The following is a 69,494-nucleotide window of genomic DNA, read 5'->3' on the forward strand; positions in this document are numbered from 1 at the left end:
TCCTTCAGCAGCCAGGCAGGCCTGGGGGAGGCCTGGAGGGGACAGGACAGAGGGAGGCCACGAGGGGATGCGGGGCTGCCAAGGGCTGACAGGAGGAGGCAGTGGGAAGGCGCGAGGGGGATGCACGTGGTGCTGGGTGGCGGGAGGCTATGCCGGGACAGGAGGACTGCACTTGGATGGGCTGGTGGGAAGGCCTGACCAATTGGGTGGCAGAAGCCATGAACAGCCCCCAGACTGCCACATTCTTCCTGCCACACGGCTGCTCTGGCGCTTCCCCGACGCACCTCTCATGCCTGCGGCAGAAGGCTTGGAGGCTGAGCCTCAGCGGGACGGTGGGGACATCCCCGAGGTGCCCAGGCTGCTTTGGCTAGGGACAAGGAGGGCAAGCAGGCCCTGCTGGGGCACGGCCACTGGCTGCTGCTGGCCAGGGCCAGTGGGCAGAGGCAGGGCTGCTGCTCAGCCGGGCTCCCCACAGCTGCCCAGGCCCCGGTGCTGTGTGGCCCAGAGGCCCCTGGCACAGAGCTCAGGGCCCACACAGCTGCTGCCACCATGGCAAGGGCAACGTCTCACTGAGCTGGCCTGCCGAGTCGCTGCTGTCCACGTGGCTCTGGATACCAGAGAAAAAGCACCAGAGTGTGCATGGCAACAACAGGAGCCAGAAGGCTGTGCCTCCTCAGCAAGGCATCCACAGCAGCTGAGATGATGCCAAAAGAGGGCATGCTATGGGCACCATTTTACACAGGTTGGCAGAAGGTGTCAGAAAAAGCGGTCACCATGGCTTTCTCGGCACTTGCCAGCCTCACAGCAACGTTTGGCAGCTTTGGCTGCAGCCTGTCCCCCTGAGTGTCTTCAATGGCTGTGCTTGAAGGCAGATTCACCTTCCACACTTGTGTGGCCCAAGGCAGCAGCATTGCTGCCATCCTTACTGCGGTGGCACACAAGGCCTGAGCTGCAGCAGCTGACACTCTCCTCCAGTCAGACACCTGAAACAAAAGCCCTAGGAGCCTCTAAACCCTAGACTTGCTGAGAACAAAGGGACAAGCAGCAGATGCTGAAGAAAAGCAGCACTCGTGTGGCTGAGGTTCAGGGACGGAGGGAAGGAAGCACTCTGGTGTCTGCTGAACACATGGCCCAGGTCACAAGCTGAGGCTCTGCTCATACGACCATTCTGCTCTGGTCTTGTTGAAGGCCATTCCCTACCAATGCAGGCCCTCTCTTGTTCCTGGATCAAGCCTTGTGGAGCCGTGCGAACGAGTGTGTTCCATGCCCTTGGTGCAGCAGCAAGTGGCAGGAGATGTCTGCTTCCAGCACTTGTCTTGGCTGTTCCTTCACGCTGCTGGCACCATCATCAGAGACACACAGCAGGTTCTCTCATGCCAGAGTTCTCCCCATCTTCTGCACCTGCCCACCTTCCTGCCACCTTTGCCAGGGAAGATTGCTGCTCGTGCCTGTCCATTCCCTTGCCCCGCAGGCACCCGCTTGTGTTTGGACATGAGCTGCTGGCCACAGCCAGCCTGGCAGCAGCCACAGCACTGGGCATCAGACACCGGGCTGATGTTTCTGTGCAGAAAGCAAGAAAAACAGGCAGAAGAACAGAAGGAAACTCGTATCAGAAGGAAAACTTGGAACAGAAGGAAACACTATCTCTGTAAGAATCTCCTTGTCCTGTGGAAGCCAAGCGTGGCTGGTGGGTTTGCGCTGCAGATGAGCAGTGCCACGCCAAAATCCTTCCAGGAAGGAGCAACATGTGACACACACCGAGTGTTGCCACCAATTGCTGCAGGTGCTCGTGCAGAAAGGAGCACAGGCCCGAGTGCACCAAGTTGGCTTTGGCTGCCGTGTGGCAGAGAAGTCCCCAGGGGCACAGCTGTGTGTGGCAGGACAGGGGCACCAGCACTGGCAGGGCTTGGGGGGTGGCAGCTCTGCTTTGGCAGGGACTCTGCCACGCCTCTTGATGTCCGTGCTCCCTGGCCCCAGGGCTCAGAGCAGCATTGGTGCCCTGGGGCACACGCCATCGTGTCTGTGTCACAGCCCTGTGTGTATGAGGGCCACCCACCCCCGGCACATGGCCCAAAGAGGCTGTGGCAGCATCTCTGGAAGGTCCTTGTGCCCTTCCTGCTGCAGCTGCACCAGCAGCCCTGGGGGCTCCTTCTGCTGCCCTGAGCAGGCAGAGCAGAGGAGCATGTGCTTTGTTGTTTGAGCCATTCCTAAAGTTGCCCTTGGCGTTGCCCTGCTTTTTCTGACTTTTTTGAAAGCCTTCTACTTGTTCATAAGAAGGAGTCAGCTCTCTAGTTTCTGTACAATAGGAAGGGTCAGTTTTTCACTTGCTCACACTTTGCAACATAAACAAGCTTTCTTCTTTTTGTTCACGGTCCTTTGTTGATGTAGTTCTAGCCTGAAAAGAACTTCTTTGCAAGCTGGGGCAGTTTGGGTGGGCTGGGCGTGTCCCCAGGGCAGGGTGTGTCCTAGCGCTCTTTGTGACACGTGGGCACGGAGCATAGAACCGTGACCCTTTGTGACGCGTCGGCACATAGGTGCTGGCGTTGACACGGCCACGCCACAGTGCTTGGTGCACGCAGTGGGACAGCACGGGACAGAGCAGCGCTGTGAGGAGCCCCCACACAGGCAACTCGTTCCTCGCTGAGCCGCAGCTCTTGCAAGGCGTTCCCTGTGCAGGTGACCTCGAGGCCAGGCTGCACGACTTGGTGAGCCCGAGCATTTCCAAAGGCATCCCTGTGGCCGGTGGCCTCCAGGAGAGACTGCAAGACTTGCTGTCCTGTAGCCTTGCCAAGGCTTCTCTCTTGGAGGTGCCTTCAAGGCACAATTGCAGCACTTGCTGCTATGGAGCTTTGCTGAAGCATCTCTCCTGCCAACAGTCCCAACTCCAAAGAGTGACATGGAGCAGAAACCCCCCATTGTGCTGGCCGGGCTGAAGGAGGAGGAGGCTGCAGCTACCTCAGCACAGCAGCCTCAGGAGCTGGAGCACTTCCAGCTGCTGCACGAAGGTGAGTGGCAGAGCTGGGCCAGAAGGGCTGGTGCCTAGAGCCAACCTTGCCCCATCCCGCCCCATCCCACCCACCCATGGATAGGGCAGAAGAGAGGCTGGGGCTGGACCCCCTGGCAGCTGGGCTCCATCCCCGGGCCATCCCACGGGGCTGTCCCTGCCTGGGCAGGGCAGGGCTGGGCTGTGTTCTCTGGCCTCTCCCGTGGCCCCTCAGCTCTGGCTGCGCTCGCTCTTTACCAGATGCAGGGAGGGACCGCGCACAACAGCAGCACCCTGCCTGTGGCCGCTTCCGCAGGGCAGCGCAGGTACCTGCAGCCACCCCCACCTGCGCTGGGCCTGCTGTCCCTGCCCAGCCCAGCACCGTGCTTGCAGCACTCCATGGACTCTCCCTCTCTTGCTGCCCTTCTCCTGCAGATGATCTGTGAATTCCTCGTGTGCCTTGGCCAGGAAGACACCACTGGTGTGGGCACTGGACTCTCGGCACACTTTCACCTCTTGGGTGCCGACACCAGTGCTGGCCTGCTGGATTTGCTTGTGGACAAGGGTGTCTCCAATGCAAAACAAGTAAGCAGCCTGTGGCCAGGCCTTGATTGCTCCACAAATCGTGTGACACCTCAGGCTGCCTCTGCTGGGCTCCCTCAGCCTTTGAGGCCCAGCCCAAGGTGGTGGCAAGGGAAGCCCTTGTCGGGGCAAGCTGGGCAAATGGCTGCTCTGGCAGCTCTCCAAGTCTCCCTGGGCCTTCTGCAGGTGCCAGGCATGGTGAGCTTCATCCACCGCTGGCTCACGGCCAATGAGTCTGCTGAGCACAGGCTGGACAAGTCCCTTGTGAAGCTGACCAAGGAATACCCCTGCAGCGTGCTGATGACTCTCTTGCGTTGGGCCCCATCGTGTGACAGGTAGAGCAGCCCCAGCTGCCTTAAGGCCTTAGGGTTGACGGGCCCTGCCACCCTGGAGAGCCTGTCCCTGCTGACGGCCACACAGGCAGAGACTTGCAGGGCTCTCTGGCTCCTGTGTTTTCCCGTGCTGCCATGTCAGCCCCTGAGCCTGCTGCCACGCTCCCTCGCTGCCCTTTCGGGGCCTGTACCAAGCTGGGCTGGCTGGGTGCTGCCAGCCAGGGGCAGTGGCACAAGCAGGGCTGACGGCCAGAGCGGGCCCCTGCAGCTGCCCAGGCCATGGTGCTGTGGCCGAGACGCCCCTGAGACAGAGCTGTGACCCCGCAGAGCTGCCGCCGCCATGTGGAGGGCCATCATGACCTCGAGCGGGACTGCGGAGCTGGCGCTGCAGATCCTCGGCGCAGTGCTGAGCCCCTGGCCACTGCAGGCTGTGTACACCTCCCATGGGGACAACACAGGAGTCTTTGCCCTGCCGGTGAGTTTCTCCTCCTGACCTTTGCTTGCAGCCAGGCCACCTGTCAAGCAGCTAGCTCTCTGTCCTCCCTCCATCTGCATCTCCCTGCCTCTGGAGGCACTGGGCTCACACCTGGCTCAGGGCCAAGCTTCAGGGCCACCCGGCCGGGCGCTCCCCCGGCCTCCCACCTCTCTGCCCTCTCACAGCTGCAGCTGCCTGGGACGGTGCACAACTGCCTTGTGCACTTCTCAGCTCCTGCCAGCCGGGCACCCCTGCCACTGCTCTGCCTTTCAGGTCCTGGAGTGCCTGCAATTGAAAGGATGCCGGGAAAACATCCTGGAGATCATGCCAAGGCACCTGCAGAACAAGTCCACGCAGATGCGTCGCCTGGTGCTCAGAGGCCTCGTGGGACTCAGCAAAGACCCCTGGATGGTGAGAAGGAGGCAGCAGCTGAAGCTGTGCTGGCAGCGTGGGGCTGGGGAAAGCAGCCCCTTGGGCTTGCCTGGGCTTTGGCAGCTGTGGCAGCTGCGGCAGCTGCTGCCAGCTCTCGTGCGTCGCTGCTCAGCTGCCTGAGTGCCCTGGGGCAGGCCTTCGGCCTCGGGGCCCTGCAGCAGCAGCGTGGGCTTGCCCAGCTGGACACCAGCCTTGTGTTCCACACAGAGCAAAAGACTGAGGAGCCTGACAGAAAGCCTTGGGCACCTGCTGTGGCATGTGAAGGAAGACATCGTTGAGATGACCCTTGTCGTCCTGGGCTTTCTGCTCTCGCACAAGGACCTCAAAATATCCGGCCCTATTGCCCTGCACATGGCTGAGGCGCTGTGGCAACTCTTTGACCACGTAAGGCTCTGTGCCACCAGCCACGGGCACTGGCTGCTGCCCGCAGGTGTGGTGCCCCATGGACTTTGGGGCGTGTACACAGGGGGGCCTGGAGCAGCTGATGTGGAGGGCTTTTGCTTCCTTTCCAACAGGAGAAGAGCCTTGTGCAGCTGCTCTCCATTCAGCTCTTGGAGGAGGTGATGAAGCTGGTAGCGGCAAAGGGAAAGAAGGCCCTGAAGAGGCCTGTGAGCCAGAGCCTGCTGCCACTCTTTTTCCATTGCCATGATGAGAACGGGCCTGTGGCAAAGGTGAGGACTCGTGGGCGCTGTGTCCCCGTGGGAGGGGGCTCGACTCTCCCCCAGCAGCCTGGCACCTGACGGGCTCCAGCCTCCTGCTGGCCTTGGCACAGGGATGCAGGTCCTGTGGCCCGGGCTGCGGTGCCATCGCTGCCTCTCTGCTGCCCTGCAGGCCTCTCGGCAAACGCTGCTTGCTGCTGTGAGATTCCTGAACAGGAGGGATCTCAAGCACCTGCTGAAGACAGATCAGATGTGGAGGCTTGCCGAGTGCCTGGTAAGGACAGCCCGCAAGCCCCAGCCCCAGCCCCAGCCTGGAGAAGCCCACGATGCCCGGTCTGCGGGGCTGGCAGCGGTGGCCCCTGGCTGGTGCTGCAGCCAGCGGCACTGGCCTGTGCCCCACACGCCACTCCTTTGCCTGGGCTGTGCAGGCTCTTGGCCAGGCTCCTGTGGCCCCAAGCCGGGTGCTGATGGAGCCCCGGCCCGGCTGGGCTCTGCTGCGGGGCAGCAGCGCCGCTCCCCGGGCCCTCTGCGCCCTCCACAGCTCGGCGCCAGCGGCTGCTGCCCGGGCCTCAGGGCCGTGCGGGCAGGGCAAGCAGCGCAGGGCTCCGTGGGCACCCACACAAGGGCCACAGCCCGCGCCAACCCTGCCCTTGTGCCGCTCTCTGCAGCTGGCAGAGCACAGGAGCCGAGTGCCGGACCACCTGCACCTGGCCGTGTCGTATGTGAGCAGCCCACAGGAGCCCCTGCGAGAGGCGGCCGTCAGGTTCATCGGTGAGGCACGAGCCTTCCTTCCCCGGCCCGCCGGGGGCAGCTGGGCCCCAGCCCCGCTCGCTGCCCCTGCAGCAGGCTCCGGGCGCGGCGCCGTGGAGCCCCGCCTGCCCTCGGGGCTGCTGCCGCCCTCCCGCAGCCGTGCCCGCCCCTGGGCGGCAGCATGCGGCAGGGCCCGGCCGAGCCCTGCCGGGCCAGGAGGCCGTGTGGCCACAGCGCTGGCAGCGCCCGTGGTGGGGCAGCTGTGCCGCTGGGGCCCAGACATGCTCTGTCTTTGCAGGCATGGCCGGCAGGTACCTGACTCAGCAGCAGCAGCACCAAGAGCTCCACATCATCTGGCGGGGTGAGTGAGACCAGCAGGGGCTGCCGCTGGCAGCTGCGGCCCCTGCCCCGCCTGCCGAGGGCTCTGCTCCCCGTTCACAGCACTTGACACAGTTCAGGGGCCTGTGGGAGATTGGTGGCCAGCTGATTCTTGTTGGAGGGCATGCTGTGATCACCTTGCAGCTGCTCCTTGTTGTCTCCTGCTTCCTCCAGGCCATGGCAAGGCTGGGTGGCATGGATGTGTCAGGAGGGTCCTGGGTGGGATGGACGTGTCAGGAGGGTCTCCCCAGGCGCCCCCAGATGCAGGCTCTCATTGTGGCTCTGTTTCTCTCTCTTCCAGCCCTTCAGGACATGGCACAGGACCCCAGCCCTGCCATCTCATGCCTGGCACTTCAAACATTCCACATCCTCTTAGCTGTGCACAACATTCCCTCCTCCTAACTCCAGAGGATGCAAAATCAACACCAGCACCTCTGGAGGCCATGGCCTTCCCTCTGTGCCTGCTTCTCCTGCTGCAGCGCACTGCACAACTGATGCGGGAGGCTGCATCTGCTGGAGCCACCTGCACCTGCAGGGAACACCTCTCCTCTGACAGCTCTTCCTTCACACCACTTACATTGTTATATTGTTATACTCTTATATTGTTATACTGTTATACTGTTATAGTCTTATATTTTTATATAGTTATAGTGTTATAGTGTTATAGTGTTATCATGTTATATTGTTATATTGTTATACAGGTATACTCTTATACTGTTATAGTGTTATAGTGTTATACTGTTATAGTGTTATATTGTTATATTGTTATACAGTTATACTGTTATACTGTTATAGTGTTATACTGTTATAGTGTTATAGTATTGTGTTATAGTGTTATAATGTTACACTGTTATAGTGTTGTATTGTTATAGTGTTATATTGTTGTTCTATTGTTCTTTTTTTCTATTGCTCTACTGGTTTTTTAAATTTGTTTATTGGTTTATTGTTCTATTATTATATTGTTATTTTGATATATTTTTATATTGCAAAATTGTTATATTGTTAGGATTGTTAAATTGTTCAATGTTCAGATTGTTCAATTCTTCTGTGTTAGGATTGTTAAATTGTTGTTGTCACACACAGAGATGCAGGAGTTTTCTTTTGGTGCCCAGAGTTTTCAGACGCACAGGGAAGGGAGGAAAAAGGGTGCTTGTGCTCAGCAAGGTGCCCAAGCATGCGGTGTGGAAGGGAAAGCGTCCAAAAAGCCCTTGGCCTTTGGTGCTTGTGCTGAAGCCTTAAGGCTTGCGGCAGAGCGGGTGGGCAGAGGCCGACCCTGCAGCAGGGATCCGTGAGAGGGGTCCCTGCAGATGGCCACCAGCCCTGTGCCAGCCTGGAAGCGCCATCTGTGTCGTGGCCGTGTGTTGCTGGCTGGGTTGCTGAGGGCTCTTGGCTGCCTCTTGATCGGGCTCCTCTGGAGCTCCTTCAGCAGCCAGGCAGGCCTGGGGGAGGCCTGGAGGGGACAGGACAGAGGGAGGCCACGAGGGGATGCGGGGCTGCCAAGGGCTGACAGGAGGAGGCAGTGGGAAGGCGCGAGGGGGATGCACGTGGTGCTGGGTGGCGGGAGGCTATGCCGGGACAGGAGGACTGCACTTGGATGGGCTGGTGGGAAGGCCTGACCAATTGGGTGGCAGAAGCCATGAACAGCCCCCAGACTGCCACATTCTTCCTGCCACACGGCTGCTCTGGCGCTTCCCCGACGCACCTCTCATGCCTGCAGCAGAAGGCCTGGAGGCTGAGCCTCAGCGGGACGGTGGGGACATCCCCGAGGTGCCCAGGCTGCTTTGGCTAGGGACAAGGAGGGCAAGCAGGCCCTGCTGGGGCACGGCCACTGGCTGCTGCTGGCCAGGGCCAGTGGGCAGAGGCAGGGCTGCTGCTCAGCCGGGCTCCCCACAGCTGCCCAGGCCCCGGTGCTGTGTGGCCCAGAGGCCCCTGGCACAGAGCTCAGGGCCCACACAGCTGCTGCCACCATGGCAAGGGCAACGTCTCACTGAGCTGGCCTGCCGAGTCGCTGCTGTCCACGTGGCTCTGGATACCAGAGAAAAAGCACCAGAGTGTGCATGGCAACAACAGGAGCCAGAAGGCTGTGCCTCCTCAGCAAGGCATCCACAGCAGCTGAGATGATGCCAAAAGAGGGCATGCTATGGGCACCATTTTACACAGGTTGGCAGAAGGTGTCAGAAAAAGCGGTCACCATGGCTTTCTCGGCACTTGCCAGCCTCACAGCAACGTTTGGCAGCTTTGGCTGCAGCCTGTCCCCCTGAGTGTCTTCAATGGCTGTGCTTGAAGGCAGACTCACCTTCCACACTTGTGTGGCCCAAGGCAGCAGCATTGCTGCCATCCTTACTGTGGTGGCACACAAGGCCTGAGCTGCAGCAGCTGACACTCTCCTCCAGTCAGACACCTGAAACAAAAGCCCTAGGAGCCTCTAAACCCTAGACTTGCTGAGAACAAAGGGACAAGCAGCAGATGCTGAAGAAAAGCAGCACTCGTGTGGCTGAGGTTCAGGGACGGAGGGAAGGAAGCACTCTGGTGTCTGCTGAACACATGGCCCAGGTCACAAGCTGAGGCTCTGCTCATACGACCATTCTGCTCTGGTCTTGTTGAAGGCCATTCCCTACCAATGCAGGCCCTCTCTTGTTCCTGGATCAAGCCTTGTGGAGCCGTGCGAACGAGTGTGTTCCATGCCCTTGGTGCAGCAGCAAGTGGCAGGAGATGTCTGCTTCCAGCACTTGTCTTGGCTGTTCCTTCACGCTGCTGGCACCATCATCAGAGACACACAGCAGGTTCTCTCATGCCAGAGTTCTCCCCATCTTCTGCACCTGCCCACCTTCCTGCCACCTTTGCCAGGGAAGATCGCTGCTCGTGCCTGTCCATTCCCTTGCCCCGCAGGCACCCGCTTGTGTTTGGACATGAGCTGCTGGCCACAGCCAGCCTGGCAGCAGCCACAGCACTGGGCATCAGACACCGGGCTGATGTTTCTGTGCAGAAAGCAAGAAAAACAGGCAGAAGAACAGAAGGAAACTTGTATCAGAAGGAAAACTTGGAACAGAAGGAAACACTATCTCTGTAAGAATCTCCTTGTCCTGTGGAAGCCAAGCGTGGCTGGTGGGTTTGCGCTGCAGATGAGCAGTGCCACGCCAAAATCCTTCCAGGAAGGAGCAACATGTGACACACACCGAGTGTTGCCACCAATTGCTGCAGGTGCTCGTGCAGAAAGGAGCACAGGCCCGAGTGCACCAAGTTGGCTTTGGCTGCCGTGTGGCAGAGAAGTCCCCAGGGGCACAGCTGTGTGTGGCAGGACAGGGGCACCAGCACTGGCAGGGCTTGGGGGGTGGCAGCTCTGCTTTGGCAGGGACTCTGCCACGCCTCTTGATGTCCGTGCTCCCTGGCCCCAGGGCTCAGAGCAGCATTGGTGCCCTGGGGCACACGCCCTCGTGTCTGTGTCACAGCCCTGTGTGTGAGAGGGCCACCCACCCCCGGCACATGGCCCAAAGAGGCCGTGGCAGCATCTCTGGAAGGTCCTTGTGCCCTTCCTGCTGCAGCTGCACCAGCAGCCCTGGGGGCTCCTTCTGCTGCCCTGAGCAGGCAGAGCAGAGGAGCATGTGCTTTGTTGTTTGAGCCATTCCTAAAGTTGCCCTTGGCGTTGCCCTGCTTTTTCTGACTTTTTTGAAAGCCTTCTACTTGTTCATAAGAAGGAGTCAGCTCTCTAGTTTCTGTACAATAGGAAGGGTCAGTTTTTCACTTGCTCACACTTTGCAACATAAACAAGCTTTCTTCTTTTTGTTCACGGTCCTTTGTTGATGTAGTTCTAGCCTGAAAAGAACTTCTTTGCAAGCTGGGGCAGTTTGGGTGGGCTGGGCGTGTCCCCAGGGCAGGGTGTGTCCTAGCGCTCTTTGTGACACGTGGGCACGGAGCATAGAACCGTGACCCTTTGTGACGCGTCGGCACATAGGTGCTGGCGTTGACACGGCCACGCCACAGTGCTTGGTGCACGCAGTGGGACAGCACGGGACAGAGCAGCGCTGTGAGGAGCCCCCACACAGGCAACTCGTTCCTCGCTGAGCCGCAGCTCTTGCAAGGCGTTCCCTGTGCAGGTGACCTCGAGGCCAGGCTGCACGACTTGGTGAGCCCGAGCATTTCCAAAGGCATCCCTGTGGCCGGTGGCCTCCAGGAGAGACTGCAAGACTTGCTGTCCTGTAGCCTTGCCAAGGCTTCTCTCTTGGAGGTGCCTTCAAGGCACAATTGCAGCACTTGCTGCTATGGAGCTTTGCTGAAGCATCTCTCCTGCCAACAGTCCCAACTCCAAAGAGTGACATGGAGCAGAAACCCCCCATTGTGCTGGCCGGGCTGAAGGAGGAGGAGGCTGCAGCTACCTCAGCACAGCAGCCTCAGGAGCTGGAGCACTTCCAGCTGCTGCACGAAGGTGAGTGGCAGAGCTGGGCCAGAAGGGCTGGTGCCTAGAGCCAACCTTGCCCCATCCCGCCCCATCCCACCCACCCATGGATAGGGCAGAAGAGAGGCTGGGGCTGGACCCCCTGGCAGCTGGGCTCCATCCCCGGGCCATCCCACGGGGCTGTCCCTGCCTGGGCAGGGCAGGGCTGGGCTGTGTTCTCTGGCCTCTCCCGTGGCCCCTCAGCTCTGGCTGCGCTCGCTCTTTACCAGATGCAGGGAGGGACCGCGCACAACAGCAGCACCCTGCCCGTGGCCGCTTCCGCAGGGCAGCGCAGGTACCTGCAGCCACCCCCACCTGCGCTGGGCCTGCTGTCCCTGCCCAGCCCAGCACCGTGCTTGCAGCACTCCATGGACTCTCCCTCTCTTGCTGCCCTTCTCCTGCAGATGATCTGTGAATTCCTCGTGTGCCTTGGCCAGGAAGACACCACTGGTGTGGGCACTGGACTCTCGGCACACTTTCACCTCTTGGGTGCCGACACCAGTGCTGGCCTGCTGGATTTGCTTGTGGACAAGGGTGTCTCCAATGCAAAACAAGTAAGCAGCCTGTGGCCAGGCCTTGATTGCCCCACAAATCGTGTGACACCTCAGGCTGCCTCTGCTGGGCTCCCTCAGCCTTTGAGGCCCAGCCCAAGGTGGTGGCAAGGGAAGCCCTTGTCGGGGCAAGCTGGGCAAATGGCTGCTCTGGCAGCTCTCCAAGTCTCCCTGGGCCTTCTGCAGGTGCCAGGCATGGTGAGCTTCATCCACCGCTGGCTCACGGCCAATGAGTCTGCTGAGCACAGGCTGGACAAGTCCCTTGTGAAGCTGACCAAGGAATACCCCTGCAGCGTGCTGATGACTCTCTTGCGTTGGGCCCCATCGTGTGACAGGTAGAGCAGCCCCAGCTGCCTTCAGGCCTTAGGGTTGACGGGCCCTGCCACCCTGGAGAGCCTGTCCCTGCTGACGGCCACACAGGCAGAGACTTGCAGGGCTCTCTGGCTCCTGTGTTTTCCCGTGCTGCCATGTCAGCCCCTGAGCCTGCTGCCACGCTCCCTCGCTGCCCTTTCGGGGCCTGTACCAAGCTGGGCTGGCTGGGTGCTGCCAGCCAGGGGCAGTGGCACAAGCAGGGCTGACGGCCAGAGCGGGCCCCTGCAGCTGCCCAGGCCATGGTGCTGTGGCCGAGACGCCCCTGAGACAGAGCTGTGACCCCGCAGAGCTGCCGCCGCCATGTGGAGGGCCATCATGACCTCGAGCGGGACTGCGGAGCTGGCGCTGCAGATCCTCGGCGCAGTGCTGAGCCCCTGGCCACTGCAGGCTGTGTACACCTCCCATGGGGACAACACAGGAGTCTTTGCCCTGCCGGTGAGTTTCTCCTCCTGACCTTTGCTTGCAGCCAGGCCACCTGTCAAGCAGCTAGCTCTCTGTCCTCCCTCCATCTGCATCTCCCTGCCTCTGGAGGCACTGGGCTCACACCTGGCTCAGGGCCAAGCTTCAGGGCCACCCGGCCGGGCGCTCCCCCGGCCTCCCACCTCTCTGCCCTCTCACAGCTGCAGCTGCCTGGGACGGTGCACAACTGCCTTGTGCACTTCTCAGCTCCTGCCAGCCGGGCACCCCTGCCACTGCTCTGCCTTTCAGGTCCTGGAGTGCCTGCAATTGAAAGGATGCCGGGAAAACATCCTGGAGATCATGCCAAGGCACCTGCAGAACAAGTCCACGCAGATGCGTCGCCTGGTGCTCAGAGGCCTCGTGGGACTCAGCAAAGACCCCTGGATGGTGAGAAGGAGGCAGCAGCTGAAGCTGTGCTGGCAGCGTGGGGCTGGGGAAAGCAGCCCCTTGGGCTTGCCTGGGCTTTGGCAGCTGTGGCAGCTGCGGCAGCTGCTGCCAGCTCTCGTGCGTCGCTGCTCAGCTGCCTGAGTGCCCTGGGGCAGGCCTTCGGCCTCGGGGCCCTGCAGCAGCAGCGTGGGCTTGCCCAGCTGGACACCAGCCTTGTGTTCCACACAGAGCAAAAGACTGAGGAGCCTGACAGAAAGCCTTGGGCACCTGCTGTGGCATGTGAAGGAAGACATCGTTGAGATGACCCTTGTCGTCCTGGGCTTTCTGCTCTCGCACAAGGACCTCAAAATATCCGGCCCTATTGCCCTGCACATGGCTGAGGCGCTGTGGCAACTCTTTGACCACGTAAGGCTCTGTGCCACCAGCCACGGGCACTGGCTGCTGCCCGCAGGTGTGGTGCCCCATGGACTTTGGGGCGTGTACACAGGGGGGCCTGGAGCAGCTGATGTGGAGGGCTTTTGCTTCCTTTCCAACAGGAGAAGAGCCTTGTGCAGCTGCTCTCCATTCAGCTCTTGGAGGAGGTGATGAAGCTGGTAGCGGCAAAGGGAAAGAAGGCCCTGAAGAGGCCTGTGAGCCAGAGCCTGCTGCCACTCTTTTTCCATTGCCATGATGAGAACGGGCCTGTGGCAAAGGTGAGGACTCGTGGGCGCTGTGTCCCCGTGGGAGGGGGCTCGACTCTCCCCCAGCAGCCTGGCACCTGACGGGCTCCAGCCTCCTGCTGGCCTTGGCACAGGGATGCAGGTCCTGTGGCCCGGGCTGCGGTGCCATCGCTGCCTCTCTGCTGCCCTGCAGGCCTCTCGGCAAACGCTGCTTGCTGCTGTGAGATTCCTGAACAGGAGGGATCTCAAGCACCTGCTGAAGACAGATCAGATGTGGAGGCTTGCCGAGTGCCTGGTAAGGACAGCCCGCAAGCCCCAGCCCCAGCCCCAGCCTGGAGAAGCCCACGATGCCCGGTCTGCGGGGCTGGCAGCGGTGGCCCCTGGCTGGTGCTGCAGCCAGCGGCACTGGCCTGTGCCCCACACGCCACTCCTTTGCCTGGGCTGTGCAGGCTCTTGGCCAGGCTCCTGTGGCCCCAAGCCGGGTGCTGATGGAGCCCCGGCCCGGCTGGGCTCTGCTGCGGGGCAGCAGCGCCGCTCCCCGGGCCCTCTGCGCCCTCCACAGCCCGGCGCCAGCGGCTGCTGCCCGGGCCTCAGGGCCGTGCGGGCAGGGCAAGCAGCGCAGGGCTCCGTGGGCACCCACACAAGGGCCACAGCCCGCGCCAACCCTGCCCTTGTGCCGCTCTCTGCAGCTGGCAGAGCACAGGAGCCGAGTGCCGGACCACCTGCACCTGGCCGTGTCGTATGTGAGCAGCCCACAGGAGCCCCTGCGAGAGGCGGCCGTCAGGTTCATCGGTGAGGCACGAGCCTTCCTTCCCCGGCCCGCCGGGGGCAGCTGGGCCCCAGCCCCGCTCGCTGCCCCTGCAGCAGGCTCCGGGCGCGGCGCCGTGGAGCCCCGCCTGCCCTCGGGGCTGCTGCCGCCCTCCCGCAGCCGTGCCCGCCCCTGGGCGGCAGCATGCGGCAGGGCCCGGCCGAGCCCTGCCGGGCCAGGAGGCCGTGTGGCCACAGCGCTGGCAGCGCCCGTGGTGGGGCAGCTGTGCCGCTGGGGCCCAGACACGCTCTGTCTTTGCAGGCATGGCCGGCAGGTACCTGACTCAGCAGCAGCAGCACCAAGAGCTCCACATCATCTGGCGGGGTGAGTGAGACCAGCAGGGGCTGCCGCTGGCAGCTGCGGCCCCTGCCCCGCCTGCCGAGGGCTCTGCTCCCCGTTCACAGCACTTGACACAGTTCAGGGGCCTGTGGGAGATTGGTGGCCAGCTGATTCTTGTTGGAGGGCATGCTGTGATCACCTTGCAGCTGCTCCTTGTTGTCTCCTGCTTCCTCCAGGCCATGGCAAGGCTGGGTGGCATGGATGTGTCAGGAAGGTCCTGGGTGGGATGGACGTGTCAGGAGGGTCTCCCCAGGCGCCCCCAGATGCAGGCTCTCATTGTGGCTCTGTTTCTCTCTCTTCCAGCCCTTCAGGACATGGCACAGGACCCCAGCCCTGCCATCTCATGCCTGGCACTTCAAACATTCCACATCCTCTTCGCTGTGCACAACATTCCCTCCTCCTAACTCCAGAGGATGCAAAATCAACACCAGCACCTCTGGAGGTCATGGCCTTCCCTCTGTGCCTGCTTCTCCTGCTGCAGCGCACTGCACAACTGATGCGGGAGGCTGCATCTGCTGGAGCCACCTGCACCTGCCGGGAACACCTCTGACAGCTCTTCCTTCACACCACTTACATTGTTATATTGTTATACTGTTATATTGTTATACTGTTATACTGTTATAGTCTTATATTTTTATATAGTTATAGTGTTATAGTGTTATAGTGCTATAGTGTTATCTTGTTATATTGTTATATTGTTATACAGGTATACTCTTATACTGTTATAGTGTTATATTGTTATATTGTTATACAGTTATACTGTTATACTGTTATAGTGTTATACTGTTATACTGTTATAGTGTTATAGTATTGTGTTATAGTGTTATAATGTTATACTGTTATAGTGTTGTATTGTTATAGTGTTATATTGTTGTTCTATTGTTCTTTTTTTCTATTGCTCTACTGGTTTTTTTAATTTGTTTATTGGTTTATTGTTCTATTATTATATTGTTATTTTGATATATTTTTATATTGCAAAATTGTTATATTGTTAGGATTGTTAAATTGTTCAATGTTCAGATTGTTCAATTCTTCTGTGTTAGGATTGTTAAATTGTTGTTGTCACACACAGAGATGCAGGAGTTTTCTTTTGGTGCCCAGAGTTTTCAGACGCACAGGGAAGGGAGGAAAAAGGGTGCTTGTGCTCAGCAAGGTGCCCAAGCATGCGGTGTGGAAGGGAAAGCGTCCAAAAAGCCCTTGGCCTTTGGTGCTTGTGCTGAAGCCTTAAGGCTTGCGGCAGAGCGGGTGGGCAGAGGCCGACCCTGCAGCAGGGATCCGTGAGAGGGGTCCCTGCAGATGGCCACCAGCCCTGTGCCAGCCTGGAAGCGCCATCTGTGTCGTGGCCGTGTGTTGCTGGCTGGGTTGCTGAGGGCTCTTGGCTGCCTCTTGATCGGGCTCCTCTGGAGCTCCTTCAGCAGCCAGGCAGGCCTGGGGGAGGCCTGGAGGGGACAGGACAGAGGGAGGCCACGAGGGGATGCGGGGCTGCCAAGGGCTGACAGGAGGAGGCAGTGGGAAGGCGCGAGGGGGATGCACGTGGTGCTGGGTGGCGGGAGGCTATGCCGGGACAGGAGGACTGCACTTGGATGGGCTGGTGGGAAGGCCTGACCAATTGGGTGGCAGAAGCCATGAACAGCCCCCAGACTGCCACATTCTTCCTGCCACACGGCTGCTCTGGCGCTTCCCCGACGCACCTCTCATGCCTGCGGCAGAAGGCTTGGAGGCTGAGCCTCAGCGGGACGGTGGGGACATCCCCGAGGTGCCCAGGCTGCTTTGGCTAGGGACAAGGAGGGCAAGCAGGCCCTGCTGGGGCACGGCCACTGGCTGCTGCTGGCCAGGGCCAGTGGGCAGAGGCAGGGCTGCTGCTCAGCCGGGCTCCCCACAGCTGCCCAGGCCCCGGTGCTGTGTGGCCCAGAGGCCCCTGGCACAGAGCTCAGGACCCACACAGCTGCTGCCACCATGGCAAGGGCAACGTCTCACTGAGCTGGCCTGCCGAGTCGCTGCTGTCCACGTGGCTCTGGATACCAGAGAAAAAGCACCAGAGTGTGCATGGCAACAACAGGAGCCAGAAGGCTGTGCCTCCTCAGCAAGGCATCCACAGCAGCTGAGATGATGCCAAAAGAGGGCATGCTATGGGCACCATTTTACACAGGTTGGCAGAAGGTGTCAGAAAAAGCGGTCACCATGGCTTTCTCGGCACTTGCCAGCCTCACAGCAACGTTTGGCAGCTTTGGCTGCAGCCTGTCCCCCTGAGTGTCTTCAATGGCTGTGCTTGAAGGCAGACTCACCTTCCACACTTGTGTGGCCCAAGGCAGCAGCATTGCTGCCATCCTTACTGCGGTGGCACACAAGGCCTGAGCTGCAGCAGCTGACACTCTCCTCCAGTCAGACACCTGAAACAAAAGCCCTAGGAGCCTCTAAACCCTAGACTTGCTGAGAACAAAGGGACAAGCAGCAGATGCTGAAGAAAAGCAGCACTCGTGTGGCTGAGGTTCAGGGACGGAGGGAAGGAAGCACTCTGGTGTCTGCTGAACACATGGCCCAGGTCACAAGCTGAGGCTCTGCTCATACGACCATTCTGCTCTGGTCTTGTTGAAGGCCATTCCCTACCAATGCAGGCCCTCTCTTGTTCCTGGATCAAGCCTTGTGGAGCCGTGCGAACAAGTGTGTTCCATGCCCTTGGTGCACCAGCAAGTGGCAGGAGATGTCTGCTTCCAGCACTTGTCTTGGCTGTTCCTTCACGCTGCTGGCACCATCATCAGAGACACACAGCAGGTTCTCTCATGCCAGAGTTCTCCCCATCTTCTGCACCTGCCCACCTTCCTGCCACCTTTGCCAGGGAAGATCGCTGCTCGTGCCTGTCCATTCCCTTGCCCCGCAGGCACCCGCTTGTGTTTGGACATGAGCTGCTGGCCACAGCCAGCCTGGCAGCAGCCACAGCACTGGGCATCAGACACCGGGCTGATGTTTCTGTGCAGAAAGCAAGAAAAACAGGCAGAAGAACAGAAGGAAACTTGTATCAGAAGGAAAACTTGGAACAGAAGGAAACACTATCTCTGTAAGAATCTCCTTGTCCTGTGGAAGCCAAGCGTGGCTGGTGGGTTTGCGCTGCAGATGAGCAGTGCCACGCCAAAATCCTTCCAGGAAGGAGCAACATGTGACACACACCGAGTGTTGCCACCAATTGCTGCAGGTGCTCGTGCAGAAAGGAGCACAGGCCCGAGTGCACAGGCCCGAGTGCACCAAGTTGGCTTTGGCTGCCGTGTGGCAGAGAAGTCCCCAGGGGCACAGGTGTGTGTGGCAGGACAGGGGCACTAGCACTGGCAGGGCTTGGGGGGTGGCAGCTCTGCTTTGGCAGGGACTCTGCCACGCCTCTTGATGTCCGTGCTCCCTGGCCCCGGGGCTCAGAGCAGCATTGGTGCCCTGGGGCACACGCCCTCGTGTCTGTGTCACAGCCCTGTGTGTATGAGGGCCACCCACCCCCGGCACATGGCCCAAAGAGGCTGTGGCAGCATCTCTGGAAGGTCCTTGTGCCCTTCCTGCTGCAGCTGCACCAGCAGCCCTGGGGGCTCCTTCTGCTGCCCTGAGCAGGCAGAGCAGAGGAGCATGTGCTTTGTTGTTTGAGCCATTCCTAAAGTTGCCCTTGGCGTTGCCCTGCTTTTTCTGACTTTTTTGAAAGCCTTCTACTTGTTCATAAGAAGGAGTCAGCTCTCTAGTTTCTGTACAATAGGAAGGGTCAGTTTCTCACTTGCTCACACTTTGCAACATAAACAAGCTTTCTTCTTTTTGTTCACGGTCCTTTGTTTACGTAGTTCTAGCCTGAAAAGAACTTCTTTGCAAGCTGGGGCAGTTTGGGTGGGCTGGGCGTGTCCCCAGGGCAGGGTGTGTCCTAGCGCTCTTTGTGACACGTGGGCACGGAGCGTAGAACCGTGACCCTTTGTGACGCGTCGGCACATAGGTGCTGGCGTTGACACAGCCACGCCACAGTGCTTGGTGCACGCAGTGGGACAGCACGGGACAGAGCAGTGCTGTGAGAAGCCCCCACACAGGCAACTCGTTCCTCGCTGAGCCGCAGCTCTTGCAAGGCGTTCCCTGTGCAGGTGACCTCGAGGCCAGGCTGCACGACTTGGTGAGCCCGAGCATTTCCAAAGGCATCCCTGTGGCCGGTGGCCTCCAGGAGAGACTGCAAGACTTGCTGTCCTGTAGCCTTGCCAAGGCTTCTCTCTTGGAGGTGCCTTCAAGACACAATTGCAGCACTTGCTGCTATGGAGCTTTGCTGAAGCATCTCTCCTGCCAACAGTCCCAACTCCAAAGAGTGACATGGAGCAGAAACCCCCCATTGTGCTGGCCGGGCTGAAGGAGGAGGAGGCTGCAGCTACCTCAGCACAGCAGCCTCAGGAGCTGGAGCACTTCCAGCTGCTGCACGAAGGTGAGTGGCAGAGCTGGGCCAGAAGGGCTGGTGCCTAGAGCCAACCTTGCCCCATCCCGCCCCATCCCACCCACCCATGGATAGGGCAGAAGAGAGGCTGGGGCTGGACCCCCTGGCAGCTGGGCTCCATCCCCGGGCCATCCCACGGGGCTGTCCCTGCCTGGGCAGGGCAGGGCTGGGCTGTGTTCTCTGGCCTCTCCCGTGGCCCCTCAGCTCTGGCTGCGCTCGCTCTTTACCAGATGCAGGGAGGGACCGCGCACAACAGCAGCACCCTGCCCGTGGCCGCTTCCGCAGGGCAGCGCAGGTACCTGCAGCCACCCCCACCTGCGCTGGGCCTGCTGTCCCTGCCCAGCCCAGCACCGTGCTTGCAGCACTCCATGGACTCTCCCTCTCTTGCTGCCCTTCTCCTGCAGATGATCTGTGAATTCCTCGTGTGCCTTGGCCAGGAAGACACCACTGGTGTGGGCACTGGACTCTCGGCACACTTTCACCTCTTGGGTGCCGACACCAGTGCTGGCCTGCTGGATTTGCTTGTGGACAAGGGTGTCTCCAATGCAAAACAAGTAAGCAGCCTGTGGCCAGGCCTTGATTGCCCCACAAATCGTGTGACACCTCAGGCTGCCTCTGCTGGGCTCCCTCAGCCTTTGAGGCCCAGCCCAAGGTGGTGGCAAGGGAAGCCCTTGTCAGGGCAAGCTGGGCAAATGGCTGCTCTGGCAGCTCTCCAAGTCTCCCTGGGCCTTCTGCAGGTGCCAGGCATGGTGAGCTTCATCCACCGCTGGCTCACGGCCAATGAGTCTGCTGAGCACAGGCTGGACAAGTCCCTTGTGAAGCTGACCAAGGAATACCCCTGCAGCGTGCTGATGACTCTCTTGCGTTGGGCCCCATCGTGTGACAGGTAGAGCAGCCCCAGCTGCCTTAGGGTTGACGGGCCCTGCCACCCTGGAGAGCCTGTCCCTGCTGACGGCCACACAGGCAGAGACTTGCAGGGCTCTCTGGCTCCTGTGTTTTCCCGTGCTGCCATGTCAGCCCCTGAGCCTGCTGCCACGCTCCCTCGCTGCCCTTTCGGGGCCTGTACCAAGCTGGGCTGGCTGGGTGCTGCCAGCCAGGGGCAGTGGCACAAGCAGGGCTGATGGCCACAGCGGGCCCCTGCAGCTGCCCAGGCCATGGTGCTGTGGCCGAGACGCCCCTGAGACAGAGCTGTGACCCCGCAGAGCTGCCGCCGCCATGTGGAGGGCCATCATGACCTCGAGCGGGACTGCGGAGCTGGCGCTGCAGATCCTCGGCGCAGTGCTGAGCCCCTGGCCACTGCAGGCTGTGTACACCTCCCATGGGGACAACACAGGAGTCTTTGCCCTGCCGGTGAGTTTCTCCTCCTGACCTTTGCTTGCAGCCAGGCCACCTGTCAAGCAGCTAGCTCTCTGTCCTCCCTCCATCTGCATCTCCCTGCCTCTGGAGGCACTGGGCTCACACCTGGCTCAGGGCCAAGCTTCAGGGCCACCCGGCCGGGCGCTCCCCCGGCCTCCCACCTCTCTGCCCTCTCACAGCTGCAGCTGCCTGGGACGGTGCACAACTGCCTTGTGCACTTCTCAGCTCCTGCCAGCCGGGCACCCCTGCCACTGCTCTGCCCTTCAGGTCCTGGAGTGCCTGCAATTGAAAGGATGCCGGGAAAACATCCTGGAGATCATGCCAAGGCACCTGCAGAACAAGTCCACGCAGATGCGTCGCCTGGTGCTCAGAGGCCTCGTGGGACTCAGCAAAGACCCCTGGATGGTGAGAAGGAGGCAGCAGCTGAAGCTGTGCTGGCAGCGTGGGGCTGGGGAAAGCAGCCCCTTGGGCTTGCCTGGGCTTTGGCAGCTGTGGCAGCTGTGGCAGCTGCTGCCAGCTCTCGTGCGTCGCTGCTCAGCTGCCTGAGTGCCCTGGGGCAGGCCTTCGGCCTCGGGGCCCTGCAGCAGCAGCGTGGGCTTGCCCAGCTGGACACCAGCCTTGTGTTCCACACAGAGCAAAAGACTGAGGAGCCTGACAGAAAGCCTTGGGCACCTGCTGTGGCATGTGAAGGAAGACATCGTTGAGATGACCCTTGTCGTCCTGGGCTTTCTGCTCTCGCACAAGGACCTCAAAATATCCGGCCCTATTGCCCTGCACATGGCTGAGGCGCTGTGGCAACTCTTTGACCACGTAAGGCTCTGTGCCACCAGCCACGGGCACTGGCTGCTGCCCGCAGGTGTGGTGCCCCATGGACTTTGGGGCGTGTACACAGGGGGGCCTGGAGCAGCTGATGTGGAGGGCTTTTGCTTCCTTTCCAACAGGAGAAGAGCCTTGTGCAGCTGCTCTCCATTCAGCTCTTGGAGGAGGTGATGAAGCTGGTAGCGGCAAAGGGAAAGAAGGCCCTGAAGAGGCCTGTGAGCCAGAGCCTGCTGCCACTCTTTTTCCATTGCCATGATGAGAACGGGCCTGTGGCAAAGGTGAGGACTCGTGGGCGCTGTGTCCCCGTGGGAGGGGGCTCGACTCTCCCCCAGCAGCCTGGCACCTGACGGGCTCCAGCCTCCTGCTGGCCTTGGCACAGGGATGCAGGTCCTGTGGCCCGGGCTGCGGTGCCATCGCTGCCTCTCTGCTGCCCTGCAGGCCTCTCGGCAAACGCTGCTTGCTGCTGTGAGATTCCTGAACAGGAGGGATCTCAAGCACCTGCTGAAGACAGATCAGATGTGGAGGCTTGCCGAGTGCCTGGTAAGGACAGCCCGCAAGCCCCAGCCCCAGCCCCAGCCTGGAGAAGCCCACGATGCCCGGTCTGCGGGGCTGGCAGCGGTGGCCCCTGGCTGGTGCTGCAGCCAGCGGCACTGGCCTGTGCCCGACACGCCGCTCCTTTGCCTGGGCTGTGCAGGCTCTTGGCCAGGCTCCTGTGGCCCCAAGCCGGGTGCTGATGGAGCCCCGGCCCGGCTGGGCTCTGCTGCGGGGCAGCAGCGCCGCTCCCCGGGCCCTCTGCGCCCTCCACAGCCCGGCGCCAGCGGCTGCTGCCCGGGCCTCAGGGCCGTGCGGGCAGGGCAAGCAGCGCAGGGCTCCGTGGGCACCCACACAAGGGCCACAGCCCGCGCCAACCCTGCCCTTGTGCCGCTCTCTGCAGCTGGCAGAGCACAGGAGCCGAGTGCCGGACCACCTGCACCTGGCCGTGTCGTATGTGAGCAGCCCACAGGAGCCCCTGCGAGAGGCGGCCGTCAGGTTCATCGGTGAGGCACGAGCCTTCCTTCCCCGGCCCGCCGGGGGCAGCTGGGCCCCAGCCCCGCTCGCTGCCCCTGCAGCAGGCTCCGGGCGCGGCGCCGTGGAGCCCCGCCTGCCCTCGGGGCTGCTGCCGCCCTCCCGCAGCCGTGCCCGCCCCTGGGCGGCAGCATGCGGCAGGGCCCGGCCGAGCCCTGCCGGGCCAGGAGGCCGTGTGGCCACAGCGCTGGCAGCGCCCGTGGTGGGGCAGCTGTGCCGCTGGGGCCCAGACACGCTCTGTCTTTGCAGGCATGGCCGGCAGGTACCTGACTCAGCAGCAGCAGCACCAAGAGCTCCACATCATCTGGCGGGGTGAGTGAGACCAGCAGGGGCTGCCGCTGGCAGCTGCGGCCCCTGCCCCGCCTGCCGAGGGCTCTGCTCCCCGTTCACAGCACTTGACACAGTTCAGGGGCCTGTGGGAGATTGGTGGCCAGCTGATTCTTGTTGGAGGGCATGCTGTGATCACCTTGCAGCTGCTCCTTGTTGTCTCCTGCTTCCTCCAGGCCATGGCAAGGCTGGGTGGCATGGATGTGTCAGGAGGGTCCTGGGTGGGATGGACGTGTCAGGAGGGTCTCCCCAGGCGCCCCCAGATGCAGGCTCTCATTGTGGCTCTGTTTCTCTCTCTTCCAGCCCTTCAGGACATGGCACAGGACCCCAGCCCTGCCATCTCATGCCTGGCACTTCAAACATTCCACATCCTCTTAGCTGTGCACAACATTCCCTCCTCCTAACTCCAGAGGATGCAAAATCAACACCAGCACCTCTGGAGGTCATGGCCTTCCCTCTGTGCCTGCTTCTCCTGCTGCAGCGCACTGCACAACTGATGCGGGAGGCTGCATCTGCTGGAGCCACCTGCACCTGCCGGGAACACCTCTGACAGCTCTTCCTTCACACCACTTACATTGTTATATTGTTATACTGTTATATTGTTATACTGTTATACTGTTATAGTCTTATATTTTTATATAGTTATAGTGTTATAGTGTTATAGTGCTATAGTGTTATCTTGTTATATTGTTATATTGTTATACAGGTATACTCTTATACTGTTATAGTGTTATATTGTTATATTGTTATACAGTTATACTGTTATACTGTTATACTGTTATAGTGTTATAGTATTGTGTTATAGTGTTATAATGTTATACTGTTATAGTGTTGTATTGTTATAGTGTTATATTGTTGTTCTATTGTTCTTTTTTTCTATTGCTCTACTGGTTTTTTTAATTTGTTTATTGGTTTATTGTTCTATTATTATATTGTTATTTTGATATATTTTTATATTGCAAAATTGTTATATTGTTAGGATTGTTAAATTGTTCAATGTTCAGATTGTTCAATTCTTCTGTGTTAGGATTGTTAAATTGTTGTTGTCACACACAGAGATGCAGGAGTTTTCTTTTGGTGCCCAGAGTTTTCAGACGCACAGGGAAGGGAGGAAAAAGGGTGCTTGTGCTCAGCAAGGTGCCCAAGCATGCGGTGTGGAAGGGAAAGCGTCCAAAAAGCCCTTGGCCTTTGGTGCTTGTGCTGAAGCCTTAAGGCTTGCGGCAGAGCGGGTGGGCAGAGGCCGACCCTGCAGCAGGGATCCGTGAGAGGGGTCCCTGCAGATGGCCACCAGCCCTGTGCCAGCCTGGAAGCGCCATCTGTGTCGTGGCCGTGTGTTGCTGGCTGGGTTGCTGAGGGCTCTTGGCTGCCTCTTGATCGGGCTCCTCTGGAGCTCCTTCAGCAGCCAGGCAGGCCTGGGGGAGGCCTGGAGGGGACAGGACAGAGGGAGGCCACGAGGGGATGCGGGGCTGCCAAGGGCTGACAGGAGGAGGCAGTGGGAAGGCGCGAGGGGGATGCACGTGGTGCTGGGTGGCGGGAGGCTATGCCGGGACAGGAGGACTGCACTTGGATGGGCTGGTGGGAAGGCCTGACCAATTGGGTGGCAGAAGCCATGAACAGCCCCCAGACTGCCACATTCTTCCTGCCACACGGCTGCTCTGGCGCTTCCCCGACGCACCTCTCATGCCTGCAGCAGAAGGCCTGGAGGCTGAGCCTCAGCGGGACGGTGGGGACATCCCCGAGGTGCCCAGGCTGCTTTGGCTAGGGACAAGGAGGGCAAGCAGGCCCTGCTGGGGCACGGCCACTGGCTGCTGCTGGCCAGGGCCAGTGGGCAGAGGCAGGGCTGCTGCTCAGCCGGGCTCCCCACAGCTGCCCAGGCCCCGGTGCTGTGTGGCCCAGAGGCCCCTGGCACAGAGCTCAGGGCCCACACAGCTGCTGCCACCATGGCAAGGGCAACGTCTCACTGAGCTGGCCTGCCGAGTCGCTGCTGTCCACGTGGCTCTGGATACCAGAGAAAAAGCACCAGAGTGTGCATGGCAACAACAGGAGCCAGAAGGCTGTGCCTCCTCAGCAAGGCATCCACAGCAGCTGAGATGATGCCAAAAGAGGGCATGCTATGGGCACCATTTTACACAGGTTGGCAGAAGGTGTCAGAAAAAGCGGTCACCATGGCTTTCTCGGCACTTGCCAGCCTCACAGCAACGTTTGGCAGCTTTGGCTGCAGCCTGTCCCCCTGAGTGTCTTCAATGGCTGTGCTTGAAGGCAGACTCACCTTCCACACTTGTGTGGCCCAAGGCAGCAGCATTGCTGCCATCCTTACTGCGGTGGCACACAAGGCCTGAGCTGCAGCAGCTGACACTCTCCTCCAGTCAGACACCTGAAACAAAAGCCCTAGGAGCCTCTAAACCCTAGACTTGCTGAGAACAAAGGGACAAGCAGCAGATGCTGAAGAAAAGCAGCACTCGTGTGGCTGAGGTTCAGGGACGGAGGGAAGGAAGCACTCTGGTGTCTGCTGAACACATGGCCCAGGTCACAAGCTGAGGCTCTGCTCATACGACCATTCTGCTCTGGTCTTGTTGAAGGCCATTCCCTACCAATGCAGGCCCTCTCTTGTTCCTGGATCAAGCCTTGTGGAGCCGTGCGAACAAGTGTGTTCCATGCCCTTGGTGCAGCAGCAAGTGGCAGGAGATGTCTGCTTCCAGCACTTGTCTTGGCTGTTCCTTCACGCTGCTGGCACCATCATCAGAGACACACAGCAGGTTCTCTCATGCCAGAGTTCTCCCCATCTTCTGCACCTGCCCACCTTCCTGCCACCTTTGCCAGGGAAGATCGCTGCTCGTGCCTGTCCATTCCCTTGCCCCGCAGGCACCCGCTTGTGTTTGGACATGAGCTGCTGGCCACAGCCAGCCTGGCAGCAGCCACAGCACTGGGCATCAGACACCGGGCTGATGTTTCTGTGCAGAAAGCAAGAAAAACAGGCAGAAGAACAGAAGGAAACTTGTATCAGAAGGAAAACTTGGAACAGAAGGAAACACTATCTCTGTAAGAATCTCCTTGTCCTGTGGAAGCCAAGCGTGGCTGGTGGGTTTGCGCTGCAGATGAGCAGTGCCACGCCAAAATCCTTCCAGGAAGGAGCAACATGTGACACACACCGAGTGTTGCCACCAATTGCTGCAGGTGCTCGTGCAGAAAGGAGCACAGGCCCGAGTGCACCAAGTTGGCTTTGGCTGCCGTGTGGCAGAGAAGTCCCCAGGGGCACAGCTGTGTGTGGCAGGACAGGGGCACCAGCACTGGCAGGGCTTGGGGGGTGGCAGCTCTGCTTTGGCAGGGACTCTGCCACGCCTCTTGATGTCCGTGCTCCCTGGCCCCAGGGCTCAGAGCAGCATTGGTGCCCTGGGGCACACGCCCTCGTGTCTGTGTCACAGCCCTGTGTGTGAGAGGGCCACCCACCCCCGGCACATGGCCCAAAGAGGCCGTGGCAGCATCTCTGGAAGGTCCTTGTGCCCTTCCTGCTGCAGCTGCACCAGCAGCCCTGGGGGCTCCTTCTGCTGCCCTGAGCAGGCAGAGCAGAGGAGCATGTGCTTTGTTGTTTGAGCCATTCCTAAAGTTGCCCTTGGCGTTGCCCTGCTTTTTCTGACTTTTTTGAAAGCCTTCTACTTGTTCATAAGAAGGAGTCAGCTCTCTAGTTTCTGTACAATAGGAAGGGTCAGTTTTTCACTTGCTCACACTTTGCAACATAAACAAGCTTTCTTCTTTTTGTTCACGGTCCTTTGTTGATGTAGTTCTAGCCTGAAAAGAACTTCTTTGCAAGCTGGGGCAGTTTGGGTGGGCTGGGCGTGTCCCCAGGGCAGGGTGTGTCCTAGCGCTCTTTGTGACACGTGGGCACGGAGCATAGAACCGTGACCCTTTGTGACGCGTCGGCACATAGGTGCTGGCGTTGACACGGCCACGCCACAGTGCTTGGTGCACGCAGTGGGACAGCACGGGACAGAGCAGCGCTGTGAGGAGCCCCCACACAGGCAACTCGTTCCTCGCTGAGCCGCAGCTCTTGCAAGGCGTTCCCTGTGCAGGTGACCTCGAGGCCAGGCTGCACGACTTGGTGAGCCCGAGCATTTCCAAAGGCATCCCTGTGGCCGGTGGCCTCCAGGAGAGACTGCAAGACTTGCTGTCCTGTAGCCTTGCCAAGGCTTCTCTCTTGGAGGTGCCTTCAAGGCACAATTGCAGCACTTGCTGCTATGGAGCTTTGCTGAAGCATCTCTCCTGCCAACAGTCCCAACTCCAAAGAGTGACATGGAGCAGAAACCCCCCATTGTGCTGGCCGGGCTGAAGGAGGAGGAGGCTGCAGCTACCTCAGCACAGCAGCCTCAGGAGCTGGAGCACTTCCAGCTGCTGCACGAAGGTGAGTGGCAGAGCTGGGCCAGAAGGGCTGGTGCCTAGAGCCAACCTTGCCCCATCCCGCCCCATCCCACCCACCCATGGATAGGGCAGAAGAGAGGCTGGGGCTGGACCCCCTGGCAGCTGGGCTCCATCCCCGGGCCATCCCACGGGGCTGTCCCTGCCTGGGCAGGGCAGGGCTGGGCTGTGTTCTCTGGCCTCTCCCGTGGCCCCTCAGCTCTGGCTGCGCTCGCTCTTTACCAGATGCAGGGAGGGACCGCGCACAACAGCAGCACCCTGCCCGTGGCCGCTTCCGCAGGGCAGCGCAGGTACCTGCAGCCACCCCCACCTGCGCTGGGCCTGCTGTCCCTGCCCAGCCCAGCACCGTGCTTGCAGCACTCCATGGACTCTCCCTCTCTTGCTGCCCTTCTCCTGCAGATGATCTGTGAATTCCTCGTGTGCCTTGGCCAGGAAGACACCACTGGTGTGGGCACTGGACTCTCGGCACACTTTCACCTCTTGGGTGCCGACACCAGTGCTGGCCTGCTGGATTTGCTTGTGGACAAGGGTGTCTCCAATGCAAAACAAGTAAGCAGCCTGTGGCCAGGCCTTGATTGCCCCACAAATCGTGTGACACCTCAGGCTGCCTCTGCTGGGCTCCCTCAGCCTTTGAGGCCCAGCCCAAGGTGGTGGCAAGGGAAGCCCTTGTCGGGGCAAGCTGGGCAAATGGCTGCTCTGGCAGCTCTCCAAGTCTCCCTGGGCCTTCTGCAGGTGCCAGGCATGGTGAGCTTCATCCACCGCTGGCTCACGGCCAATGAGTCTGCTGAGCACAGGCTGGACAAGTCCCTTGTGAAGCTGACCAAGGAATACCCCTGCAGCATGCTGATGACTCTCTTGCGTTGGGCCCCATCGTGTGACAGGTAGAGCAGCCCCAGCTGCCTTCAGGCCTTAGGGTTGACGGGCCCTGCCACCCTGGAGAGCCTGTCCCTGCTGACGGCCACACAGGCAGAGACTTGCAGGGCTCTCTGGCTCCTGTGTTTTCCCGTGCTGCCATGTCAGCCCCTGAGCCTGCTGCCACGCTCCCTCGCTGCCCTTTCGGGGCCTGTACCAAGCTGGGCTGGCTGGGTGCTGCCAGCCAGGGGCAGTGGCACAAGCAGGGCTGACGGCCAGAGCGGGCCCCTGCAGCTGCCCAGGCCATGGTGCTGTGGCCGAGACCCCCCTGAGACAGAGCTGTGACCCCGCAGAGCTGCCGCCGCCATGTGGAGGGCCATCATGACCTCGAGCGGGACTGCGGAGCTGGCGCTGCAGATCCTCGGCGCAGTGCTGAGCCCCTGGCCACTGCAGGCTGTGTACACCTCCCATGGGGACAACACAGGAGTCTTTGCCCTGCCGGTGAGTTTCTCCTCCTGACCTTTGCTTGCAGCCAGGCCACCTGTCAAGCAGCTAGCTCTCTGTCCTCCCTCCATCTGCATCTCCCTGCCTCTGGAGGCACTGGGCTCACACCTGGCTCAGGGCCAAGCTTCAGGGCCACCCGGCCGGGCGCTCCCCCGGCCTCCCACCTCTCTGCCCTCTCACAGCTGCAGCTGCCTGGGACGGTGCACAACTGCCTTGTGCACTTCTCAGCTCCTGCCAGCCGGGCACCCCTGCCACTGCTCTGCCTTTCAGGTCCTGGAGTGCCTGCAATTGAAAGGATGCCGGGAAAACATCCTGGAGATCATGCCAAGGCACCTGCAGAACAAGTCCACGCAGATGCGTCGCCTGGTGCTCAGAGGCCTCGTGGGACTCAGCAAAGACCCCTGGATGGTGAGAAGGAGGCAGCAGCTGAAGCTGTGCTGGCAGCGTGGGGCTGGGGAAAGCAGCCCCTTGGGCTTGCCTGGGCTTTGGCAGCTGTGGCAGCTGCGGCAGCTGCTGCCAGCTCTCGTGCGTCGCTGCTCAGCTGCCTGAGTGCCCTGGGGCAGGCCTTCGGCCTCGGGGCCCTGCAGCAGCAGCGTGGGCTTGCCCAGCTGGACACCAGCCTTGTGTTCCACACAGAGCAAAAGACTGAGGAGCCTGACAGAAAGCCTTGGGCACCTGCTGTGGCATGTGAAGGAAGACATCGTTGAGATGACCCTTGTCGTCCTGGGCTTTCTGCTCTCGCACAAGGACCTCAAAATATCCGGCCCTATTGCCCTGCACATGGCTGAGGCGCTGTGGCAACTCTTTGACCACGTAAGGCCCTGTGCCACCAGCCACAGGCACTGGCTGCTGCCCGCAGGTGTGGTGCCCCATGGACTTTGGGGCGTGTACACAGGGGGGCCTGGAGCAGCTGATGTGGAGGGCTTTTGCTTCCTTTCCAACAGGAGAAGAGCCTTGTGCAGCTGCTCTCCATTCAGCTCTTGGAGGAGGTGATGAAGCTGGTAGCGGCAAAGGGAAAGAAGGCCCTGAAGAGGCCTGTGAGCCAGAGCCTGCTGCCACTCTTTTTCCATTGCCATGATGAGAACGGGCCTGTGGCAAAGGTGAGGACTCGTGGGCGCTGTGTCCCCGTGGGAGGGGGCTCGACTCTCCCCCAGCAGCCTGGCACCTGACGGGCTCCAGCCTCCTGCTGGCCTTGGCACAGGGATGCAGGTCCTGTGGCCCGGGCTGCGGTGCCATCGCTGCCTCTCTGCTGCCCTGCAGGCCTCTCGGCAAACGCTGCTTGCTGCTGTGAGATTCCTGAACAGGAGGGATCTCAAGCACCTGCTGAAGACAGATCAGATGTGGAGGCTTGCCGAGTGCCTGGTAAGGACAGCCCGCAAGCCCCAGCCCCAGCCCCAGCCTGGAGAAGCCCACGATGCCCGGTCTGCGGGGCTGGCAGCGGTGGCCCCTGGCTGGTGCTGCAGCCAGCGGCACTGGCCTGTGCCCGACACGCCGCTCCTTTGCCTGGGCTGTGCAGGCTCTTGGCCAGGCTCCTGTGGCCCCAAGCCGGGTGCTGATGGAGCCCCGGCCCGGCTGGGCTCTGCTGCGGGGCAGCAGCGCCGCTCCCCGGGCCCTCTGCGCCCTCCACAGCCCGGCGCCAGCGGCTGCTGCCCGGGCCTCAGGGCCGTGCGGGCAGGGCAAGCAGCGCAGGGCTCCGTGGGCACCCACACAAGGGCCACAGCCCGCGCCAACCCTGCCCTTGTGCCACTCTCTGCAGCTGGCAGAGCACAGGAGCCGAGTGCCGGACCACCTGCACCTGGCCGTGTCGTATGTGAGCAGCCCACAGGAGCCCCTGCGAGAGGCGGCCGTCAGGTTCATCGGTGAGGCACGAGCCTTCCTTCCCCGGCCTGCCGGGGGCAGCTGGGCCCCAGCCCCGCTCGCTGCCCCTGCAGCAGGCTCCGGGCGCGGCGCCGTGGAGCCCCGCCTGCCCTCGGGGCTGCTGCCGCCCTCCCGCAGCCGTGCCCGCCCCTGGGCGGCAGCATGCGGCAGGGCCCGGCCGAGCCCTGCCGGGCCAGGAGGCCGTGTGGCCACAGCGCTGGCAGCGCCCGTGGTGGGGCAGCTGTGCCGCTGGGGCCCAGACACGCTCTGTCTTTGCAGGCATGGCCGGCAGGTACCTGACTCAGCAGCAGCAGCACCAAGAGCTCCACATCATCTGGCGGGGTGAGTGAGACCAGCAGGGGCTGCCGCTGGCAGCTGCGGCCCCTGCCCCGCCTGCCGAGGGCTCTGCTCCCCGTTCACAGCACTTGACACAGTTCAGGGGCCTGTGGGAGATTGGTGGCCAGCTGATTCTTGTTGGAGGGCATGCTGTGATCACCTTGCAGCTGCTCCTTGTTGTCTCCTGCTTCCTCCAGGCCATGGCAAGGCTGGGTGGCATGGATGTGTCAGGAAGGTCCTGGGTGGGATGGACGTGTCAGGAGGGTCTCCCCAGGCGCCCCCAGATGCAGGCTCTCATTGTGGCTCTGTTTCTCTCTCTTCCAGCCCTTCAGGACATGGCACAGGACCCCAGCCCTGCCATCTCATGCCTGGCACTTCAAACATTCCACATCCTCTTAGCTGTGCACAACATTCCCTCCTCCTAACTCCAGAGGATGCAAAATCAACACCAGCACCTCTGGAGGTCATGGCCTTCCCTCTGTGCCTGCTTCTCCTGCTGCAGCGCACTGCACAACTGATGCGGGAGGCTGCATCTGCTGGAGCCACCTGCACCTGCCGGGAACACCTCTGACAGCTCTTCCTTCACACCACTTACATTGTTATATTGTTATACTGTTATACTGTTATAGTCTTATATTTTTATATAGTTATAGTGTTATAGTGTTATAGTGCTATAGTGTTATCTTGTTATATTGTTATATTGTTATACAGGTATACTCTTATACTGTTATAGTGTTATATTGTTATAGTGTTATACAGTTATACTGTTATACTGTTATACTGTTATACTGTTATACTGTTATAGTGTTATAGTATTGTGTTATAGTGTTATAATGTTATACTGTTATAGTGTTGTATTGTTATAGTGTTATATTGTTGTTCTATTGTTCTTTTTTTCTATTGCTCTACTGGTTTTTTTAATTTGTTTATTGGTTTATTGTTCTATTATTATATTGTTATTTTGATATATTTTTATATTGCAAAATTGTTATATTGTTAGGATTGTTAAATTGTTCAATGTTCAGATTGTTCAATTCTTCTGTGTTAGGATTGTTAAATTGTTGTTGTCACACACAGAGATGCAGGAGTTTTCTTTTGGTGCCCAGAGTTTTCAGACGCACAGGGAAGGGAGGAAAAAGGGTGCTTGTGCTCAGCAAGGTGCCCAAGCATGCGGTGTGGAAGGGAAAGCGTCCAAAAAGCCCTTGGCCTTTGGTGCTTGTGCTGAAGCCTTAAGGCTTGCGGCAGAGCGGGTGGGCAGAGGCCGACCCTGCAGCAGGGATCCGTGAGAGGGGTCCCTGCAGATGGCCACCAGCCCTGTGCCAGCCTGGAAGCGCCATCTGTGTCGTGGCCGTGTGTTGCTGGCTGGGTTGCTGAGGGCTCTTGGCTGCCTCTTGATCGGGCTCCTCTGGAGCTCCTTCAGCAGCCAGGCAGGCCTGGGGGAGGCCTGGAGGGGACAGGACAGAGGGAGGCCACGAGGGGATGCGGGGCTGCCAAGGGCTGACAGGAGGAGGCAGTGGGAAGGTGCGAGGGGGATGCACGTGGTGCTGGGTGGCGGGAGGCTATGCCGGGACAGGAGGACTGCACTTGGATGGGCTGGTGGGAAGGCCTGACCAATTGGGTGGCAGAAGCCATGAACAGCCCCCAGACTGCCACATTCTTCCTGCCACACGGCTGCTCTGGCGCTTCCCCGACGCACCTCTCATGCCTGCGGCAGAAGGCTTGGAGGCTGAGCCTCAGCGGGACGGTGGGGACATCCCCGAGGTGCCCAGGCTGCTTTGGCTAGGGACAAGGAGGGCAAGCAGGCCCTGCTGGGGCACGGCCACTGGCTGCTGCTGGCCAGGGCCAGTGGGCAGAGGCAGGGCTGCTGCTCAGCCGGGCTCCCCACAGCTGCCCAGGCCCCGGTGCTGTGTGGCCCAGAGGCCCCTGGCACAGAGCTCAGGGCCCACACAGCTGCTGCCACCATGGCAAGGGCAACGTCTCACTGAGCTGGCCTGCCGAGTCGCTGCTGTCCACGTGGCTCTGGATACCAGAGAAAAAGCACCAGAGTGTGCATGGCAACAACAGGAGCCAGAAGGCTGTGCCTCCTCAGCAAGGCATCCACAGCAGCTGAGATGATGCCAAAAGAGGGCATGCTATGGGCACCATTTTACACAGGTTGGCAGAAGGTGTCAGAAAAAGCGGTCACCATGGCTTTCTCGGCACTTGCCAGCCTCACAGCAACGTTTGGCAGCTTTGGCTGCAGCCTGTCCCCCTGAGTGTCTTCAATGGCTGTGCTTGAAGGCAGACTCACCTTCCACACTTGTGTGGCCCAAGGCAGCAGCATTGCTGCCATCCTTACTGCGGTGGCACACAAGGCCTGAGCTGCAGCAGCTGACACTCTCCTCCAGTCAGACACCTGAAACAAAAGCCCTAGGAGCCTCTAAACCCTAGACTTGCTGAGAACAAAGGGACAAGCAGCAGATGCTGAAGAAAAGCAGCACTCGTGTGGCTGAGGTTCAGGGACGGAGGGAAGGAAGCACTCTGGTGTCTGCTGAACACATGGCCCAGGTCACAAGCTGAGGCTCTGCTCATACGACCATTCTGCTCTGGTCTTGTTGAAGGCCATTCCCTACCAGTGCAGGCCCTCTCTTGTTCCTGGATCAAGCCTTGTGGAGCCGTGCGAACGAGTGTGTTCCATGCCCTTGGTGCAGCAGCAAGTGGCAGGAGATGTCTGCTTCCAGCACTTGTCTTGGCTGTTCCTTCACGCTGCTGGCACCATCATCAGAGACACACAGCAGGTTCTCTCATGCCAGAGTTCTCCCCATCTTCTGCACCTGCCCACCTTCCTGCCACCTTTGCCAGGGAAGATCGCTGCTCGTGCCTGTCCATTCCCTTGCCCCGCAGGCACCCGCTTGTGTTTGGACATGAGCTGCTGGCTACAGCCAGCCTGGCAGCAGCCACAGCACTGGGCATCAGACACCGGGCTGATGTTTCTGTGCAGAAAGCAAGAAAAACAGGCAGAAGAACAGAAGGAAACTTGTATCAGAAGGAAAACTTGGAACAGAAGGAAACACTATCTCTGTAAGAATCTCCTTGTCCTGTGGAAGCCAAGCGTGGCTGGTGGGTTTGCGCTGCAGATGAGCAGTGCCACGCCAAAATCCTTCCAGGAAGGAGCAACATGTGACACACACCGAGTGTTGCCACCAATTGCTGCAGGTGCTCGTGCAGAAAGGAGCACAGGCCCGAGTGCACCAAGTTGGCTTTGGCTGCCGTGTGGCAGAGAAGTCCCCAGGGGCACAGGTGTGTGTGGCAGGACAGGGGCACCAGCACTGGCAGGGCTTGGGGGGTGGCAGCTCTGCTTTGGCAGGGACTCTGCCACGCCTCTTGATGTCCGTGCTCCCTGGCCCCAGGGCTCAGAGCAGCATTGGTGCCCTGGGGCACACGCCCTCGTGTCTGTGTCACAGCCCTGTGTGTGAGAGGGCCACCCACCCCCGGCACATGGCCCAAAGAGGCCGTGGCAGCATCTCTGGAAGGTCCTTGTGCCCTTCCTGCTGCAGCTGCACCAGCAGCCCTGGGGGCTCCTTCTGCTGCCCTGAGCAGGCAGAGCAGAGGAGCATGTGCTTTGTTGTTTGAGCCATTCCTAAAGTTGCCCTTGGCGTTGCCCTGCTTTTTCTGACTTTTTTGAAAGCCTTCTACTTGTTCATAAGAAGGAGTCAGCTCTCTAGTTTCTGTACAATAGGAAGGGTCAGTTTTTCACTTGCTCACACTTTGCAACATAAACAAGCTTTCTTCTTTTTGTTCACGGTCCTTTGTTGATGTAGTTCTAGCCTGAAAAGAACTTCTTTGCAAGCTGGGGCAGTTTGGGTGGGCTGGGCGTGTCCCCAGGGCAGGGTGTGTCCTAGCGCTCTTTGTGACACGTGGGCACGGAGCATAGAACCGTGACCCTTTGTGACGCGTCGGCACATAGGTGCTGGCGTTGACACGGCCACGCCACAGTGCTTGGTGCACGCAGTGGGACAGCACGGGACAGAGCAGCGCTGTGAGGAGCCCCCACACAGGCAACTCGTTCCTCGCTGAGCCGCAGCTCTTGCAAGGCGTTCCCTGTGCAGGTGACCTCGAGGCCAGGCTGCACGACTTGGTGAGCCCGAGCATTTCCAAAGGCATCCCTGTGGCCGGTGGCCTCCAGGAGAGACTGCAAGACTTGCTGTCCTGTAGCCTTGCCAAGGCTTCTCTCTTGGAGGTGCCTTCAAGGCACAATTGCAGCACTTGCTGCTATGGAGCTTTGCTGAAGCATCTCTCCTGCCAACAGTCCCAACTCCAAAGAGTGACATGGAGCAGAAACCCCCCATTGTGCTGGCCGGGCTGAAGGAGGAGGAGGCTGCAGCTACCTCAGCACAGCAGCCTCAGGAGCTGGAGCACTTCCAGCTGCTGCACGAAGGTGAGTGGCAGAGCTGGGCCAGAAGGGCTGGTGCCTAGAGCCAACCTTGCCCCATCCCGCCCCATCCCACCCACCCATGGATAGGGCAGAAGAGAGGCTGGGGCTGGACCCCCTGGCAGCTGGGCTCCATCCCCGGGCCATCCCACGGGGCTGTACCTGCCTGGGGAGTGCAGGGCTGGGCTGTGTTCTCTGGCCTCTCCCGTGGCCCCTCAGCTCTGGCTGCGCTCGCTCTTTACCAGATGCAGGGAGGGACCGCGCACAACAGCAGCACCCTGCCCGTGGCCGCTTCCGCAGGGCAGCGCAGGTACCTGCAGCCACCCCCACCTGCGCTGGGCCTGCTGTCCCTGCCCAGCCCAGCACCGTGCTTGCAGCACTCCATGGACTCTCCCTCTCTTGCTGCCCTTCTCCTGCAGATGATCTGTGAATTCCTCGTGTGCCTTGGCCAGGAAGACACCACTGGTGTGGGCACTGGGCTCTCGGCACACTTTCACCTCTTGGGTGCCGACACCAGTGCTGGCCTGCTGGATTTGCTTGTGGACAAGGGTGTCTCCAATGCAAAACAAGTAAGCAGCCTGTGGCCAGGCCTTGATTGCCCCACAAATCGTGTGACACCTCAGGCTGCCTCTGCTGGGCTCCCTCAGCCTTTGAGGCCCAGCCCAAGGTGGTGGCAAGGGAAGCCCTTGTCAGGGCAAGCTGGGCAAATGGCTGCTCTGGCAGCTCTCCAAGTCTCCCTGGGCCTTCTGCAGGTGCCAGGCATGGTGAGCTTCATCCACCGCTGGCTCACGGCCAATGAGTCTGCTGAGCACAGGCTGGACAAGTCCCTTGTGAAGCTGACCAAGGAATACCCCTGCAGCGTGCTGATGACTCTCTTGCGTTGGGCCCCATCGTGTGACAGGTAGAGCAGCCCCAGCTGCCTTCAGGCCTTAGGGTTGACGGGCCCTGCCACCCTGGAGAGCCTGTCCCTGCTGACGGCCACACAGGCAGAGACTTGCAGGGCTCTCTGGCTCCTGTGTTTTCCCGTGCTGCCATGTCAGCCCCTGAGCCTGCTGCCACGCTCCCTCGCTGCCCTTTCGGGGCCTGTACCAAGCTGGGCTGGCTGGGTGCTGCCAGCCAGGGGCAGTGGCACAAGCAGGGCTGACGGCCAGAGCGGGCCCCTGCAGCTGCCCAGGCCATGGTGCTGTGGCCGAGACCCCCCTGAGACAGAGCTGTGACCCCGCAGAGCTGCCGCCGCCATGTGGAGGGCCATCATGACCTCGAGCGGGACTGCGGAGCTGGCGCTGCAGATCCTCGGCGCAGTGCTGAGCCCCTGGCCACTGCAGGCTGTGTACACCTCCCATGGGGACAACACAGGAGTCTTTGCCCTGCCGGTGAGTTTCTCCTCCTGACCTTTGCTTGCAGCCAGGCCACCTGTCAAGCAGCTAGCTCTCTGTCCTCCCTCCATCTGCATCTCCCTGCCTCTGGAGGCACTGGGCTCACACCTGGCTCAGGGCCAAGCTTCAGGGCCACCCGGCCGGGCGCTCCCCCGGCCTCCCACCTCTCTGCCCTCTCACAGCTGCAGCTGCCTGGGACGGTGCACAACTGCCTTGTGCACTTCTCAGCTCCTGCCAGCCGGGCACCCCTGCCACTGCTCTGCCTTTCAGGTCCTGGAGTGCCTGCAATTGAAAGGATGCCGGGAAAACATCCTGGAGATCATGCCAAGGCACCTGCAGAACAAGTCCACGCAGATGCGTCGCCTGGTGCTCAGAGGCCTCGTGGGACTCAGCAAAGACCCCTGGATGGTGAGAAGGAGGCAGCAGCTGAAGCTGTGCTGGCAGCGTGGGGCTGGGGAAAGCAGCCCCTTGGGCTTGCCTGGGCTTTGGCAGCTGTGGCAGCTGTGGCAGCTGCTGCCAGCTCTCGTGCGTCGCTGCTCAGCTGCCTGAGTGCCCTGGGGCAGGCCTTCGGCCTCGGGGCCCTGCAGCAGCAGCGTGGGCTTGCCCAGCTGGACACCAGCCTTGTGTTCCACACAGAGCAAAAGACTGAGGAGCCTGACAGAAAGCCTTGGGCACCTGCTGTGGCATGTGAAGGAAGACATCGTTGAGATGACCCTTGTCGTCCTGGGCTTTCTGCTCTCGCACAAGGACCTCAAAATATCCGGCCCTATTGCCCTGCACATGGCTGAGGCGCTGTGGCAACTCTTTGACCACGTAAGGCTCTGTGCCACCAGCCACGGGCACTGGCTGCTGCCCGCAGGTGTGGTGCCCCATGGACTTTGGGGCGTGTACACAGGGGGGCCTGGAGCAGCTGATGTGAGGGCTTTTGCTTCCTTTCCAACAGGAGAAGAGCCTTGTGCAGCTGCTCTCCATTCAGCTCTTGGAGGAGGTGATGAAGCTGGTAGCGGCAAAGGGAAAGAAGGCCCTGAAGAGGCCTGTGAGCCAGAGCCTGCTGCCACTCTTTTTCCATTGCCATGATGAGAACGGGCCTGTGGCAAAGGTGAGGACTCGTGGGCGCTGTGTCCCCGTGGGAGGGGGCTCGACTCTCCCCCAGCAGCCTGGCACCTGACGGGCTCCAGCCTCCTGCTGGCCTTGGCACAGGGATGCAGGTCCTGTGGCCCGGGCTGCGGTGCCATCGCTGCCTCTCTGCTGCCCTGCAGGCCTCTCGGCAAACGCTGCTTGCTGCTGTGAGATTCCTGAACAGGAGGGATCTCAAGCACCTGCTGAAGACAGATCAGATGTGGAGGCTTGCCGAGTGCCTGGTAAGGACAGCCCGCAAGCCCCAGCCCCAGCCCCAGCCTGGAGAAGCCCACGATGCCCGGTCTGCGGGGCTGGCAGCGGTGGCCCCTGGCTGGTGCTGCAGCCAGCGGCACTGGCCTGTGCCCCACACGCCACTCCTTTGCCTGGGCTGTGCAGGCTCTTGGCCAGGCTCCTGTGGCCCCAAGCCGGGTGCTGATGGAGCCCCGGCCCGGCTGGGCTCTGCTGCGGGGCAGCAGCGCCGCTCCCCGGGCCCTCTGCGCCCTCCACAGCCCGGCGCCAGCGGCTGCTGCCCGGGCCTCAGGGCCGTGCGGGCAGGGCAAGCAGCGCAGGGCTCCGTGGGCACCCACACAAGGGCCACAGCCCGCGCCAACCCTGCCCTTGTGCCGCTCTCTGCAGCTGGCAGAGCACAGGAGCCGAGTGCCGGACCACCTGCACCTGGCCGTGTCGTATGTGAGCAGCCCACAGGAGCCCCTGCGAGAGGCGGCCGTCAGGTTCATCGGTGAGGCACGAGCCTTCCTTCCCCGGCCCGCCGGGGGCAGCTGGGCCCCAGCCCCGCTCGCTGCCCCTGCAGCAGGCTCCGGGCGCGGCGCCGTGGAGCCCCGCCTGCCCTCGGGGCTGCTGCCGCCCTCCCGCAGCCGTGCCCGCCCCTGGGCGGCAGCATGCGGCAGGGCCCGGCCGAGCCCTGCCGGGCCAGGAGGCCGTGTGGCCACAGCGCTGGCAGCGCCCGTGGTGGGGCAGCTGTGCCGCTGGGGCCCAGACACGCTCTGTCTTTGCAGGCATGGCCGGCAGGTACCTGACTCAGCAGCAGCAGCACCAAGAGCTCCACATCATCTGGCGGGGTGAGTGAGACCAGCAGGGGCTGCCGCTGGCAGCTGCGGCCCCTGCCCCGCCTGCCGAGGGCTCTGCTCCCCGTTCACAGCACTTGACACAGTTCAGGGGCCTGTGGGAGATTGGTGGCCAGCTGATTCTTGTTGGAGGGCATGCTGTGATCACCTTGCAGCTGCTCCTTGTTGTCTCCTGCTTCCTCCAGGCCATGGCAAGGCTGGGTGGCATGGATGTGTCAGGAGGGTCCTGGGTGGGATGGACGTGTCAGGAGGGTCTCCCCAGGCGCCCCCAGATGCAGGCTCTCATTGTGGCTCTGTTTCTCTCTCTTCCAGCCCTTCAGGACATGGCACAGGACCCCAGCCCTGCCATCTCATGCCTGGCACTTCAAACATTCCACATCCTCTTAGCTGTGCACAACATTCCCTCCTCCTAACTCCAGAGGATGCAAAATCAACACCAGCACCTCTGGAGGTCATGGCCTTCCCTCTGTGCCTGCTTCTCCTGCTGCAGCGCACTGCACAACTGATGCGGGAGGCTGCATCTGCTGGAGCCACCTGCACCTGCAGGGAACACCTCTCCTCTGACAGCTCTTCCTTCACACCACTTACATTGTTATATTGTTATACTCTTATATTGTTATACTGTTATACTGTTATAGTCTTATATTTTTATATAGTTATAGTGTTATAGTGTTATAGTGTTATCATGTTATATTGTTATATTGTTATACAGGTATACTCCTATACTGTTATAGTGTTATAGTGTTATACTGTTATAGTGTTATATTGTTATATTGTTATACAGTTATACTGTTATACTGTTATAGTGTTATACTGTTATACTGTTATAGTGTTATAGTATTGTGTTATAGTGTTATAATGTTATACTGTTATAGTGTTGTATTGTTATAGTGTTATATTGTTGTTCTATTGTTCTTTTTTTCTATTGCTCTACTGGGTTTTTTAATTTGTTTATTGGTTTATTGTTCTATTATTATATTGTTATTTTGATATATTTTTATATTGCAAAATTGTTATATTGTTAGGATTGTTAAATTGTTCAATGTTCAGATTGTTCAATTCTTCTGTGTTAGGATTGTTAAATTGTTGTTGTCACACACAGAGATGCAGGAGTTTTCTTTTGGTGCCCAGAGTTTTCAGACGCACAGGGAAGGGAGGAAAAAGGGTGCTTGTGCTCAGCAAGGTGCCCAAGCATGCGGTGTGGAAGGGAAAGCGTCCAAAAAGCCCTTGGCCTTTGGTGCTTGTGCTGAAGCCTTAAGGCTTGCGGCAGAGTGGGTGGGCAGAGGCCGACCCTGCAGCAGGGATCCGTGAGAGGGGTCCCTGCAGATGGCCACCAGCCCTGTGCAAGCCTGGAAGCGCCATCTGTGTCGTGGCCGTGTGTTGCTGGCTGGGTTGCTGAGGGCTCTTGGCTGCCTCTTGATCGGGCTCCTCTGGAGCTCCTTCAGCAGCCAGGCAGGCCTGGGGGAGGCCTGGAGGGGACAGGACAGAGGGAGGCCACGAGGGGATGCGGGGCTGCCAAGGGCTGACAGGAGGAGGCAGTGGGAAGGCGCGAGGGGGATGCACGTGGTGCTGGGTGGCGGGAGGCTATGCCGGGACAGGAGGACTGCACTTGGATGGGCTGGTGGGAAGGCCTGACCAATTGGGTGGCAGAAGCCATGAACAGCCCCCAGACTGCCACATTCTTCCTGCCACACGGCTGCTCTGGCGCTTCCCCGACGCACCTCTCATGCCTGCGGCAGAAGGCCTGGAGGCTGAGCCTCAGCGGGACGGTGGGGACATCCCCGAGGTGCCCAGGCTGCTTTGGCTAGGGACAAGGAGGGCAAGCAGGCCCTGCTGGGGCATGGCCACTGGCTGCTGCTGGCCAGGGCCAGTGGGCAGAGGCAGGGCTGCTGCTCAGCCGGGCTCCCCACAGCTGCCCAGGCCCCGGTGCTGTGTGGCCCAGAGGCCCCTGGCACAGAGCTCAGGGCCCACACAGCTGCTGCCACCATGGCAAGGGCAACGTCTCACTGAGCTGGCCTGCCGAGTCGCTGCTGTCCACGTGGCTCTGGATACCAGAGAAAAAGCACCAGAGTGTGCATGGCAACAACAGGAGCCAGAAGGCTGTGCCTCCTCAGCAAGGCATCCACAGCAGCTGAGATGATGCCAAAAGAGGGCATGCTATGGGCACCATTTTACACAGGTTGGCAGAAGGTGTCAGAAAAAGCGGTCACCATGGCTTTCTCGGCACTTGCCAGCCTCACAGCAACGTTTGGCAGCTTTGGCTGCAGCCTGTCCCCCTGAGTGTCTTCAATGGCTGTGCTTGAAGGCAGACTCACCTTCCACACTTGTGTGGCCCAAGGCAGCAGCATTGCTGCCATCCTTACTGCGGTGGCACACAAGGCCTGAGCTGCAGCAGCTGACACTCTCCTCCAGTCAGACACCTGAAACAAAAGCCCTAGGAGCCTCTAAACCCTAGACTTGCTGAGAACAAAGGGACAAGCAGCAGATGCTGAAGAAAAGCAGCACTCGTGTGGCTGAGGTTCAGGGACGGAGGGAAGGAAGCACTCTGGTGTCTGCTGAACACATGGCCCAGGTCACAAGCTGAGGCTCTGCTCATACGACCATTCTGCTCTGGTCTTGTTGAAGGCCATTCCCTACCAATGCAGGCCCTCTCTTGTTCCTGGATCAAGCCTTGTGGAGCCGTGCGAACAAGTGTGTTCCATGCCCTTGGTGCAGCAGCAAGTGGCAGGAGATGTCTGCTTCCAGCACTTGTCTTGGCTGTTCCTTCACGCTGCTGGCACCATCATCAGAGACACACAGCAGGTTCTCTCATGCCAGAGTTCTCCCCATCTTCTGCACCTGCCCACCTTCCTGCCACCTTTGCCAGGGAAGATCGCTGCTCGTGCCTGTCCATTCCCTTGCCCCGCAGGCACCCGCTTGTGTTTGGACATGAGCTGCTGGCCACAGCCAGCCTGGCAGCAGCCACAGCACTGGGCATCAGACACCGGGCTGATGTTTCTGTGCAGAAAGCAAGAAAAACAGGCAGAAGAACAGAAGGAAACTTGTATCAGAAGGAAAACTTGGAACAGAAGGAAACACTATCTCTGTAAGAATCTCCTTGTCCTGTGGAAGCCAAGAGTGGCTGGTGGGTTTGCGCTGCAGATGAGCAGTGCCACGCCAAAATCCTTCCAGGAAGGAGCAACATGTGACACACACCGAGTGTTGCCACCAATTGCTGCAGGTGCTCGTGCAGAAAGGAGCACAGGCCCGAGTGCACAGGCCCGAGTGCACCAAGTTGGCTTTGGCTGCCGTGTGGCAGAGAAGTCCCCAGGGGAACAGGTGTGTGTGGCAGGACAGGGGCACTAGCACTGGCAGGGCTTGGGGGGTGGCAGCTCTGCTTTGGCAGGGACTCTGCCACGCCTCTTGATGTCCGTGCTCCCTGGCCCCGGGGCTCAGAGCAGCATTGGTGCCCTGGGGCACACGCCCTCGTGTCTGTGTCACAGCCCTGTGTGTATGAGGGCCACCCACCCCCGGCACATGGCCCAAAGAGGCCGTGGCAGCATCTCTGGAAGGTCCTTGTGCCCTTCCTGCTGCAGCTGCACCAGCAGCCCTGGGGGCTCCTTCTGCTGCCCTGAGCAGGCAGAGCAGAGGAGCATGTGCTTTGTTGTTTGAGCCATTCCTAAAGTTGCCCTTGGCGTTGCCCTGCTTTTTCTGAGTTTTTTGAAAGCCTTCTACTTGTTCATAAGAAGGAGTCAGCTCTCTAGTTTCTGTACAATAGGAAGAGTCAGTTTTTCACTTGCTCACACTTTGCAACATAAACAAGCTTTCTTCTTTTTGTTCACGGTCCTTTGTTGACGTAGTTCTAGCCTGAAAAGAACTTCTTTGCAAGCTGGGGCAGTTTGGGTGGGCTGGGCGTGTCCCCAGGGCAGGGTGTGTCCTAGCGCTCTTTGTGACACGTGGGCACGGAGCGTAGAACTGTGACCCTTTGTGACGCGTCGGCACATAGGTGCTGGCGTTGACACGGCCACGCCACAGTGCTTGGTGCACGCAGTGGGACAGCACGGGACAGAGCAGCGCTGTGAGAAGCCCCCACACAGGCAACTCGTTCCTCGCTGAGCCGCAGCTCTTGCAAGGCGTTCCCTGTGCAGGTGACCTCGAGGCCAGGCTGCACGACTTGGTGAGCCCGAGCATTTCCAAAGGCATCCCTGTGGCCGGTGGCCTCCAGGAGAGACTGCAAGACTTGCTGTCCTGTAGCCTTGCCAAGGCTTCTCTCTTGGAGGTGCCTTCAAGGCACAATTGCAGCACTTGCTGCTATGGAGCTTTGCTGAAGCATCTCTCCTGCCAACAGTCCCAACTCCAAAGAGTGACATGGAGCAGAAACCCCCCATTGTGCTGGCCGGGCTGAAGGAGGAGGAGGCTGCAGCTACCTCAGCACAGCAGCCTCAGGAGCTGGAGCACTTCCAGCTGCTGCACGAAGGTGAGTGGCAGAGCTGGGCCAGAAGGGCTGGTGCCTAGAGCCAACCTTGCCCCATCCCGCCCCATCCCACCCACCCATGGATAGGGCAGAAGAGAGGCTGGGGCTGGACCCCCTGGCAGCTGGGCTCCATCCCCGGGCCATCCCACGGGGCTGTCCCTGCCTGGGCAGGGCAGGGCTGGGCTGTGTTCTCTGGCCTCTCCCGTGGCCCCTCAGCTCTGGCTGCGCTCGCTCTTTACCAGATGCAGGGAGGGACCGCGCACAACAGCAGCACCCTGCCCGTGGCCGCTTCCGCAGGGCAGCGCAGGTACCTGCAGCCACCCCCACCTGCGCTGGGCCTGCTGTCCCTGCCCAGCCCAGCACCGTGCTTGCAGCACTCCATGGACTCTCCCTCTCTTGCTGCCCTTCTCCTGCAGATGATCTGTGAATTCCTCGTGTGCCTTGGCCAGGAAGACACCACTGGTGTGGGCACTGGACTCTCGGCACACTTTCACCTCTTGGGTGCCGACACCAGTGCTGGCCTGCTGGATTTGCTTGTGGACAAGGGTGTCTCCAATGCAAAACAAGTAAGCAGCCTGTGGCCAGGCCTTGATTGCCCCACAAATCGTGTGACACCTCAGGCTGCCTCTGCTGGGCTCCCTCAGCCTTTGAGGCCCAGCCCAAGGTGGTGGCAAGGGAAGCCCTTGTCAGGGCAAGCTGGGCAAATGGCTGCTCTGGCAGCTCTCCAAGTCTCCCTGGGCCTTCTGCAGGTGCCAGGCATGGTGAGCTTCATCCACCGCTGGCTCACGGCCAATGAGTCTGCTGAGCACAGGCTGGACAAGTCCCTTGTGAAGCTGACCAAGGAATACCCCTGCAGCGTGCTGATGACTCTCTTGCGTTGGGCCCCATCGTGTGACAGGTAGAGCAGCCCCAGCTGCCTTAGGGTTGACGGGCCCTGCCACCCTGGAGAGCCTGTCCCTGCTGACGGCCACACAGGCAGAGACTTGCAGGGCTCTCTGGCTCCTGTGTTTTCCCGTGCTGCCATGTCAGCCCCTGAGCCTGCTGCCACGCTCCCTCGCTGCCCTTTCGGGGCCTGTACCAAGCTGGGCTGGCTGGGTGCTGCCAGCCAGGGGCAGTGGCACAAGCAGGGCTGACGGCCAGAGCGGGCCCCTGCAGCTGCCCAGGCCATGGTGCTGTGGCCGAGACCCCCCTGAGACAGAGCTGTGACCCCGCAGAGCTGCCGCCGCCATGTGGAGGGCCATCATGACCTCGAGCGGGACTGCGGAGCTGGCGCTGCAGATCCTCGGCGCAGTGCTGAGCCCCTGGCCACTGCAGGCTGTGTACACCTCCCATGGGGACAACACAGGAGTCTTTGCCCTGCCGGTGAGTTTCTCCTCCTGACCTTTGCTTGCAGCCAGGCCACCTGTCAAGCAGCTAGCTCTCTGTCCTCCCTCCATCTGCATCTCCCTGCCTCTGGAGGCACTGGGCTCACACCTGGCTCAGGGCCAAGCTTCAGGGCCACCCGGCCGGGCGCTCCCCCGGCCTCCCACCTCTCTGCCCTCTCACAGCTGCAGCTGCCTGGGACGGTGCACAACTGCCTTGTGCACTTCTCAGCTCCTGCCAGCCGGGCACCCCTGCCACTGCTCTGCCTTTCAGGTCCTGGAGTGCCTGCAATTGAAAGGATGCCGGGAAAACATCCTGGAGATCATGCCAAGGCACCTGCAGAACAAGTCCACGCAGATGCGTCGCCTGGTGCTCAGAGGCCTCGTGGGACTCAGCAAAGACCCCTGGATGGTGAGAAGGAGGCAGCAGCTGAAGCTGTGCTGGCAGCGTGGGGCTGGGGAAAGCAGCCCCTTGGGCTTGCCTGGGCTTTGGCAGCTGTGGCAGCTGCGGCAGCTGCTGCCAGCTCTCGTGCGTCGCTGCTCAGCTGCCTGAGTGCCCTGGGGCAGGCCTTCGGCCTCGGGGCCCTGCAGCAGCAGCGTGGGCTTGCCCAGCTGGACACCAGCCTTGTGTTCCACACAGAGCAAAAGACTGAGGAGCCTGACAGAAAGCCTTGGGCACCTGCTGTGGCATGTGAAGGAAGACATCGTTGAGATGACCCTTGTCGTCCTGGGCTTTCTGCTCTCGCACAAGGACCTCAAAATATCCGGCCCTATTGCCCTGCACATGGCTGAGGCGCTGTGGCAACTCTTTGACCACGTAAGGCTCTGTGCCACCAGCCACGGGCACTGGCTGCTGCCCGCAGGTGTGGTGCCCCATGGACTTTGGGGCGTGTACACAGGGGGGCCTGGAGCAGCTGATGTGGAGGGCTTTTGCTTCCTTTCCAACAGGAGAAGAGCCTTGTGCAGCTGCTCTCCATTCAGCTCTTGGAGGAGGTGATGAAGCTGGTAGCGGCAAAGGGAAAGAAGGCCCTGAAGAGGCCTGTGAGCCAGAGCCTGCTGCCACTCTTTTTCCATTGCCATGATGAGAACGGGCCTGTGGCAAAGGTGAGGACTCGTGGGCGCTGTGTCCCCGTGGGAGGGGGCTCGACTCTCCCCCAGCAGCCTGGCACCTGACGGGCTCCAGCCTCCTGCTGGCCTTGGCACAGGGATGCAGGTCCTGTGGCCCGGGCTGCGGTGCCATCGCTGCCTCTCTGCTGCCCTGCAGGCCTCTCGGCAAACGCTGCTTGCTGCTGTGAGATTCCTGAACAGGAGGGATCTCAAGCACCTGCTGAAGACAGATCAGATGTGGAGGCTTGCCGAGTGCCTGGTAAGGACAGCCCGCAAGCCCCAGCCCCAGCCCCAGCCTGGAGAAGCCCACGATGCCCGGTCTGCGGGGCTGGCAGCGGTGGCCCCTGGCTGGTGCTGCAGCCAGCGGCACTGGCCTGTGCCCCACACGCCGCTCCTTTGCCTGGGCTGTGCAGGCTCTTGGCCAGGCTCCTGTGGCCCCAAGCCGGGTGCTGATGGAGCCCCGGCCCGGCTGGGCTCTGCTGCGGGGCAGCAGCGCCGCTCCCCGGGCCCTCTGCGCCCTCCACAGCCCGGCGCCAGCGGCTGCTGCCCGGGCCTCAGGGCCGTGCGGGCAGGGCAAGCAGCGCAGGGCTCCGTGGGCACCCACACAAGGGCCACAGCCCGCGCCAACCCTGCCCTTGTGCCGCTCTCTGCAGCTGGCAGAGCACAGGAGCCGAGTGCCGGACCACCTGCACCTGGCCGTGTCGTATGTGAGCAGCCCACAGGAGCCCCTGCGAGAGGCGGCCGTCAGGTTCATCGGTGAGGCACGAGCCTTCCTTCCCCGGCCCGCCGGGGGCAGCTGGGCCCCAGCCCCGCTCGCTGCCCCTGCAGCAGGCTCCGGGCGCGGCGCCGTGGAGCCCCGCCTGCCCTCGGGGCTGCTGCCGCCCTCCCGCAGCCGTGCCCGCCCCTGGGCGGCAGCATGCGGCAGGGCCCGGCCGAGCCCTGCCGGGCCAGGAGGCCGTGTGGCCACAGCGCTGGCAGCGCCCGTGGTGGGGCAGCTGTGCCGCTGGGGCCCAGACACGCTCTGTCTTTGCAGGCATGGCCGGCAGGTACCTGACTCAGCAGCAGCAGCACCAAGAGCTCCACATCATCTGGCGGGGTGAGTGAGACCAGCAGGGGCTGCCGCTGGCAGCTGCGGCCCCTGCCCCGCCTGCCGAGGGCTCTGCTCCCCGTTCACAGCACTTGACACAGTTCAGGGGCCTGTGGGAGATTGGTGGCCAGCTGATTCTTGTTGGAGGGCATGCTGTGATCACCTTGCAGCTGCTCCTTGTTGTCTCCTGCTTCCTCCAGGCCATGGCAAGGCTGGGTGGCATGGATGTGTCAGGAGGGTCCTGGGTGGGATGGACGTGTCAGGAGGGTCTCCCCAGGCGCCCCCAGATGCAGGCTCTCATTGTGGCTCTGTTTCTCTCTCTTCCAGCCCTTCAGGACATGGCACAGGACCCCAGCCCTGCCATCTCATGCCTGGCACTTCAAACATTCCACATCCTCTTAGCTGTGCACAACATTCCCTCCTCCTAACTCCAGAGGATGCAAAATCAACACCAGCACCTCTGGAGGTCATGGCCTTCCCTCTGTGCCTGCTTCTCCTGCTGCAGCGCACTGCACAACTGATGCGGGAGGCTGCATCTGCTGGAGCCACCTGCACCTGCCGGGAACACCTCTGACAGCTCTTCCTTCACACCACTTACATTGTTATATTGTTATACTGTTATACTGTTATAGTCTTATATTTTTATATAGTTATAGTGTTATAGTGTTATAGTGCTATAGTGTTATCTTGTTATATTGTTATATTGTTATACAGGTATACTCTTATACTGTTATAGTGTTATATTGTTATAGTGTTATACAGTTATACTGTTATACTGGTATAGTGTTATACTGTTATACTGTTATAGTGTTATAGTATTGTGTTATAGTGTTATAATGTTATACTGTTATAGTGTTGTATTGTTATAGTGTTATATTGTTGTTCTATTGTTCTTTTTTTCTATTGCTCTACTGTTTTTTTTAATTTGTTTATTGGTTTATTGTTCTATTATTATATTGTTATTTTGATATATTTTTATATTGCAAAATTGTTATATTGTTAGGATTGTTAAATTGTTCAATGTTCAGATTGTTCAATTCTTCTGTGTTAGGATTGTTAAATTGTTGTTGTCACACACAGAGATGCAGGAGTTTTCTTTTGGTGCCCAGAGTTTTCAGACGCACAGGGAAGGGAGGAAAAAGGGTGCTTGTGCTCAGCAAGGTGCCCAAGCATGCGGTGTGGAAGGGAAAGCGTCCAAAAAGCCCTTGGCCTTTGGTGCTTGTGCTGAAGCCTTAAGGCTTGCGGCAGAGCGGGTGGGCAGAGGCCGACCCTGCAGCAGGGATCCGTGAGAGGGGTCCCTGCAGATGGCCACCAGCCCTGTGCCAGCCTGGAAGCGCCATCTGTGTCGTGGCCGTGTGTTGCTGGCTGGGTTGCTGAGGGCTCTTGGCTGCCTCTTGATCGGGCTCCTCTGGAGCTCCTTCAGCAGCCAGGCAGGCCTGGGGGAGGCCTGGAGGGGACAGGACAGAGGGAGGCCACGAGGGGATGCGGGGCTGCCAAGGGCTGACAGGAGGAGGCAGTGGGAAGGCGCGAGGGGGATGCACGTGGTGCTGGGTGGCGGGAGGCTATGCCGGGACAGGAGGACTGCACTTGGATGGGCTGGTGGGAAGGCCTGACCAATTGGGTGGCAGAAGCCATGAACAGCCCCCAGACTGCCACATTCTTCCTGCCACACGGCTGCTCTGGCGCTTCCCCAACGCACCTCTCATGCCTGCGGCAGAAGGCTTGGAGGCTGAGCCTCAGCGGGACGGTGGGGACATCCCCGAGGTGCCCAGGCTGCTTTGGCTAGGGACAAGGAGGGCAAGCAGGCCCTGCTGGGGCACGGCCACTGGCTGCTGCTGGCCAGGGCCAGTGGGCAGAGGCAGGGCTGCTGCTCAGCCGGGCTCCCCACAGCTGCCCAGGCCCCGGTGCTGTGTGGCCCAGAGGCCCCTGGCACAGAGCTCAGGGCCCACACAGCTGCTGCCACCATGGCAAGGGCAACGTCTCACTGAGCTGGCCTGCCGAGTCGCTGCTGTCCACGTGGCTCTGGATACCAGAGAAAAAGCACCAGAGTGTGCATGGCAACAACAGGAGCCAGAAGGCTGTGCCTCCTCAGCAAGGCATCCACAGCAGCTGAGATGATGCCAAAAGAGGGCATGCTATGGGCACCATTTTACACAGGTTGGCAGAAGGTGTCAGAAAAAGCGGTCACCATGGCTTTCTCGGCACTTGCCAGCCTCACAGCAACGTTTGGCAGCTTTGGCTGCAGCCTGTCCCCCTGAGTGTCTTCAATGGCTGTGCTTGAAGGCAGACTCACCTTCCACACTTGTGTGGCCCAAGGCAGCAGCATTGCTGCCATCCTTACTGCGGTGGCACACAAGGCCTGAGCTGCAGCAGCTGACACTCTCCTCCAGTCAGACACCTGAAACAAAAGCCCTAGGAGCCTCTAAACCCTAGACTTGCTGAGAACAAAGGGACAAGCAGCAGATGCTGAAGAAAAGCAGCACTCGTGTGGCTGAGGTTCAGGGACGGAGGGAAGGAAGCACTCTGGTGTCTGCTGAACACATGGCCCAGGTCACAAGCTGAGGCTCTGCTCATACGACCATTCTGCTCTGGTCTTGTTGAAGGCCATTCCCTACCAATGCAGGCCCTCTCTTGTTCCTGGATCAAGCCTTGTGGAGCCGTGCGAACGAGTGTGTTCCATGCCCTTGGTGCAGCAGCAAGTGGCAGGAGATGTCTGCTTCCAGCACTTGTCTTGGCTGTTCCTTCACGCTGCTGGCACCATCATCAGAGACACACAGCAGGTTCTCTCATGCCAGAGTTCTCCCCATCTTCTGCACCTGCCCACCTTCCTGCCACCTTTGCCAGGGAAGATCGCTGCTCGTGCCTGTCCATTCCCTTGCCCCGCAGGCACCCGCTTGTGTTTGGACATGAGCTGCTGGCTACAGCCAGCCTGGCAGCAGCCACAGCACTGGGCATCAGACACCGGGCTGATGTTTCTGTGCAGAAAGCAAGAAAAACAGGCAGAAGAACAGAAGGAAACTTGTATCAGAAGGAAAACTTGGAACAGAAGGAAACACTATCTCTGTAAGAATCTCCTTGTCCTGTGGAAGCCAAGCGTGGCTGGTGGGTTTGCGCTGCAGATGAGCAGTGCCACGCCAAAATCCTTCCAGGAAGGAGCAACATGTGACACACACCGAGTGTTGCCACCAATTGCTGCAGGTGCTCGTGCAGAAAGGAGCACAGGCCCGAGTGCACAGGCCCGAGTGCACCAAGTTGGCTTTGGCTGCCGTGTGGCAGAGAAGTCCCCAGGGGCACAGGTGTGTGTGGCAGGACAGGGGCACTAGCACTGGCAGGGCTTGGGGGGTGGCAGCTCTGCTTTGGCAGGGACTCTGCCACGCCTCTTGATGTCCGTGCTCCCTGGCCCCGGGGCTCAGAGCAGCATTGGTGCCCTGGGGCACACGCCCTCGTGTCTGTGTCACAGCCCTGTGTGTATGAGGGCCACCCACCCCCGGCACATGGCCCAAAGAGGCCGTGGCAGCATCTCTGGAAGGTCCTTGTGCCCTTCCTGCTGCAGCTGCACCAGCAGCCCTGGGGGCTCCTTCTGCTGCCCTGAGCAGGCAGAGCAGAGGAGCATGTGCTTTGTTGTTTGAGCCATTCCTAAAGTTGCCCTTGGCGTTGCCCTGCTTTTTCTGACTTTTTTGAAAGCCTTCTACTTGTTCATAAGAAGGAGTCAGCTCTCTAGTTTCTGTACAATAGGAAGGGTCAGTTTTTCACTTGCTCACACTTTGCAACATAAACAAGCTTTCTTCTTTTTGTTCACGGTCCTTTGTTTACGTAGTTCTAGCCTGAAAAGAACTTCTTTGCAAGCTGGGGCAGTTTGGGTGGGCTGGGCGTGTCCCCAGGGCAGGGTGTGTCCTAGCGCTCTTTGTGACACGTGGGCACGGAGCGTAGAACCGTGACCCTTTGTGACGCGTCGGCACATAGGTGCTGGCGTTGACACGGCCACGCCACAGTGCTTGGTGCACGCAGTGGGACAGCACGGGACAGAGCAGCGCTGTGAGAAGCCCCCACACAGGCAACTCGTTCCTCGCTGAGCCGCAGCTCTTGCAAGGCGTTCCCTGTGCAGGTGACCTCGAGGCCAGGCTGCACGACTTGGTGAGCCCGAGCATTTCCAAAGGCATCCCTGTGGCCGGTGGCCTCCAGGAGAGACTGCAAGACTTGCTGTCCTGTAGCCTTGCCAAGGCTTCTCTCTTGGAGGTGCCTTCAAGGCACAATTGCAGCACTTGCTGCTATGGAGCTTTGCTGAAGCATCTCTCCTGCCAACAGTCCCAACTCCAAAGAGTGACATGGAGCAGAAACCCCCCATTGTGCTGGCCGGGCTGAAGGAGGAGGAGGCTGCAGCTACCTCAGCACAGCAGCCTCAGGAGCTGGAGCACTTCCAGCTGCTGCACGAAGGTGAGTGGCAGAGCTGGGCCAGAAGGGCTGGTGCCTAGAGCCAACCTTGCCCCATCCCGCCCCATCCCACCCACCCATGGATAGGGCAGAAGAGAGGCTGGGGCTGGACCCCCTGGCAGCTGGGCTCCATCCCCGGGCCATCCCACGGGGCTGTCCCTGCCTGGGCAGGGCAGGGCTGGGCTGTGTTCTCTGGCCTCTCCCGTGGCCCCTCAGCTCTGGCTGCGCTCGCTCTTTACCAGATGCAGGGAGGGACCGCGCACAACAGCAGCACCCTGCCCGTGGCCGCTTCCGCAGGGCAGCGCAGGTACCTGCAGCCACCCCCACCTGCGCTAGGCCTGCTGTCCCTGCCCAGCCCAGCACCGTGCTTGCAGCACTCCATGGACTCTCCCTCTCTTGCTGCCCTTCTCCTGCAGATGATCTGTGAATTCCTCGTGTGCCTTGGCCAGGAAGACACCACTGGTGTGGGCACTGGACTCTCGGCACACTTTCACCTCTTGGGTGCCGACACCAGTGCTGGCCTGCTGGATTTGCTTGTGGACAAGGGTGTCTCCAATGCAAAACAAGTAAGCAGCCTGTGGCCAGGCCTTGATTGCCCCACAAATCGTGTGACACCTCAGGCTGCCTCTGCTGGGCTCCCTCAGCCTTTGAGGCCCAGCCCAAGGTGGTGGCAAGGGAAGCCCTTGTCGGGGCAAGCTGGGCAAATGGCTGCTCTGGCAGCTCTCCAAGTCTCCCTGGGCCTTCTGCAGGTGCCAGGCATGGTGAGCTTCATCCACCGCTGGCTCACGGCCAATGAGTCTGCTGAGCACAGGCTGGACAAGTCCCTTGTGAAGCTGACCAAGGAATACCCCTGCAGCGTGCTGATGACTCTCTTGCGTTGGGCCCCATCGTGTGACAGGTAGAGCAGCCCCAGCTGCCTTAGGGTTGACGGGCCCTGCCACCCTGGAGAGCCTGTCCCTGCTGACGGCCACACAGGCAGAGACTTGCAGGGCTCTCTGGCTCCTGTGTTTTCCCGTGCTGCCATGTCAGCCCCTGAGCCTGCTGCCACGCTCCCTCGCTGCCCTTTCGGGGCCTGTACCAAGCTGGGCTGGCTGGGTGCTGCCAGCCAGGGGCAGTGGCACAAGCAGGGCTGACGGCCAGAGCGGGCCCCTGCAGCTGCCCAGGCCATGGTGCTGTGGCCGAGACGCCCCTGAGACAGAGCTGTGACCCCGCAGAGCTGCCGCCGCCATGTGGAGGGCCATCATGACCTCGAGCGGGACTGCGGAGCTGGCGCTGCAGATCCTCGGCGCAGTGCTGAGCCCCTGGCCACTGCAGGCTGTGTACACCTCCCATGGGGACAACACAGGAGTCTTTGCCCTGCCGGTGAGTTTCTCCTCCTGACCTTTGCTTGCAGCCAGGCCACCTGTCAAGCAGCTAGCTCTCTGTCCTCCCTCCATCTGCATCTCCCTGCCTCTGGAGGCACTGGGCTCACACCTGGCTCAGGGCCAAGCTTCAGGGCCACCCGGCCGGGCGCTCCCCCGGCCTCCCACCTCTCTGCCCTCTCACAGCTGCAGCTGCCTGGGACGGTGCACAACTGCCTTGTGCACTTCTCAGTTCCTGCCAGCCGGGCACCCCTGCCACTGCTCTGCCCTTCAGGTCCTGGAGTGCCTGCAATTGAAAGGATGCCGGGAAAACATCCTGGAGATCATGCCAAGGCACCTGCAGAACAAGTCCACGCAGATGCATCGCCTGGTGCTCAGAGGCCTCGTGGGACTCAGCAAAGACCCCTGGATGGTGAGAAGGAGGCAGCAGCTGAAGCTGTGCTGGCAGCGTGGGGCTGGGGAAAGCAGCCCCTTGGGCTTGCCTGGGCTTTGGCAGCTGTGGCAGCTGCGGCAGCTGCTGCCAGCTCTCGTGCGTCGCTGCTCAGCTGCCTGAGTGCCCTGGGGCAGGCCTTCGGCCTCGGGGCCCTGCAGCAGCAGCGTGGGCTTGCCCAGCTGGACACCAGCCTTGTGTTCCACACAGAGCAAAAGACTGAGGAGCCTGACAGAAAGCCTTGGGCACCTGCTGTGGCATGTGAAGGAAGACATCGTTGAGATGACCCTTGTCGTCCTGGGCTTTCTGCTCTCGCACAAGGACCTCAAAATATCCGGCCCTATTGCCCTGCACATGGCTGAGGCGCTGTGGCAACTCTTTGACCACGTAAGGCTCTGTGCCACCAGCCACGGGCACTGGCTGCTGCCCGCAGGTGTGGTGCCCCATGGACTTTGGGGCGTGTACACAGGGGGGCCTGGAGCAGCTGATGTGGAGGGCTTTTGCTTCCTTTCCAACAGGAGAAGAGCCTTGTGCAGCTGCTCTCCATTCAGCTCTTGGAGGAGGTGATGAAGCTGGTAGCGGCAAAGGGAAAGAAGGCCCTGAAGAGGCCTGTGAGCCAGAGCCTGCTGCCACTCTTTTTCCATTGCCATGATGAGAACGGGCCTGTGGCAAAGGTGAGGACTCGTGGGCGCTGTGTCCCCGTGGGAGGGGGCTCGACTCTCCCCCAGCAGCCTGGCACCTGACGGGCTCCAGCCTCCTGCTGGCCTTGGCACAGGGATGCAGGTCCTGTGGCCCGGGCTGCGGTGCCATCGCTGCCTCTCTGCTGCCCTGCAGGCCTCTCGGCAAACGCTGCTTGCTGCTGTGAGATTCCTGAACAGGAGGGATCTCAAGCACCTGCTGAAGACAGATCAGATGTGGAGGCTTGCCGAGTGCCTGGTAAGGACAGCCCGCAAGCCCCAGCCCCAGCCCCAGCCTGGAGAAGCCCACGATGCCCGGTCTGCGGGGCTGGCAGCGGTGGCCCCTGGCTGGTGCTGCAGCCAGCGGCACTGGCCTGTGCCCCACACGCCACTCCTTTGCCTGGGCTGTGCAGGCTCTTGGCCAGGCTCCTGTGGCCCCAAGCCGGGTGCTGATGGAGCCCCGGCCCGGCTGGGCTCTGCTGCGGGGCAGCAGTGCCGCTCCCCGGGCCCTCTGCGCCCTCCACAGCCCGGCGCCAGCGGCTGCTGCCCGGGCCTCAGGGCCGTGCGGGCAGGGCAAGCAGCGCAGGGCTCCGTGGGCACCCACACAAGGGCCACAGCCCGCGCCAACCCTGCCCTTGTGCCGCTCTCTGCAGCTGGCAGAGCACAGGAGCCGAGTGCCGGACCACCTGCACCTGGCCGTGTCGTATGTGAGCAGCCCACAGGAGCCCCTGCGAGAGGCGGCCGTCAGGTTCATCGGTGAGGCACGAGCCTTCCTTCCCCGGCCCGCCGGGGGCAGCTGGGCCCCAGCCCCGCTCGCTGCCCCTGCAGCAGGCTCCGGGCGCGGCGCCGTGGAGCCCCGCCTGCCCTCGGGGCTGCTGCCGCCCTCCCGCAGCCGTGCCCGCCCCTGGGCGGCAGCATGCGGCAGGGCCCGGCCGAGCCCTGCCGGGCCAGGAGGCCGTGTGGCCACAGCGCTGGCAGCGCCCGTGGTGGGGCAGCTGTGCCGCTGGGGCCCAGACATGCTCTGTCTTTGCAGGCATGGCCGGCAGGTACCTGACTCAGCAGCAGCAGCACCAAGAGCTCCACATCATCTGGCGGGGTGAGTGAGACCAGCAGGGGCTGCCGCTGGCAGCTGCGGCCCCTGCCCCGCCTGCCGAGGGCTCTGCTCCCCGTTCACAGCACTTGACACAGTTCAGGGGCCTGTGGGAGATTGGTGGCCAGCTGATTCTTGTTGGAGGGCATGCTGTGATCACCTTGCAGCTGCTCCTTGTTGTCTCCTGCTTCCTCCAGGCCATGGCAAGGCTGGGTGGCATGGATGTGTCAGGAGGGTCCTGGGTGGGATGGACGTGTCAGGAGGGTCTCCCCAGGCGCCCCCAGATGCAGGCTCTCATTGTGGCTCTGTTTCTCTCTCTTCCAGCCCTTCAGGACATGGCACAGGACCCCAGCCCTGCCATCTCATGCCTGGCACTTCAAACATTCCACATCCTCTTAGCTGTGCACAACATTCCCTCCTCCTAACTCCAGAGGATGCAAAATCAACACCAGCACCTCTGGAGGTCATGGCCTTCCCTCTGTGCCTGCTTCTCCTGCTGCAGCGCACTGCACAACTGATGCGGGAGGCTGCATCTGCTGGAGCCACCTGCACCTGCAGGGAACACCTCTCCTCTGACAGCTCTTCCTTCACACCACTTACATTGTTATATTGTTATACTCTTATATTGTTATACTGTTATACTGTTATAGTCATATATTTTTATATAGTTATAATGTTATAGTGTTATAGTGCTATAGTGTTATAGTGTTATATTGTTATATTGTTATACAGGTATACTCTTATACTGTTATAGTGTTATAGTGTTATACTGTTATAGTGTTATATTGTTATATTGTTATACAGTTATACTGTTATACTGGTATAGTGTTATACTGTTATACTGTTATAGTGTTATAGTATTGTGTTATAGTGTTATAATGTTATACTGTTATAGTGTTGTATTGTTATAGTGTTATATTGTTGTTCTATTGTTCTTTTTTTCTATTGCTCTACTGGTTTTTTTAATTTGTTTATTGGTTTATTGTTCTATTATTATATTGTTATTTTGATATATTTTTATATTGCAAAATTGTTATATTGTTAGGATTGTTAAATTGTTCAATGTTCGGATTGTTCAATTCTTCTGTGTTAGGATTGTTAAATTGTTGTTGTCACACACAGAGATGCAGGAGTTTTCTTTTGGTGCCCAGAGTTTTCAGACGCACAGGGAAGGGAGGAAAAAGGGTGCTTGTGCTCAGCAAGGTGCCCAAGCATGCGGTGTGGAAGGGAAAGCGTCCAAAAAGCCCTTGGCCTTTGGTGCTTGTGCTGAAGCCTTAAGGCTTGCGGCAGAGCGGGTGGGCAGAGGCCGACCCTGCAGCAGGGATCCGTGAGAGGGGTCCCTGCAGATGGCCACCAGCCCTGTGCAAGCCTGGAAGCGCCATCTGTGTCGTGGCCGTGTGTTGCTGGCTGGGTTGCTGAGGGCTCTTGGCTGCCTCTTGATCGGGCTCCTCTGGAGCTCCTTCAGCAGCCAGGCAGGCCTGGGGGAGGCCTGGAGGGGACAGGACAGAGGGAGGCCACGAGGGGATGCGGGGCTGCCAAGGGCTGACAGGAGGAGGCAGTGGGAAGGCGCGAGGGGGATGCACGTGGTGCTGGGTGGCGGGAGGCTATGCCGGGACAGGAGGACTGCACTTGGATGGGCTGGTGGGAAGGCCTGACCAATTGGGTGGCAGAAGCCATGAACAGCCCCCAGACTGCCACATTCTTCCTGCCACACGGCTGCTCTGGTGCTTCCCCGACGCACCTCTCATGCCTGCGGCAGAAGGCCTGGAGGCTGAGCCTCAGCGGGACGGTGGGGACATCCCCGAGGTGCCCAGGCTGCTTTGGCTAGGGACAAGGAGGGCAAGCAGGCCCTGCTGGGGCACGGCCACTGGCTGCTGCTGGCCAAGACCAGTGGGCAAAGGCAGGGCTGCTGCTCAGCCGGGCTCCCCACAGCTGCCCAGGCCCCGGTGCTGTGTGGCCCAGAGGCCCCTGGCACAGAGCTCAGGGCCCACACAGCTGCTGCCACCATGGCAAGGGCAACGTCTCACTGAGCTGGCCTGCCGAGTCGCTGCTGTCCACGTGGCTCTGGATACCAGAGAAAAAGCACCAGAGTGTGCATGGCAACAACAGGAGCCAGAAGGCTGTGCCTCCTCAGCAAGGCATCCACAGCAGCTGCGATGATGCCAAAAGAGGGCATGCTATGGGCACCATTTTACACAGGTTGGCAGAAGGTGTCAGAAAAAGCGGTCACCATGGCTTTCTCGGCACTTGCCAGCCTCACAGCAACGTTTGGCAGCTTTGGCTGCAGCCTGTCCCCCTGAGTGTCTTCAATGGCTGTGCTTGAAGGCAGACTCACCTTCCACACTTGTGTGGCCCAAGGCAGCAGCATTGCTGCCATCCTTACTGCGGTGGCACACAAGGCCTGAGCTGCAGCAGCTGACACTCTCCTCCAGTCAGACACCTGAAACAAAAGCCCTAGGAGCCTCTAAACCCTAGACTTGCTGAGAACAAAGGGACAAGCAGCAGATGCTGAAGAAAAGCAGCACTCGTGTGGCTGAGGTTCAGGGACGGAGGGAAGGAAGCACTCTGGTGTCTGCTGAACACATGGCCCAGGTCACAAGCTGAGGCTCTGCTCATACGACCATTCTGCTCTGGTCTTGTTGAAGGCCATTCCCTACCAATGCAGGCCCTCTCTTGTTCCTGGATCAAGCCTTGTGGAGCCGTGCGAACAAGTGTGTTCCATGCCCTTGGTGCAGCAGCAAGTGGCAGGAGATGTCTGCTTCCAGCACTTGTCTTGGCTGTTCCTTCACGCTGCTGGCACCATCATCAGAGACACACAGCAGGTTCTCTCATGCCAGAGTTCTCCCCATCTTCTGCACCTGCCCACCTTCCTGCCACCTTTGCCAGGGAAGATCGCTGCTCGTGCCTGTCCATTCCCTTGCCCCGCAGGCACCCGCTTGTGTTTGGACATGAGCTGCTGGCCACAGCCAGCCTGGCAGCACCCACAGCACTGGGCATCAGACACCGGGCTGATGTTTCTGTGCAGAAAGCAAGAAAAACAGGCAGAAGAACAGAAGGAAACTCGTATCAGAAGGAAAACTTGGAACAGAAGGAAACACTATCTCTGTAAGAATCTCCTTGTCCTGTGGAAGCCAAGAGTGGCTGGTGGGTTTGCGCTGCAGATGAGCAGTGCCACGCCAAAATCCTTCCAGGAAGGAGCAACATGTGACACACACCGAGTGTTGCCACCAATTGCTGCAGGTGCTCGTGCAGAAAGGAGCACAGGCCCGAGTGCACCAAGTTGGCTTTGGCTGCCGTGTGGCAGAGAAGTCCCCAGGGGCACAGGTGTGTGTGGCAGGACAGGGGCACCAGCACTGGCAGGGCTTGGGGGGTGGCAGCTCTGCTTTGGCAGGGACTCTGCCACGCCTCTTGATGTCCGTGCTCCCTGGCCCCAGGGCTCAGAGCAGCATTGGTGCCCTGGGGCACACGCCCTCGTGTCTGTGTCACAGCCCTGTGTGTGAGAGGGCCACCCACCCCCGGCACATGGCCCAAAGAGGCCGTGGCAGCATCTCTGGAAGGTCCTTGTGCCCTTCCTGCTGCAGCTGCACCAGCAGCCCTGGGGGCTCCTTCTGCTGCCCTGAGCAGGCAGAGCAGAGGAGCATGTGCTTTGTTGTTTGAGCCATTCCTAAAGTTGCCCTTGGCGTTGCCCTGCTTTTTCTGACTTTTTTGAAAGCCTTCTACTTGTTCATAAGAAGGAGTCAGCTCTCTAGTTTCTGTACAATAGGAAGGGTCAGTTTTTCACTTGCTCACACTTTGCAACATAAACAAGCTTTCTTCTTTTTGTTCACGGTCCTTTGTTGATGTAGTTCTAGCCTGAAAAGAACTTCTTTGCAAGCTGGGGCAGTTTGGGTGGGCTGGGCGTGTCCCCAGGGCAGGGTGTGTCCTAGCGCTCTTTGTGACACGTGGGCACGGAGCATAGAACCGTGACCCTTTGTGACGCGTCGGCACATAGGTGCTGGCGTTGACACGGCCACGCCACAGTGCTTGGTGCACGCAGTGGGACAGCACGGGACAGAGCAGCGCTGTGAGGAGCCCCCACACAGGCAACTCGTTCCTCGCTGAGCCGCAGCTCTTGCAAGGCGTTCCCTGTGCAGGTGACCTCGAGGCCAGGCTGCACGACTTGGTGAGCCCGAGCATTTCCAAAGGCATCCCTGTGGCCGGTGGCCTCCAGGAGAGACTGCAAGACTTGCTGTCCTGTAGCCTTGCCAAGGCTTCTCTCTTGGAGGTGCCTTCAAGGCACAATTGCAGCACTTGCTGCTATGGAGCTTTGCTGAAGCATCTCTCCTGCCAACAGTCCCAACTCCAAAGAGTGACATGGAGCAGAAACCCCCCATTGTGCTGGCCGGGCTGAAGGAGGAGGAGGCTGCAGCTACCTCAGCACAGCAGCCTCAGGAGCTGGAGCACTTCCAGCTGCTGCACGAAGGTGAGTGGCAGAGCTGGGCCAGAAGGGCTGGTGCCTAGAGCCAACCTTGCCCCATCCCGCCCCATCCCACCCACCCATGGATAGGGCAGAAGAGAGGCTGGGGCTGGACCCCCTGGCAGCTGGGCTCCATCCCCGGGCCATCCCACGGGCTGTCCCTGCCTGGGCAGGGCAGGGCTGGGCTGTGTTCTCTGGCCTCTCCCGTGGCCCCTCAGCTCTGGCTGCGCTCGCTCTTTACCAGATGCAGGGAGGGACCGCGCACAACAGCAGCACCCTGCCCGTGGCCGCTTCCGCAGGGCAGCGCAGGTACCTGCAGCCACCCCCACCTGCGCTGGGCCTGCTGTCCCTGCCCAGCCCAGCACCGTGCTTGCAGCACTCCATGGACTCTCCCTCTCTTGCTGCCCTTCTCCTGCAGATGATCTGTGAATTCCTCGTGTGCCTTGGCCAGGAAGACACCACTGGTGTGGGCACTGGACTCTCGGCACACTTTCACCTCTTGGGTGCCGACACCAGTGCTGGCCTGCTGGATTTGCTTGTGGACAAGGGTGTCTCCAATGCAAAACAAGTAAGCAGCCTGTGGCCAGGCCTTGATTGCCCCACAAATCGTGTGACACCTCAGGCTGCCTCTGCTGGGCTCCCTCAGCCTTTGAGGCCCAGCCCAAGGTGGTGGCAAGGGAAGCCCTTGTCGGGGCAAGCTGGGCAAATGGCTGCTCTGGCAGCTCTCCAAGTCTCCCTGGGCCTTCTGCAGGTGCCAGGCATGGTGAGCTTCATCCACCGCTGGCTCACGGCCAATGAGTCTGCTGAGCACAGGCTGGACAAGTCCCTTGTGAAGCTGACCAAGGAATACCCCTGCAGCGTGCTGATGACTCTCTTGCGTTGGGCCCCATCGTGTGACAGGTAGAGCAGCCCCAGCTGCCTTCAGGCCTTAGGGTTGACGGGCCCTGCCACCCTGGAGAGCCTGTCCCTGCTGACGGCCACACAGGCAGAGACTTGCAGGGCTCTCTGGCTCCTGTGTTTTCCCGTGCTGCCATGTCAGCCCCTGAGCCTGCTGCCACGCTCCCTCGCTGCCCTTTCGGGGCCTGTACCAAGCTGGGCTGGCTGGGTGCTGCCAGCCAGGGGCAGTGGCACAAGCAGGGCTGACGGCCAGAGCGGGCCCCTGCAGCTGCCCAGGCCATGGTGCTGTGGCCGAGACCCCCCTGAGACAGAGCTGTGACCCCGCAGAGCTGCCGCCGCCATGTGGAGGGCCATCATGACCTCGAGCGGGACTGCGGAGCTGGCGCGGCAGATCCTCGGCGCAGTGCTGAGCCCCTGGCCACTGCAGGCTGTGTACACCTCCCATGGGGACAACACAGGAGTCTTTGCCCTGCCGGTGAGTTTCTCCTCCTGACCTTTGCTTGCAGCCAGGCCACCTGTCAAGCAGCTAGCTCTCTGTCCTCCCTCCATCTGCATCTCCCTGCCTCTGGAGGCACTGGGCTCACACCTGGCTCAGGGCCAAGCTTCAGGGCCACCCGGCCGGGCGCTCCCCCGGCCTCCCACCTCTCTGCCCTCTCACAGCTGCAGCTGCCTGGGACGGTGCACAACTGCCTTGTGCACTTCTCAGCTCCTGCCAGCCGGGCACCCCTGCCACTGCTCTGCCTTTCAGGTCCTGGAGTGCCTGCAATTGAAAGGATGCCGGGAAAACATCCTGGAGATCATGCCAAGGCACCTGCAGAACAAGTCCACGCAGATGCGTCGCCTGGTGCTCAGAGGCCTCGTGGGACTCAGCAAAGACCCCTGGATGGTGAGAAGGAGGCAGCAGCTGAAGCTGTGCTGGCAGCGTGGGGCTGGGGAAAGCAGCCCCTTGGGCTTGCCTGGGCTTTGGCAGCTGTGGCAGCTGTGGCAGCTGCTGCCAGCTCTCGTGCGTCGCTGCTCAGCTGCCTGAGTGCCCTGGGGCAGGCCTTCGGCCTCGGGGCCCTGCAGCAGCAGCGTGGGCTTGCCCAGCTGGACACCAGCCTTGTGTTCCACACAGAGCAAAAGACTGAGGAGCCTGACAGAAAGCCTTGGGCACCTGCTGTGGCATGTGAAGGAAGACATCGTTGAGATGACCCTTGTCGTCCTGGGCTTTCTGCTCTCGCACAAGGACCTCAAAATATCCGGCCCTATTGCCCTGCACATGGCTGAGGCGCTGTGGCAACTCTTTGACCACGTAAGGCTCTGTGCCACCAGCCACGGGCACTGGCTGCTGCCCGCAGGTGTGGTGCCCCATGGACTTTGGGGCGTGTACACAGGGGGGCCTGGAGCAGCTGATGTGAGGGCTTTTGCTTCCTTTCCAACAGGAGAAGAGCCTTGTGCAGCTGCTCTCCATTCAGCTCTTGGAGGAGGTGATGAAGCTGGTAGCGGCAAAGGGAAAGAAGGCCCTGAAGAGGCCTGTGAGCCAGAGCCTGCTGCCACTCTTTTTCCATTGCCATGATGAGAACGGGCCTGTGGCAAAGGTGAGGACTCGTGGGCGCTGTGTCCCCGTGGGAGGGGGCTCGACTCTCCCCCAGCAGCCTGGCACCTGACGGGCTCCAGCCTCCTGCTGGCCTTGGCACAGGGATGCAGGTCCTGTGGCCCGGGCTGCGGTGCCATCGCTGCCTCTCTGCTGCCCTGCAGGCCTCTCGGCAAACGCTGCTTGCTGCTGTGAGATTCCTGAACAGGAGGGATCTCAAGCACCTGCTGAAGACAGATCAGATGTGGAGGCTTGCCGAGTGCCTGGTAAGGACAGCCCGCAAGCCCCAGCCCCAGCCCCAGCCTGGAGAAGCCCACGATGCCCGGTCTGCGGGGCTGGCAGCGGTGGCCCCTGGCTGGTGCTGCAGCCAGCGGCACTGGCCTGTGCCCCACACGCCACTCCTTTGCCTGGGCTGTGCAGGCTCTTGGCCAGGCTCCTGTGGCCCCAAGCCGGGTGCTGATGGAGCCCCGGCCCGGCTGGGCTCTGCTGCGGGGCAGCAGCGCCGCTCCCCGGGCCCTCTGCGCCCTCCACAGCCCGGCGCCAGCGGCTGCTGCCCGGGCCTCAGGGCCGTGCGGGCAGGGCAAGCAGCGCAGGGCTCCGTGGGCACCCACACAAGGGCCACAGCCCGCGCCAACCCTGCCCTTGTGCCGCTCTCTGCAGCTGGCAGAGCACAGGAGCCGAGTGCCGGACCACCTGCACCTGGCCGTGTCGTATGTGAGCAGCCCACAGGAGCCCCTGCGAGAGGCGGCCGTCAGGTTCATCGGTGAGGCACGAGCCTTCCTTCCCCGGCCCGCCGGGGGCAGCTGGGCCCCAGCCCCGCTCGCTGCCCCTGCAGCAGGCTCCGGGCGCGGCGCCGTGGAGCCCCGCCTGCCCTCGGGGCTGCTGCCGCCCTCCCGCAGCCGTGCCCGCCCCTGGGCGGCAGCATGCGGCAGGGCCCGGCCGAGCCCTGCCGGGCCAGGAGGCCGTGTGGCCACAGCGCTGGCAGCGCCCGTGGTGGGGCAGCTGTGCCGCTGGGGCCCAGACACGCTCTGTCTTTGCAGGCATGGCCGGCAGGTACCTGACTCAGCAGCAGCAGCACCAAGAGCTCCACATCATCTGGCGGGGTGAGTGAGACCAGCAGGGGCTGCCGCTGGCAGCTGCGGCCCCTGCCCCGCCTGCCGAGGGCTCTGCTCCCCGTTCACAGCACTTGACACAGTTCAGGGGCCTGTGGGAGATTGGTGGCCAGCTGATTCTTGTTGGAGGGCATGCTGTGATCACCTTGCAGCTGCTCCTTGTTGTCTCCTGCTTCCTCCAGGCCATGGCAAGGCTGGGTGGCATGGATGTGTCAGGAGGGTCCTGGGTGGGATGGACGTGTCAGGAGGGTCTCCCCAGGCGCCCCCAGATGCAGGCTCTCATTGTGGCTCTGTTTCTCTCTCTTCCAGCCCTTCAGGACATGGCACAGGACCCCAGCCCTGCCATCTCATGCCTGGCACTTCAAACATTCCACATCCTCTTAGCTGTGCACAACATTCCCTCCTCCTAACTCCAGAGGATGCAAAATCAACACCAGCACCTCTGGAGGTCATGGCCTTCCCTCTGTGCCTGCTTCTCCTGCTGCAGCGCACTGCACAACTGATGCGGGAGGCTGCATCTGCTGGAGCCACCTGCACCTGCCGGGAACACCTCTGACAGCTCTTCCTTCACACCACTTACATTGTTATATTGTTATACTGTTATACTGTTATAGTCTTATATTTTTATATAGTTATAGTGTTATAGTGTTATAGTGTTATAGTGCTATAGTGTTATCTTGTTATATTGTTATATTGTTATACAGGTATACTCTTATACTGTTATAGTGTTATATTGTTATATTGTTATACAGTTATACAGTTATACTGTTATAGTGTTATACTGTTATACTGTTATAGTGTTATAGTATTGTGTTATAGTGTTATAATGTTATACTGTTATAGTGTTGTATTGTTATAGTGTTATATTGTTGTTCTATTGTTCTTTTTTTCTATTGCTCTACTGGTTTTTTTAATTTGTTTATTGGTTTATTGTTCTATTATTATATTGTTATTTTGATATATTTTTATATTGCAAAATTGTTATATTGTTAGGATTGTTAAATTGTTCAATGTTCAGATTGTTCAATTCTTCTGTGTTAGGATTGTTAAATTGTTGTTGTCACACACAGAGATGCAGGAGTTTTCTTTTGGTGCCCAGAGTTTTCAGACGCACAGGGAAGGGAGGAAAAAGGGTGCTTGTGCTCAGCAAGGTGCCCAAGCATGCGGTGTGGAAGGGAAAGCGTCCAAAAAGCCCTTGGCCTTTGGTGCTTGTGCTGAAGCCTTAAGGCTTGCGGCAGAGCGGGTGGGCAGAGGCCGACCCTGCAGCAGGGATCCGTGAGAGGGGTCCCTGCAGATGGCCACCAGCCCTGTGCCAGCCTGGAAGCGCCATCTGTGTCGTGGCCGTGTGTTGCTGGCTGGGTTGCTGAGGGCTCTTGGCTGCCTCTTGATCGGGCTCCTCTGGAGCTCCTTCAGCAACCAGGCAGGCCTGGGGGAGGCCTGGAGGGGACAGGACAGAGGGAGGCCACGAGGGGATGCGGGGCTGCCAAGGGCTGACAGGAGGAGGCAGTGGGAAGGCGCGAGGGGGATGCACGTGGTGCTGGGTGGCGGGAGGCTATGCCGGGACAGGAGGACTGCACTTGGATGGGCTGGTGGGAAGGCCTGACCAATTGGGTGGCAGAAGCCATGAACAGCCCCCAGACTGCCACATTCTTCCTGCCACACGGCTGCTCTGGCGCTTCCCCGACGCACCTCTCATGCCTGCGGCAGAAGGCTTGGAGGCTGAGCCTCAGCGGGACGGTGGGGACATCCCCGAGGTGCCCAGGCTGCTTTGGCTAGGGACAAGGAGGGCAAGCAGGCCCTGCTGGGGCACGGCCACTGGCTGCTGCTGGCCAAGACCAGTGGGCAAAGGCAGGGCTGCTGCTCAGCCGGGCTCCCCACAGCTGCCCAGGCCCCGGTGCTGTGTGGCCCAGAGGCCCCTGGCACAGAGCTCAGGGCCCACACAGCTGCTGCCACCATGGCAAGGGCAACGTCTCACTGAGCTGGCCTGCCGAGTCGCTGCTGTCCACGTGGCTCTGGATACCAGAGAAAAAGCACCAGAGTGTGCATGGCAACAACAGGAGCCAGAAGGCTGTGCCTCCTCAGCAAGGCATCCACAGCAGCTGAGATGATGCCAAAAGAGGGCATGCTATGGGCACCATTTTACACAGGTTGGCAGAAGGTGTCAGAAAAAGCGGTCACCATGGCTTTCTCGGCACTTGCCAGCCTCACAGCAACGTTTGGCAGCTTTGGCTGCAGCCTGTCCCCCTGAGTGTCTTCAATGGCTGTGCTTGAAGGCAGACTCACCTTCCACACTTGTGTGGCCCAAGGCAGCAGCATTGCTGCCATCCTTACTGCGGTGGCACACAAGGCCTGAGCTGCAGCAGCTGACACTCTCCTCCAGTCAGACACCTGAAACAAAAGCCCTAGGAGCCTCTAAACCCTAGACTTGCTGAGAACAAAGGGACAAGCAGCAGATGCTGAAGAAAAGCAGCACTCGTGTGGCTGAGGTTCAGGGACGGAGGGAAGGAAGCACTCTGGTGTCTGCTGAACACATGGCCCAGGTCACAAGCTGAGGCTCTGCTCATACGACCATTCTGCTCTGGTCTTGTTGAAGGCCATTCCCTACCAATGCAGGCCCTCTCTTGTTCCTGGATCAAGCCTTGTGGAGCCGTGCGAACGAGTGTGTTCCATGCCCTTGGTGCAGCAGCAAGTGGCAGGAGATGTCTGCTTCCAGCACTTGTCTTGGCTGTTCCTTCACGCTGCTGGCACCATCATCAGAGACACACAGCAGGTTCTCTCATGCCAGAGTTCTCCCCATCTTCTGCACCTGCCCACCTTCCTGCCACCTTTGCCAGGGAAGATCGCTGCTCGTGCCTGTCCATTCCCTTGCCCCGCAGGCACCCGCTTGTGTTTGGACATGAGCTGCTGGCTACAGCCAGCCTGGCAGCAGCCACAGCACTGGGCATCAGACACCGGGCTGATGTTTCTGTGCAGAAAGCAAGAAAAACAGGCAGAAGAACAGAAGGAAACTTGTATCAGAAGGAAAACTTGGAACAGAAGGAAACACTATCTCTGTAAGAATCTCCTTGTCCTGTGGAAGCCAAGCGTGGCTGGTGGGTTTGCGCTGCAGATGAGCAGTGCCACGCCAAAATCCTTCCAGGAAGGAGCAACATGTGACACACACCGAGTGTTGCCACCAATTGCTGCAGGTGCTCGTGCAGAAAGGAGCACAGGCCCGAGTGCACCAAGTTGGCTTTGGCTGCCGTGTGGCAGAGAAGTCCCAAGGGGCACAGCTGTGTGTGGCAGGACAGGGGCACCAGCACTGGCAGGGCTTGGGGGGTGGCAGCTCTGCTTTGGCAGGGACTCTGCCACGCCTCTTGATGTCCGTGCTCCCTGGCCCCAGGGCTCAGAGCAGCATTGGTGCCCTGGGGCACACGCCCTCGTGTCTGTGTCACAGCCCTGTGTGTGAGAGGGCCACCCACTCCCGGCACATGGCCCAAAGAGGCCGTGGCAGCATCTCTGGAAGGTCCTTGTGCCCTTCCTGCTGCAGCTGCACCAGCAGCCCTGGGGGCTCCTTCTGCTGCCCTGAGCAGGCAGAGCAGAGGAGCATGTGCTTTGTTGTTTGAGCCATTCCTAAAGTTGCCCTTGGCGTTGCCCTGCTTTTTCTGACTTTTTTGAAAGCCTTCTACTTGTTCATAAGAAGGAGTCAGCTCTCTAGTTTCTGTACAATAGGAAGGGTCAGTTTTTCACTTGCTCACACTTTGCAACATAAACAAGCTTTCTTCTTTTTGTTCACGGTCCTTTGTTGATGTAGTTCTAGCCTGAAAAGAACTTCTTTGCAAGCTGGGGCAGTTTGGGTGGGCTGGGCGTGTCCCCAGGGCAGGGTGTGTCCTAGCGCTCTTTGTGACACGTGGGCACGGAGCATAGAACCGTGACCCTTTGTGACGCGTCGGCACATAGGTGCTGGCGTTGACACGGCCACGCCACAGTGCTTGGTGCACGCAGTGGGACAGCACGGGACAGAGCAGCGCTGTGAGGAGCCCCCACACAGGCAACTCGTTCCTCGCTGAGCCGCAGCTCTTGCAAGGCGTTCCCTGTGCAGGTGACCTCGAGGCCAGGCTGCACGACTTGGTGAGCCCGAGCATTTCCAAAGGCATCCCTGTGGCCGGTGGCCTCCAGGAGAGACTGCAAGACTTGCTGTCCTGTAGCCTTGCCAAGGCTTCTCTCTTGGAGGTGCCTTCAAGGCACAATTGCAGCACTTGCTGCTATGGAGCTTTGCTGAAGCATCTCTCCTGCCAACAGTCCCAACTCCAAAGAGTGACATGGAGCAGAAACCCCCCATTGTGCTGGCCGGGCTGAAGGAGGAGGAGGCTGCAGCTACCTCAGCACAGCAGCCTCAGGAGCTGGAGCACTTCCAGCTGCTGCACGAAGGTGAGTGGCAGAGCTGGGCCAGAAGGGCTGGTGCCTAGAGCCAACCTTGCCCCATCCCGCCCCATCCCACCCACCCATGGATAGGGCAGAAGAGAGGCTGGGGCTGGACCCCCTGGCAGCTGGGCTCCATCCCCGGGCCATCCCACGGGGCTGTCCCTGCCTGGGCAGGGCAGGGCTGGGCTGTGTTCTCTGGCCTCTCCCGTGGCCCCTCAGCTCTGGCTGCGCTCGCTCTTTACCAGATGCAGGGAGGGACCGCGCACAACAGCAGCACCCTGCCCGTGGCCGCTTCCGCAGGGCAGCGCAGGTACCTGCAGCCACCCCCACCTGCGCTGGGCCTGCTGTCCCTGCCCAGCCCAGCACCGTGCTTGCAGCACTCCATGGACTCTCCCTCTCTTGCTGCCCTTCTCCTGCAGATGATCTGTGAATTCCTCGTGTGCCTTGGCCAGGAAGACACCACTGGTGTGGGCACTGGACTCTCGGCACACTTTCACCTCTTGGGTGCCGACACCAGTGCTGGCCTGCTGGATTTGCTTGTGGACAAGGGTGTCTCCAATGCAAAACAAGTAAGCAGCCTGTGGCCAGGCCTTGATTGCCCCACAAATCGTGTGACACCTCAGGCTGCCTCTGCTGGGCTCCCTCAGCCTTTGAGGCCCAGCCCAAGGTGGTGGCAAGGGAAGCCCTTGTCGGGGCAAGCTGGGCAAATGGCTGCTCTGGCAGCTCTCCAAGTCTCCCTGGGCCTTCTGCAGGTGCCAGGCATGGTGAGCTTCATCCACCGCTGGCTCACGGCCAATGAGTCTGCTGAGCACAGGCTGGACAAGTCCCTTGTGAAGCTGACCAAGGAATACCCCTGCAGCGTGCTGATGACTCTCTTGCGTTGGGCCCCATCGTGTGACAGGTAGAGCAGCCCCAGCTGCCTTCAGGCCTTAGGGTTGACGGGCCCTGCCACCCTGGAGAGCCTGTCCCTGCTGACGGCCACACAGGCAGAGACTTGCAGGGCTCTCTGGCTCCTGTGTTTTCCCGTGCTGCCATGTCAGCCCCTGAGCCTGCTGCCACGCTCCCTCGCTGCCCTTTCGGGGCCTGTACCAAGCTGGGCTGGCTGGGTGCTGCCAGCCAGGGGCAGTGGCACAAGCAGGGCTGACGGCCAGAGCGGGCCCCTGCAGCTGCCCAGGCCATGGTGCTGTGGCCGAGACCCCCCTGAGACAGAGCTGTGACCCCGCAGAGCTGCCGCCGCCATGTGGAGGGCCATCATGACCTCGAGCGGGACTGCGGAGCTGGCGCTGCAGATCCTCGGCGCAGTGCTGAGCCCCTGGCCACTGCAGGCTGTGTACACCTCCCATGGGGACAACACAGGAGTCTTTGCCCTGCCGGTGAGTTTCTCCTCCTGACCTTTGCTTGCAGCCAGGCCACCTGTCAAGCAGCTAGCTCTCTGTCCTCCCTCCATCTGCATCTCCCTGCCTCTGGAGGCACTGGGCTCACACCTGGCTCAGGGCCAAGCTTCAGGGCCACCCGGCCGGGCGCTCCCCCGGCCTCCCACCTCTCTGCCCTCTCACAGCTGCAGCTGCCTGGGACGGTGCACAACTGCCTTGTGCACTTCTCAGCTCCTGCCAGCCGGGCACCCCTGCCACTGCTCTGCCTTTCAGGTCCTGGAGTGCCTGCAATTGAAAGGATGCCGGGAAAACATCCTGGAGATCATGCCAAGGCACCTGCAGAACAAGTCCACGCAGATGCGTCGCCTGGTGCTCAGAGGCCTCGTGGGACTCAGCAAAGACCCCTGGATGGTGAGAAGGAGGCAGCAGCTGAAGCTGTGCTGGCAGCGTGGGGCTGGGGAAAGCAGCCCCTTGGGCTTGCCTGGGCTTTGGCAGCTGTGGCAGCTGCGGCAGCTGCTGCCAGCTCTCGTGCGTCGCTGCTCAGCTGCCTGAGTGCCCTGGGGCAGGCCTTCGGCCTCGGGGCCCTGCAGCAGCAGCGTGGGCTTGCCCAGCTGGACACCAGCCTTGTGTTCCACACAGAGCAAAAGACTGAGGAGCCTGACAGAAAGCCTTGGGCACCTGCTGTGGCATGTGAAGGAAGACATCGTTGAGATGACCCTTGTCGTCCTGGGCTTTCTGCTCTCGCACAAGGACCTCAAAATATCCGGCCCTATTGCCCTGCACATGGCTGAGGCGCTGTGGCAACTCTTTGACCACGTAAGGCTCTGTGCCACCAGCCACGGGCACTGGCTGCTGCCCGCAGGTGTGGTGCCCCATGGACTTTGGGGCGTGTACACAGGGGGGCCTGGAGCAGCTGATGTGGAGGGCTTTTGCTTCCTTTCCAACAGGAGAAGAGCCTTGTGCAGCTGCTCTCCATTCAGCTCTTGGAGGAGGTGATGAAGCTGGTAGCGGCAAAGGGAAAGAAGGCCCTGAAGAGGCCTGTGAGCCAGAGCCTGCTGCCACTCTTTTTCCATTGCCATGATGAGAACGGGCCTGTGGCAAAGGTGAGGACTCGTGGGCGCTGTGTCCCCGT

This window comes from Prinia subflava, chromosome 27, assembly GCF_021018805.1.
Source record: "Prinia subflava isolate CZ2003 ecotype Zambia chromosome 27, Cam_Psub_1.2, whole genome shotgun sequence".
Classification (NCBI taxonomy): Eukaryota; Metazoa; Chordata; class Aves; order Passeriformes; family Cisticolidae; genus Prinia; species Prinia subflava.